At 40.1% G+C, this 72,089-nt stretch overlaps 1 protein-coding gene and 3 pseudogenes across 2 annotated transcripts; 1 reads left to right on the top strand and 3 right to left on the bottom strand.

Annotated features, from left to right (window-relative positions):
* The first annotated feature begins 13,065 nt into the window (after nt 1-13,065).
* On the top strand, nt 13,066-14,252 carry LOC149223903 (protein kinase STUNTED-like). Its single transcript, XM_089383426.1, has 3 exons — nt 13,066-13,141; nt 13,241-13,388; nt 13,495-14,252. The coding sequence occupies exons 2-3, from the start codon at nt 13,263-13,265 to the stop codon at nt 13,708-13,710; spliced, it is 342 nt and encodes a 113-aa protein (XP_089239552.1). The 5' UTR covers nt 13,066-13,141; nt 13,241-13,262; the 3' UTR covers nt 13,711-14,252.
* A 38,647-nt stretch (nt 14,253-52,899) lies between these two features.
* Nucleotides 52,900-70,329, bottom strand: LOC149223900 (putative phospholipid-transporting ATPase 9 pseudogene; annotated as a pseudogene). Its single transcript, XR_016249688.1, has 3 exons — nt 68,402-70,329; nt 53,175-53,429; nt 52,900-52,998 (listed from the first exon to the last, which is right to left on the bottom strand). The product of XR_016249688.1 is annotated as a putative phospholipid-transporting ATPase 9 pseudogene (transcript).
* Nucleotides 53,425-54,684, bottom strand: LOC149223902 (putative phospholipid-transporting ATPase 12 pseudogene; annotated as a pseudogene).
* On the bottom strand, nt 55,054-56,136 carry LOC149223901 (phospholipid-transporting ATPase 6 pseudogene; annotated as a pseudogene).
* Nucleotides 70,330-72,089: the final 1,760 nt, after the last annotated feature.

Raw genomic sequence — 72,089 nt, 5'->3', positions numbered from 1 at the left:
GAGGTGGGCATGTCAAGATTATTGCAAGGAGCATTTTGAATGTCAATGGAACTATTAGTGCTAATGGAGGAGATGGAGGATTGAAGGGTGGGGGAGGCTCAGGAGGGAGCATGATCCGGATTTAAACAGGAACGCAACAAATTACAGAGATAACCATATACACAAAGATGCAACGGAAATAATACTTCATTTCATTAATGGAAAATACTGAAATATGCTTACAATCAGAAATGGAAATAAACTAGCTAGGGCGATGGTAGCTTATCTCTCAGAAGAGATGTGATGGCTACATGCCTCTGAACTGTGTTACAATGAGGCTCGAAGGCCTATTTATTGTTGAGAAACAAGGGAAAACCCTTAACATTCCAAAACCTAACCCTAGGAGATGAAACGCCAAACTGTGGGCCCCGTTTGGGGGTAAGTTGGTACATCAACTTCCCGGGGTCGTAACTTTGGCATATGATCTTCGTTTGACGTGTACAATAGCTCATTAGAAAGATCTATCCGAGCACTATCATTGTTGGAACGGGCAACATCGGTCCATTCCATGGACCCATGTTGCCCTCGGATTCCTCAAAAAACGTCGTTTAGGGCCTCAAAATGGCTCCGGAAGTTCAGGACCCGAAAAACTGCTAAAAATAGTAAGTTGTGCTACAATTAAGGAAACTGAAAATGTTGAGAAAGACAATGGTGGGGGTCCAGGTGGACTTGGCAGGTGGCCACCAATATCCACCTGGATCATTCCTCCCCCCTTAGGAAGCAATGGTCCCCATTGCGTTGAGCTCCTCCATGAGATGAGGAAACTTCTGCTGAACTTGTTCCCTGGTGAGCCACTTGCCCTGCTGAAGGAGTTGGCCTGCTTTGACAACTCGATACAGTTGGATATTCTGTTGGCGAGTGTTCTTGATCTGTGTGTCTATGATCCGATCAATTGCAGCTTGTTCCATGCAATCTGGATTTAGTTCTGTGGGTTGGAGCTGTTCTGCAATGTCGGATGTGTCTAGCAATGGTGGAAAGTATGGCCGAAGGCGGTCCACATTGAAAACTGGGTGCAGGCCAAGGAATGGGGGAATGCTGAGCTCAAATGCATTGTCTCCCATAGCCTTAGTAATGGTGTAAGGACCATATCGGAGTGGTCTCAATTTCCGATAGGCTCCAGTAAGGCGTTCCTTTTGCAAATGCAACCAGACTTTGTCGCCCACCTGAAACTTGTGTGGCACCCGATGTTGATCATGTCGCTGCTTGTACTTGGCATTTGATTTCTCAAGAATGTCATGGACCTGCTGGCGAATATGTTGGATGCGCTCAATGAAGCTGGTGGCCTTATCTGTTTCGGACTGGACATGAGCTGAATTCATGTGAGTAGCTGCAAGTGGCATGGCCACATCAATGGGGCATAGTGGCTGGAATCCCAAACCCACCTGAAAAGGGCTATGGCCAGTGGAGCTGTGAAGAGCTCGGTTGTAGCTGTGCTGAACATAGGGGAGGCTCTCGTCCCATGTGCGTGGATGCTTTGAGTTATACATGCGCAGAATGTGCACAATCATCCTATTGACAACCTCTGTCTGCCCATCAGTTTGAGGATGGAAGGCTGTGGACTTCGTGAGTTTGGTGTCCAGCATTGACCAGAGACTGGACCAAAATGTGCTGATAAACCGACTGTCCCGATCTGAGATGATAGACTGTGGGATCCCAAAGTGCACCCACACTCGTTCAAAGAAGAGTTTAGCAGTGGCTTCTGCTGTGATATTCTTCTTGCAGGCCACCATAATGGCCATCTTCGAGAACCTGTCGACGACCACAAAAACACAGTCATTTCCATGCTTAGTGGAAGGAAGGCTTGACATGTAATCCATGGAGATGGATTCCCAAGGTCAACTAGGGGTAGGCAACGGGGTATAGAGGTCGTGCTTCTTAATGGTCGGTTTGGCAATGGCACAGGCAGTACATGATCGGATGTACTTCCCAACATCCTGTCGAAGATTCGGCCAATAGAAATAATTTTGCAGTACTGCCACTGTTTTCTCGACCCCGAAATGCCCAGCAGCCCGACTGTAGTGTGCTTCCCAAATCATCTTGGCATGCTCGCTTGAAGGAACACAAAGGTGACCGAGGTGGCATAATAGGGCGTCCTGGAGGTGAAAATCTGCAACCTGCCGACCCTCCAAGAGTGTCTGGTATGTGTGGCTGAATTCTGGGTCGCTTTTGTAGAGAAGTGGCCAATCAGAAGTCTCGTGCCCGCAAGAGTTGAGCACGGTGGTTAGCGCCATGATCGGTGGTCGACTGAGGCAATCTGCAACATTATTGGTGTTGCCCTTTTTATACTTGATATTCAAGTGAAACTGTTGCAAGTATGTAGACCACTTCTGATGGCAATCATTCTGCAATTTCCCTTGGGTCTGTATGAACTGCAGAGGTCGGTGGTCTGTGTGGATGACCGTTTCCTTCCCCAAAATGTAATGCTTCCATTGTTGGTAGGCCTGTACAATGGAATACATCTCTTTATCATAAGTGGGGTACTTCCGGACTGTGTCTGAAAGTGTTTCACTGTGATATGCCACTGGATGTCCATGTTGAGTAAAGACTACCCCAATAGCATAGTCAGAGGCATCTGTCTCGACCTCAAATGGTTGTTGTAAATCTGGTAACGCGAGCACTGGTGCCGTGCAGAGGCGATCCTTCAACTCCCTGAATGCCTTCTGTTGAGATTCAGACCAAAAGAATTTTGCTTTCGCCCCGCCCTTGGTGACTTGACTCAAGGGCCAAGAAATATGAGAAAACCCCAACACAAACCTGCGGTAGAAGTTGGCAAGACCTAGAAAGCTGCAGAGCTCTGTTAGAGTGGTTGGAGAGGGCCAATCCCGAATGACTTGGACCTTGGCTAGATCGACATGCACCCCCTGTTCATCAATGATGTATCCCAGATATTGAACCTGGGTCATGCCAAAAGTGCATTTCTCCAAATTGGCACATAGCTTGTGTTGCCGCAGTGTTTGGAGAACCTGTCGGATGTGGTGGAGGTTCTCTTCCCAACTCTGGCTGAAGATCAGAATGTCATCCAAGTATACTACTACAAAGGAGTTGGTGAATGGCCGCAAGATGTCATCCATTAGCCTCATAAAGGTTGCAGGAGCATTCGTCAATACGAAAGGCATGACCAACCATTCGAAGAGGCCCTCCTTGGATTTGAAGGCAGTCTTCCACACATCGGAGGGTTCGATTGGTACCTGGTGATATCCTGACTTCAGGTCGATCTTGCTGAAATATTTCGCCCCCTTTAGTTGGTCTAGGAGGTCATCAATTCGCGGGATCGAGTACCTATTACGGACAGTGATCTTGTTCAGCGCCCGATAGTCAATACAGAGTCTCCACGTCCCATCCTTCTTCTGTACCAACACGATCGGGCTCCCACAGGGCGATGAACTCGGACGGATGTGACCTTTCTGCAGGAGCTCCTGAATCTGCCTCTTGATTTCATCGTTCTCCAGAACAGAGCGCCGATAAATTGGTTCATTGGGTAGCGGTGCACCTGGGGTCAGATCGATGGAATGCTTGACTTGACAGTGCAGAGGGACCCCTGCCAGGGAGGTGAAGATGTCCTCGTACTCCTCCACAATCTTGTCCATCTGTAGTTGTCGTGCAGAGGGGCCCCGTTTGGAGGCCGCGGCCACTGTCTTCTTCTTTCCTTGAGGGCGTATCATCAGGAAAACAAATTTCCTGGTTTTGGAAATGATCTTACTGCATTGTTTTGCAGTAATCAGAGAGAGAGCGGCAGGTGGTGCTACCTCTGGTATCCTGAACAACTTATTTCCCAATGTAATAATAACAGCACGGGGCCTTGATTCATACATAGCATGTCGCTTCCACAAGTATGGTTGTCCTAGTAATACATCACAAACTTCAAGGGGAGCAATGTCACACAATACCTCATCCGTGAAGGGCTTGATGTTGTATGGAAGGCGACACTGTTGGCTCACGCGAAGATCTCGTCCTTGGTGAAGCCACCCAATGGTGTATGGTTGTGGATGTGCTGTGGTCGGTAAGCCCAACCGCTTCACGACCTCTGCCGAAATGAGGTTCTTTTGACTCCCGCTATCAACAATGAACTGTATCGGGGAGCCCTTTACCCACATCTGGGAGTGGAAGAGACGCTCCTACTCCTCTGGATCTTCGGGTTCATTTTTCTGGATCTTTGCGGTAACAACAGTGGCGCTGGGGTCCGCATCAATGATCTGCTTCCCTTTTTCATACCCCTTATCGGGTTCTGACTCAGAGTCGGAACATGCATCTGATTCTGAAACCTTTAGCTCGGCCACCAGTGACTGCTTGGCCCGACACTCACTTGTGTTGTGAGTGGAGCTCTTATGGAACTCGCACCATTTTCCAGTGTCCTTTCTCGGCTTCGCGGCGCTGTTCTTTGCTTGCAGCTTCGGCTGGTTGTCTTGGGCTGTCCCGCCTTGGCTTTGTCCTTTGTTCTGGGGTTTAGGGGCACCTTTCCCCCGCTTTGGATTCGCAGATCCAAAGTCTCGCTTCTTTTGTTTAAACTTCTGCTCGACCTTGACGGCATACCGGTATGCTGCGCCGAGCGAGGGGATGTTTAGGAATTGTATTTCTTCCTGGATGTACTTGTGCAGGCAGCCACGGTATTTGAGTATCAAATGTTGCTCCGAATCCTTGATACCCAACTTTGTGCGAAGGGTATGGAAAAGATTGGTGAACTCCGGCACGTCTTGGTCCCTTCCCTGCCGCAGCGTGGTCCACTTTATGTATTCATCCTCATAGCTCCCGACAGGGTAGTACTGCTCCTTGATGGCATCCCGGAACGAATCCCAGGTGGGTGCGGCTGAAAATAGTGAGGCAGTGCTTTCATCCTTCTGCTCGCAGTAGGTTTCCCACCAGTCCTTGACGTGGGGGGCTGCTTTGAGGAGAGCAAAAACAATCTTTTCCCGACTCGAAAATTCATGAACAGAAAAATAACCCTCTAGCAGATTTAACCATTTATCTACGGCATCTGCGTCTATCTGACCCTCGAATATGGGGATTTCAAAATTAACTTGTACCTTAAAGGGTGTGGCGTTTCTAGAGTAGCTGCTAGAAGCCGATGCGTTGCTTCTGGGTAGCCGCTGAAGGATCTGGGCAAAGTTGTCCATCATCGCGTTCCGTTGTCGCTCGAGGGCTTCTTCGAGCAAGATTTTGATGGGATCTCCTGCCCCCTCGTCTTTCTTCTCGTCCGCCATGGGAGGCCGTCGGGATTTGCGAGGCTGATCTTGCAAAGGTTCAACCAGTTCAAGCCCTAACTCCTTATATCCCGACCTTGTTGGGGACATGCAAAGAAAAACAGAGAAAAAGCAGACTGCTCTGATACCACTGATCCGGATTTAAACAGGAACGCAACAAATTACAGAGATAACCATATACACAAAGATGCAGTGGAAATAATACTTCATTTCATTAATGGAAAATACTGAAATATGCTTACAATCAGAAATGGAAATAAACTAGCTAGGGCGATGGTAGCTTATCTCTCAGAAGAGATGTGATGGCTACATGCCTCTGAACTGTGTTACAATGAGGCTCGAAGGCCTATTTATTGTTGAGAAACAAGGGAAAACCCTTAACATTCCAAAACCTAACCCTAGGAGATGAAACGCCAAACTGTGGGCCCCGTTTGGGGGTAAGTTGGTACATCAACTTCCCAGGGTCGTAACTTTGGCATATGATCTCCGTTTGACGCGTACAATAGCTCATTAGAAAGATCTATCCGAGCACTATCATTGTTGGAACGGGAAACATTGGTCCATTCAATGGACCCATGATGCCCTCGGATTCCTCAAAAAACGCCGTTTAGGGCCTCAAAACGGCTTCGGAAGTTCAGGACCCGAAAAACTGCTAAAAATAGTAAGTTGTGCTACAATTAAGGAAACTGAAAATGCTGAGAAAGACAATGGTGGGGGTCCAGGTGGACTTGGCAGGTGGCCACCAATATCCACCTGGATCAGAGCATTATTATCCGTGTGCCTAAATTGTAAGTTAACTCTATATTTTTATCCCTGCATCAGAATCACCTAAAGCAGTATTCTCTGCATGTGCATACCTTTCCCTCTGGCATTGTGGGTGTTCTGTAAGAAATAATTCAACAAAAACAACATATATCATATGATACATAGGGACATTACTTATGCCAGATTTTATGTCAATGTTGTGCCGTCTATTTGATCAGTTTTTATTGATGTGATGAGCATGTATAGTGATATTCACCAATTCCAACATAAATGAAGTTGCAGAAATCATTTAACGAAATTTGTATGTAAAATACTATATGTTGATTTCTCCCAAGCCCTCCCCCACGCCCCCCCAGTATTTATTTTCTGTATCAATTTACTGTTTTGTGAGTGAAGCTTTCAAGTAACCTTTTTATTGTCTTTTCTTGTCGTGTTTTGTTCCTGTGAAATGCAAATATTGAAAATATTTTTAAAGATCTAACAAGACTGTAATGGGATATCATAGTCTTGAATCTTGATTAGATCAGTGTAATTTTTCTGTTGAGCAGTATTGCAAATATCTCCAATTTCTCCTGAGTTTTTCAGGTTGCCAATTTGTTTGATGGTTTCAGAATTCTTCATGTCTAAGTTTATTCTTGTTGATTTTTTATGATATGTTCCTCCATATTTCTGCTAAGTTACTTTCTGGACCTTCTGCGATATATCCCCTGAAATGATATTTGAAACAATGCTATAGAGTGTTCAAGGATCCGGGAAATACATTTTAAGCTTTTAACTTCCAGTATAAGTGCCATGGATTAAATAAATGTCTTTTAATTTTCTATTGGGATAAAAAAGGGGCTACTCTTTAAGAGAATACAATATTATATCAGAGTACATGACACAGAGTTTTCTGTAAATAACTGATAATGAAGCTTGTTTGGCACTAAGAAGCCTTCACTTATATTAGAGAGGCATTCTTAAATGGACATAAAGATAAAAGCTCCATTAAACTTGTGGTGGATTTAGTGCTAGAATTGTTTTTGCCCATAACGAAGAAATTGTTTCATTAATTGGTGTTGAAGAGAAGGAGTAATACGTGAAGCAAAAATGATTTATCACAAAATCTGAATAACATTATGCTTATGGTCTTCAGTTGCAATTTTTGAATGGTATTTAAAATTGGACTTTATGGATTACTTGTTGCAATTTCCATACGTGAATTGTCTCTATCTAAACATGGGTTTTAGATTCAGCATTACCTTGTGACTCGAACCAATCTAATTTTATAACAAATTATGCATCACTTGGGATGCTTCACAATTGTTCTCAACATTAATCTACATTTTGTAATCATTTAAGCATCACTTTGGGATTACTTCACACTTGTTCTCAACATTAATCTACTTGTTTGTAACCATTTAAGCATTCACTTCGGGGTATTTCACACTTGATCTCAACATTAGTAATAGCATAAAAAGGATAATGTGACATTCACTTCTCCTTTTGGGATTAATTCAACAATTTACTTGCAAATTCTCACATCTTTGACGAATGAATCGATTTGATTGAGTTAAGCATAAGAGTAGTCAATTCATGCTAGTATTTTCCAATTTCTCTCCCAACAATCTAAGTTTAAATTGATCATGCGGATTCCCCCTGGGATAGGCAGTCTCCTTGGTCGGGCAAGGCCATCAAGGTGACAGTGAGTGGCTTGCCTATTATGCGTCTAGGCTGTCCCATTGAGGTTAGGACTTTTCCTCCTAGGTGATAATTTGAGTGGTAACAGTGAGTTTGGGTGATATTTATGAGTTAAACTTTAAAGAATAAGTCGGGATTGATTCAGATTCAGCTGATTAGACTCTGTTTCCTCTTAAAACATAGTCAAACTCCCGACTCCACTTGGACTGCGAAGAGTCTGATAACACTGCCAAGAAGCTTCGTATGGCATAAATTGCAGAGCAGTAAAGGCATTAGTGGACTGAAAAGAAAATGTCATACAGATCAACTTGGTTAATAATTTACTCAGTCCATCTATATTTAAGAAGCACATCTATAACAATTGAAAAGCCACTGACCTTGAAGAAGAGGGGATGGTTGAGGTTCTGTTCCTCCATCTGTTTGAGGACTGCAAGCCAATCTACTCTTTTGGGCTTCATTATTCTCACCCACTTCATGATTAATTCAGATGGATCATCCTCTTCTGATAAACAAATTATATGTTTCATCAAGGCCTTGCTCCTTCCAGACAACTTTGGAGGCAGAGCTTCTATGAGCCTTTTTTGCGCCTTATCCAATCCATTGTCGTCTACATCAGCCCACCTCAATCCCTTGCCCTTTACTTGCTGGTTGTCTTTATCTCCCCCAACATCAGAATCTGATTCGTCCTCTGCATTTTCAACCTCAACTTCATAATACTTTTCTTCTTCCGTTGTCGTTGTTGTTGTCGTTAATAGGTGTCCGGGGCAACAAGGTCGAAGTGCAGAGAATTGAGAATGTAATATTCTGGGAGGCACGGAAATTGCAAAGCACGTGGAGCATAAACTGCAATGTACAGAACCCTAGAATTGCATTGCACACATAAATCCTAAGATAAGTCAGCTGGGCATCAAAATCAGAAAAAGCATAGCACTTGGAGTGCATTAAATTTTGATGTGTGGAACCTTAAATTTGCATTTGTGCACAACATAGATCCTATTCAGCATGGGAAACCTTTCAGGGAAACATCCTATTACATATAACAGAAAGCGCAGCACCTGTAGTAAATTCCAGGGAAGAATAAAGATGACCCTTGCAATTATGTTCAGCTTCAATTACACAGGCACACACAAAAATAAAAAATAGTTCCATTTTAACCCTCAGTAGATTCAAAGTAGCTTTGTGAATTTGAATGATGAACCTTGGGGTCCACAAAAGAAGTGAGTTAAATTTTGGAAGGAAAATAATGCTAGAAACAAGATGTGACCTGATCATGATTTCTATTCTGTTATGATACCATTGTCAGGCCAGTGCTTTAAATTAAATTTAGATGATATGATTGCGGGGTTAAATTTTTCTTTTCTCCTTACCATAAGACCCCTTATTTTTTGGCCAAGTCAGGCACTGATTTCCCCAATCTGCTGCTAAAATCTATTCATATCAGAACTGCACTTCTGGGTATATGGCTGAGAATTCTCTTATTTTTCCTGGGAGCCCAACCTGGGCCAGCAATAGTAAACTCCCACATTTTTACAGTGAGACCACAGCTCAGCTGACATGGCACTAAAGTTGGTACCAACTTATTATCAGATGCATCTCATGGAAAGTGAGTTCTAAGATTGGAATGTTTACCTCAATCCCTTGCCCTTTACTTGCTGGTTGTCTTTATCTCCCCCAACATCAGAATCTGATTCGTCCTCTGCATTTTCAACCTCAACTTCATAATACTTTTCTTCTTCCGTTGTCGTTGTTGCTGTCGTTAATAGGTGTCCGGGGCAACAAGGTCGAAGTGCAGAGAATTGAGAATGTAATATTCTGGGAGGCACGGAAATTGCAAAGCACGTGGAGCATAAACTGCAATGTACAGAACCCTAGAATTGCATTGCACACATAAATCCTAAGATAAGTCAGCTGGGCATCAAAATCAGAAAAAGCATAGCACTTGGAGTGCATTAAATTTTGATGTGTGGAACCTTAAATTTGCATTTGTGCACAACATAGATCCTATTCAGCATGGGAAACCTTTCAGGGAAACATCCTATTACATATAACAGAAAGCGCAGCACCTGTAGTAAATTCCAGGGAAGAATAAAGATGACCCTTGCAATTATGTTCAGCGTCAATTACACAGGCACACACAAAAATAAAAAATAGTTCCATTTTAACCCTCAGTAGATTCAAAGTAGCTTTGTGAATTTGAATGATGAACCTTGGGGTCCACAAAAGAAGTGAGTTAAATTTTGGAAGGAAAATAATGCTAGAAACAAGATGTGACCTGATCATGATTTCTATTCTGTTATGATACCATTGTTAGGCCAGTGCTTTAAATTAAATTTAGATGATATGATTGCGGGGTTAAATTTTTCTTTTCTCCTTACCATAAGACCCCTTATTTTTTGGCCAAGTCAGGCACTGATTTCCCCAATCTGCTGCTAAAATCTATTCATATCAGAACTGCACTTCTGGGTATATGGCTGAGAATTCTCTTATTTTTCCTGGGAGCCCAACCTGGGCCAGCAATAGTAAACTCCCACATTTTTACAGTGAGACCACAGCTCAGCTGACATGGCACTAAAGTTGGTACCAACTTATTATCAGATGCATCTCATGGAAAGTGAGTTCTAAGATTGGAATGTTTACTGAAATCAGAAAGGGTGAGGACAGTGGGACCAGCTTTTGGTGATGTTGAGATGTGATAGTGAATGACATTTCAATTGCTTTGATTTTGCTTGTGGTTAGGTGCATTGAACAGGTGCGAAACAAAATTGCAGGAGGATATGCTCTGTTCATGCCTATTTCTGTGAACTTGGAAAAAGTTAGATGAACTGGGTAAGGCAAGCTCTACATTTTCCAGTGTGGGTTTGTTGTAAAATGATAATATTCACCAGGTTTTCTTTATGTCATGAAGTAAATTCATGAAACATTCCAAATTGCCATCAAGGTGTAGATATTCCCCCTTTTATACTCATGGTTTTTTACGTGTTTGGACTGGCGGTATGGCCATTTTACATGGGGAATATTTTTTGGAGCTCATTATCATCTTTCTACTTGGCCTTACTTCTGGTAGTCCACTTATCAAGGTCTTTAACCTTGAGGATATGGAATTGAAGGAATCTGTTGTCTTGAATGGTTTTTCTGGAATTCTTGATGATGGGCAAACTGGAAGTAAATGTGACATTGGAAATTCATCCTGTGGTTTTCATGACATGAAGAAATTGGTTTTATGTGAAGACGAATTGAAAGGGATTGGGTCATTGAATACGACTTGTCAGCTTAATACTAGCTTGCAGTTTGATAATGATGCGCTGATCACCGGAGAAGGCAATTTAGATATTCTATCGCATGTTTCTGTGGGCTGTCCATCTGCAGGCTGTCTGATCAGTATTAATATCTCAGGGGACTTATTATTGGGTGAGTATGCATCTCTTTTGGCAGGGACATTGATCGTACGTGCAGGAAACTTGTTTTTACAAAATAATTCTTTCCTGAAGACAACTGCATTAGGTGGTGCACCACCCCACCAAACGAGTGGAACACCACTCGGTGTTGATGGTGCAGGTGGAGGTCACGGAGGTAGAGGTGCTTGCTGCGTTAAGAGTGATGGCAAGGATCCGGAAGATACTTGGGGTGGAGATGCTTATGCTTGGTCTACTCTTACGAAACCCTGGAGTCATGGAAGCAGGGGTGGGACATTAAGTAGGGAAGGCGAATTTGGTGGTGGGGGAGGTGGGCGTGTCAAGATTATTGCAAGGAGCATTTTGAATGTCAATGGAACTATTAGTGCTGATGGAGGAGATGGAGGGTTGAAGGGTGGGGGAGGCTTAGGAGGGAACATTATTATCCGTGTGCCTAAATTGTAAGTTAACTCTATATTTTTATGCCTGCATCAGAATCACCTAAAGCAGTCTTCTCTGCATGTACATACCTTTCCCTCTCGCATTGTGGGTGTTCTGTAAGAAATAATTCAACAAACACAACATATATCATATGATACATAGGGACATTACTTATGCCAGATTTTATGTCAATGTTGTGCCGTCTATTTGATCAGTTTTTATTGATGTGATGAGCATGTATAGTGATATTCACCAATTCCAACATAATGAAGTTGCAGAAATCATTTAACGAAATTTGTATGTAAAATACTATATGTTGATTTCTCCCAAGCCCTCCCCCACGCCCCCCCCAGTATTTATTTTCTGTATCAATTTACTGTTTTGTGAGTGAAGCTTTCAAGTAACCTTTTTATTGTCTTTTCTTGTCGTGTTTTGTTCCTGTGAAATGCAAATATTGAAAATATTTTTAAAGATCTAACAAGATTGTAATGGGATATCATAGTCTTGAATCTTGATTAGATCAGTGTAATTTTTCTGTTGAGCAGTATTGCAAATATCTCCAATTTCTCCTGAGTTTTTCAGGTTGCCAATTTGTTTGATGGTATCAGAATTCTTCATGTCTAAGTTTATTCTCGTTGATTTTTTATGATATGTTCCTCCATATTTCCGCTAAGTTACTTTCTGGACCTTCTGCAATATATCCCCTGAAATGATATTTGAAACAATGCTATAGAGTGTTCAAGGATCTGGGAAATACATTTTAAGCTTTTAACTTCCAGTATAAGTGCCATGGATTAAATAAATGTCTTTTAATTTTCTTTTGGGACAAAAAAGGGGCTACTCTTTAAGAGAATACAATATTATATCAGAGTACATGACACAGAGTTTTCTGTAAATAACTGATAATGAAGCTTGTTTGGCACTAAGAAGCCTTCACTTATATTAGAGAGGCATTCTTAAATGGACATAAAGATAAAAGCTCCATTAAACTTGTGGTGGATTTAGTGCTAGAATTGTTTTTGCCCATAACGAAGAAATTGTTTCATTAATTGGTGTTGAAGAGAAGGAGTACTTTTTGATCTACAACTTGTTACTGAGAGGAAGTCTGGAAGAAACTCTTTAAGGTGTGGAGTATGCCAATTTCCATGCATTTATCATGTTACGTCCTTGGAGATTTTTATTATTTTTTAGTGTTATGTGTTGTTCCCAGTTCTCATAAAAAGTTGGGTTACAGGAGGAAAGGACAAGCCATAGGCTCATTGGAAAGATAGGCTGAAAGTGGCCATTGGAATTGCTGAAGCTTTGACTTATCTGCATGAAGGTTGTTCTCATCCTATCATCCATAGAGATGTGAAATCATCTAATATTTTGCATTCTGAAGACTTTGAACCTCAAGTATCTTGATCTTTGTGAGAGAAACAAGTTCTCAAGCTTTTGTTGAATTGTTTGTATTTTTTGGTTGGAGATGTTATAATAAGATTTGCTTGATCATTAACTAGCAAATCATCTTTCGATGGATCGTTAACTAAAGATATTCTATAAATAGTTGTCAGATTTTGGCCTGGCCAAATGGGCTTCAACAACATCTGCATATATCACATGTAGTGATGTTGTAGGTACATTTGGGTAAATATCCATTTCTTTCTTTACACCAGCTCTTTCCTTAGGAAAATAAATGTCATTTATAATCAAGACTTCATAAAACTAGCTGCTATCATATTTCAGGTATCTGGCTCCAGAATATTTCATGTATGGCAAGGTTAATGAGAAGACAGACGTGTATTCCTTTGGAGTAGTTCTTCTAGAGCTAATAACTGGAAGAAAACCAATCAATGACAAGAATCCTAAAGGCCAAGAAAGCCTGGTTATGTGGGTAGGGCTCTAGTGTCCTTGCTTGTTTTGTATTTGATAATTTTGGATTCTTTTGGTTTCTTTGTCTTGGTTCAGAATCTTAATCTCTTGTAAATTTCAAAATTTAGGCAAGGCCATTACTGGCAGCTGGCTCTGTAAAAGAACTTGCAAATCCACTTTTGGAAGATGCTTATGACATGAGCAAGATGAAGAGAATGGTCATTGGTGCAGCATGTTGTCTGAGACAGGCAGCTCAGTTTCGACCTCGAATGAACAGAGTAATTACTCTTATTCTCTTTAGTTGCGTATATATGTTTCAGTTTCTGATCTTATGTCAAATTTAGTTGCTTGAAGACATTTCCTTTCCTGTGAGGAGTTAGTGCTAGAATTGTTTTTGCCCATAACGAAGAATGGCACATGAAATATCGAGTTGATATCCTTCTGACATAGAGTTAAGGGTGTTTAGATCTAGTGTTTAGGGTTGTAATCTAAACATTTGTTCAGTAGTTCAATTTGTAAAATCATCACCCTTAAACAGGTTAGCCCTGAATGCTGATGGTGGATTATGGCAAAATATTCAAAGCCTCAATTGCCAATAACCTCTTTTTCCATTAATGAAATATAATATTCTTTGAATATTAGCAAAAGAGATTACATCATATCTCAAACCAAAGCTTCAGTATGCAAATTACCCCTCCCTGAATAGGCAAGAAGAGCCAGCATACTCCAATATCAAGAGAGTATATATCTTTCCTGAGAATCACTATCCTAGCTGAAATCTGGATTGCAAGATCTGAATTGAAAGCTTTGGTTTCCCCAAATAAAGTGGCTTACCTTTGCATTAAACTGGCTTTGTCAAATTTCAAACAATGGATAAATGTTAATGTAAGAACGTGAACTTATTCTTCCTCGTTGTTTGTTTGTAACTTATTATTGCAGATTTTGAAATTGCTACGAGGAGAAGGAGAAGGAGATGACCTACCTTATTGGACCAAGAGGCAATTGACAATCTCCATGCAATTAGATGAATTGATTGAGGATGAATCTAGAGCAAACTCTGGGAGTTGTGACATCCAAACTCATCTATCACTTGCAATGCTTGGAGTTGATGATGATTTGGTATCAAACAGTAGTCCAAATCAAAGTGTAGATCTTGTACATGAGAGCAGAACCTTGGAATATTTTTTCTATGGACGTTATAGCCGTTCAACAAGCTTTGATTGATTTAAATCTACTTCTCTGAGCTTCATAATTTATCTTACTCCTTGCTTCTGTAAAAGCTTCAATATTTTATACTTGGTGTATTACTGTGAGCCATTGTCACTACTTAGCGGTGTTGAATTTCGATCACTCTGCATATTGGCTGAAGCTGTGTCTGAAGTTGAGTGTAGTCCATGTAAAATCCCTTGCCAATTCCTTGTATAAATGTCAAAGCCATTAGTGGTCACTCGTTTTAGTGACCCACTGGTGCTCACTAGAGCTGAAAATTTTCTTGTCCTTGCCTTTGGAGCAATTGTATGTATGTGGAAAGAAAAGCAATTATGATATCGCTATTGATTTGCCAAACCATTGTTATGTACTTTTTCAAGTCTGAAGATGTGTAACTTGTGGTTTAGCTTGGTACATTCTCTTGTATACCAGTTTACTTTGAATTTGTCAATATCATAAGCCCAGTAGCGATTTAAGTGTCTTGCACTTTTCTAAAATTAAGTTGTATTTAAAGAAATATGGTGTCCAAAAAGCATAGAACTCCAAACATCAAATCTCTTTGCTCATTGCTCCTTGTAGGCTTGAACCAACATCTCTTCTATAGAAATTCAACAATTCTAATTTAATAATCCTATCGGCCTCTCTTTGTACCTTTTGGGACAATTGCTAGTTTATATGTTTTCTATGCATTTATGAATAAACCATCTTCATTTTATTTCCTTTCTCAATATGCATTTGTATAATCTTCTATGCATTTTTATAATCTTCTCTGTTATCTTTCACTATGTCACTTAGGATGGGGTACGTCAAAAGCAACACCTGAAATGAACTTTAACATTATCATGAGGGAGTTAAAAATAAATTATTCAGTGACTGAAACTTTTAAACACAACTACCTCTTATGAATGATTCCAGGTATGTACTTTTCAAAATCAATTTTGGTTAGGACCTTCTTTACCAAAATCACTTGGGTAAGGTGATTTAAAGATAAGTTGCAATGCATAATTAACTATATTGGTAATAGGTAGGCAAAATACATGTACTTTCATAAAAGAATCAGAAAATAATCAATTTTGGTTAGGACCTTCTTCACCAAAATCACTTGGGTAAGGTGATTTAAAGATAAGTTGCAATGCATTATTAACTATATTGGTAATAGGTACGCAAAATACATGTACTTTCATAAAAGAATCAGAAAATAATCTATATATTATAGATGAGATAAAAAGGTCAGGCAACCTAAGGAGAAATTGCATGAGAATGTACCTTCTCATGTCAGGATGCCCAATAATCCTTGTACTCCATTACTCTTTGAATAAACTACCCACTGGCTTATTTGTCATGTCTGATTTGAAAGTGTCTGAAACCCCTCACAAAATATGGCACTATTGCAGCTATATATTTGGGTGATCACTGAAAGAAGGCACAATCTCATTTATGTGACTGGCAGACAATGGCATATTGAATGATGAAAACTCTGAAAATTTAGATGGCTCTGAATTGAAGGACAATTGCATGAAATAAATGGCAACAAATAAACTATTTATTGTCACTGTGTGCTCTTTCAGGAAATCTATCAAAATAGATAATGTGTTGTAATTGTGCGAAGGGTGGGCTTGAAGAAATTCATAGCTAAGATGGAGATATTGGACGATGCTGGGATTAGCAATGCCCTCTCTCAATCATGAACATTCATGGATTCTTTGTTTATCCACTTTTCAATATCTCCCTTCACTCCCAAAACCATGCTCGGGTACTATAATACAACATTAAGACTTTTACTTTTCAGGTTTCATGTGCAATGTTATCTGGGAGGTATGGCTTTCAAAAGCAAAAAGATCTAGCAATTTCCAACAACATTTTCAGTTTTTCATATTTACAAGAAATGGTGGTTTAGCATTTTTAAGGAGAAATAGTAGTTGATTGAAATGGCTTAGTTAGGTACAGGAAACACTTTTCTAAACCTTGATTGGTTAACACCATCAAATCCATAGGTTTCTCCGTGTATGAAGGGAAACTGATCAATGTATGCATATACCCTAGCGTCACTCCAACACAGGGGCCTCTCAAATAGAATACCCGGTGGCCTTTGAAGAAAAATGGAGGCAGGAATCTATCTTGGCACCAAAAAGCATTGGGCCTTCACCCAAAGCACCGATGATTGTAAAAGCATTTGGCCTTCAAACCAGTGCTTTAAAAACCGGTCGTTTCGAAACCGAAACGGCCGAGTTGATCCGAGTTGCAGCTGGAGGGAGTGACCCGGCCTTGGAAACGGTCCGGTTGGCCGAGTCACAAGGGAACGGCCAGGCACACGTAAACCGCATTAAAATATTCATTTTTTTGGGATTTTTGAATTGTTTAATGATTGTTATGGATCCCAAACTGTTATAATAATATGCTAAATGTTTTTTGGGGTCCATTTCCCCCTCCCAAACCCTATTTAACACACCCAAATGCTCTCATTCACTCACAGCAGTCTTATGCATTTGAGTGAGAGTCTTCTTTGAGAATTAGTGAGCAGTTCTTGAGCTTGTTTTGGAGCAGCAGTGAGGAGTCTTGGAGGAGCATTGTAGCTGGAGTGAGGAGCTTCTTGGGCAGCCATTTGGAGCAGCATTGAGGAGCTGATTCTTGGAGAAAGCTTGAGGAGGCAGTTTGTGCCTGGAGGTATTTTTTTCCACCTCTATAAATATGTTTTTGCTTAGTAAATTTTAGGTGCATATCAAGAAAGCTTAGAGAGTGTTTTTTGTCAAATAAATGAACATTGAATCAATGTTCTTTTTTTTTTCATTTTCAAATTGTTTTCCTAGTCAAAAAATGGCACCTAGAGCAAGAGATCATGCTTGGGCATATGTTGAAATGGTTGATAGTCAAATGCATTGCAAATTTTGCCATAGGAAAATTAAGGAAGGTCCTGGGGGCATTAATAGGCTGAAACAACACTTGGCAGGGATTAGAGGCCAAATTACCCCATGTACCTCACCAGAAATTGGGGAGATTAGAAAGAATTTGTTGGCAAGCTTTGAGAAATTTAAAGAAGATAAGGCTAGGCAAAAAGAGATACAGGCTGAAATTGGGAGGAAGAGGGAGATACAAAAAATGATGGCTACCAACCCCCCCTATGATTTTGAGGGTTCTTCCTCTATCCCTCAAACTGAGGCATCCAACCCTTTCCGATATGTTCCTCCCTCTTTTGGTTCTGTTCAAGATAAGGGAAAGGGTAGAATGAATTTGAAAAAGGGTGATGTGACTATCAAAAGTTATTTCACTCCCTCCTCTCCATCAGATGCACATGGTCCTGAAGTTAGTAAAGGTCAAATTCAGCCCACTTTAGATGACCATTGGAAGAAAGAATTGAGGGAGACTTCTTGTGAGTACATAGCTAGATGGTGGTATGATGCTGATATCCCCTTTAATGCTGCTCGTTCACCATATTATGAGCCTATGTTTGATGCCATACATGCTGCTGGAAAAGGCTTCAAAGGCCCTACTATGCATGAGCTAAGGGGGTTTCGTTTGCATAAAGAAATTCAATCCATTAATGAGTATTTGCAAGAGTTCAGGGACTCATGGGCAAGAACAGGGTGTACCATCATGTCAGATGGATGGACTGATCAAAGAAACCGTACCATCATAAACTTTCTTGTCTTCTGCCCACAGGGAACCATGTTTTTAAAATCAGTTGATGCATCTGATAAGGTAAAAGATGGCCACTTGTTGTTTCAGTTATTGGATCAGGTTGTTCAGGAGGTGGGGGTGGCTAATGTTGTTCAAATCATCACAGATAATGCCTCTAACTATGTTCTTGCTGGTAAACTGTTAGAGGAAAAACACAAGACCATCTTTTGGACCCCATGCGCTGCACATTGCATAGACCTCATGCTTGAGGATATTGGAAAATTAGATTGGGTCAAAAACACTGTAGATCATGCCAAAAGCATAACAAAATTTATCTACAATCATACACGGGTTTTGAGTCTCATGAGGAAACACACTGGAGGCAAGGATATTATTAGGCCTGCCATCACTAGATTTGCTACACATTTTTTGACATTGCAATCTATGCTTTCCCAACATAGAAACTTGCAAAAGATGTTTTCCAGTGATGAATGGAATCAAAGCAATTGGTCTAACAAACCAGAAGGCAAAGAATTGAAAAGGAAAGTCCATGAAGAAACTTTTTGGAGAAAGGCAGCAGAGATTGTGAAGCTTGCTGAGCCACTAGTTAAGGTGCTGCGGTTGGTGGATGGGGAAAAGTTGGCTATGGGCTTCATTTATGAGGCTATGGATCAAGCAAAGGAGCAAATAAAGACAGCATACAAGGATAGAGTGGCAAAGTATGGGCCCATTTGGGCAATCATTGATGAAAGATGGAACAATCGACTCCATCGCCCTATACATGCAGCTGGGTATTTTTTGAACCCACGGTATCATTATAAAACTAAGGAGTCAGGAGCTTTGAGGGGGGAGGTCAGAGATGGACTGGTTGATTGCATTGAACGCATGATCCCATTGGAGTCTGATCAGCTGGAGATACATCGACAGGTCACATCCTTCAGCAATGCATCAGGTACCTTTGGGAAGAACCTAGCAAAGATTGCAAGAGAAGCAGATGAGCCAGGTAAACAAAAATTTCAATTTTCAATTTCTTAATGGTTTTGCTTTTTTTATTAAAGTTTGTTAAATCATTTATAATTTGAAAGTTAGATATAATTTGTAATTTTGTTGAGCTTCAGCCTTCATCTAACTCATAATTCATTACACTCCTATGTTTTTTGCAGCACAATGGTGGGAGGCCTTTGGTGGCCAGTGCCCTGAATTACAAAGGTTTGCAATTCATATTTTGAGTCAAACTTGCAGTGCATCTGGGTGTGAGCGCAATTGGTATATCTTTGAGAGGATTCACACAAAGAAGAGAAACCGTTTGGATCAAAAACAGTTGAATGATCTAGTTTATGTCCAATACAACCTTCGACTCAGACGAAACCAATTGCTGAACAAAAGACCTGATTCAGATCCCATTGTGTTGGAAGACATTGATTTAACATCAGATTGGGTAGTGGAGAGTCGTCCACCAGAGTTTGATCCTGATGAGGATCTTGATGTAGATATAGATTTGGAGACATCAGTTGAACTTGAACATGTTGTTCAACTTCAGCCTGTTCAATTGAATGCAGATCCCAATCCACCAGCCTCAGTCTCACAGCCAGCAAGGACTCCAGTTGTAAGTGCTTCCTCTGCTCAGCCACGACAGAAGCGCAGCCGCATATCTACTCTATCTCAGCTTGCATCTGCTGCACAGCCTGCTAGTGGTACTGGTACCACTTCTACAGTTGCAGTTGGAGACGATGATGATGAGGAGGAGCCATGGGGCCCCTTGTCTGACTCTGATGATGATGATCCAGAGATTGGTCAAGATGATCTTGGCTCCTCTGGCAGTAGCTACTAGCCAGTGGTAGTGTAGCTGCTAGCAGTGCTGCAGTAGTACTAGTATTGGAGTCTGGTCACCATCACAGTTTACTTTTGTTGTAGAGGCCATTTCTAGCCTCCTTGGTTATTTGTATTTTGTTTTGAGTCTTTGATCATGTATGACAGTTGACTATGTATTGCCATTGGGTACCATTTTGATATAGTGGATTGGTTCATGAGCCTACTTTGATCATATGTTGTCTTCCATCTATATTATAATGTTGTGTGTTTGGATTCTAGAAACATGAATGAAAATCTTTAAAATTATGTTTAAAATATTTAAAATTATGTTTTTTAATAAAAAAAATAAATATTTAATGTATTTTTTACAACGACCGAGTCATTGAAATCGAGCCGGCCGAGTCATTACCGTTTTGGAGTCGGAGTCGGAGTCGATCCTCGGCCGAGTCCGAGTCGGAGTCGGAGTCTTAAAACATTGCTTCAAACACACAAAGCACCGGTGATTGTATTAAAGCCGCACTTACATATCCTATTGAAATATTTGAAGTCTAGCATTGATCTAATTATTCATGGGCATTTAGTTATTGGTTGAAACTTGACAGTATGTCCAAATGGAATAAACAAAATTAGAAAGTGGAAAATGGCTTAGCTATTCAACCTTTCTTGAGAGGGCACTGAACACTGTTTTTTTCTTTGAACCCTGAAGATAAAGAATGAGATACAGTGTTTCAAGGGGATTGGTGGATTGTGGGATGATTAGGACTTATATAAAACTTTGGACCATGAGCTTCGACTCTTTTTCACAGGTACGAAACCATTTGGCACATATGTACCTAAATCAATATAAATTGTTGGGGAGCATTCTCAAAACTTATGGAAAAAAAATAATCATCCATAGCTGAAAAAACAAGTAGCAGTTTCCTCAGATTGGTAGGAACGAAGGAATAAGTCTTCAAAAGCTCTGAAGATAAGGGAGCTAGCAAAAAAGGCTACTGCAAACGAAGCTATTGATGGACCACAAACCAAACTGTTTTGAAACCAAAGAGACCTCAAAAGGCCCAGTTGCCTGGAAGCAACTTGGAAGGGGGGGAAGAGATTCACTGGTCAACCATAGGCGTAGTTCAGACCAAAGGGTCAAACTTTGCAGCTGCACATAACAATTCTTTGAAAGCAACAGATCCACTTACTTGGAATTGGAAAACAACACCAAAATTAAATTCTATTTATTGATTTTATTATAATGAAATTAAAGACCAGAAAAGAAAAATAGAAGCTTAACCTGCGCACCATAACATGAGATAGTAGTCTCAGAAAATTAAAAACTTACTCTACAATAATGGAAATAACTATATCAAATTTCACACCATAATATGTGAGACAGTAATATCAGACAAATTTAGAGCTTCTCAAGTTTTCTCTAATAATGGAAATAACTATACCTGTGTTACAAGAAAGGTGAAGATTAAAAACGAAAAAAAATAGATGATCAACCTTGACCTTGAGCGTTAATACATGAAATACTGTGGATAATAGAAAAGAATCAAGATAGAGAGCTTGGATGAGATAAAAGATACACAGAGTGGTCAATGATCAATCTAGCACGACAAATAGAGTGGTCAATTTAACAGCAGACATACATGATGTCAGGTGCTGGTTTGTAATCTCTGCAGGAGTAAAAGGGTAAAACATGATGCGTAAATTGTAGCACATAAACCTGTTTTCTTCGTAGTTCACCTTGACAAATTTGACATCAGGGTTCTTTTTTATAAATTGGCAAATCTGCCTAAGTAGAAATTAAAAATGAGATATTTATCCAAATGATATCATCACAAAGTGCATATTCTACCTATAAAAAACTATCCAAGTACACAACCTAACAAAATTCTTTGCTTTGTTTTCAATACACCATGAACCTCAAACACAAATTTAAGACACAAGGAAAATGAGGAAAAGTATTAACTAAGCATTAAATTTAAGATACAAGGAGAATGCTGAAAAGTATTAACGAACCCTTGAATTTAAGACAAGGAGAATGCAGAAAAGTATTAACTAAGCCTGTTTATTCCTCTTATTTGCAAATCATCTCATTTCAAATTATTGCGGTTCAAGGTTTCCCTTTGTTGGACAATTTTCTTCATCGGGTCTAGAGTCAATTACAATGCCATATTCCAATTATTCCATCACATCCGCTGCTCCAACTTGCACCAACCAAATATGACAAGGCCAAAATCAAAAATTATTCTCAAATAGAAATGGACATCACAGCTCCTGCACAGCTAGATATGACAAGTGCAAGTTCAAAAATTATTTTCAGAAATCAAAATGGGCAAAGTGTTTCAAAGCAAGAAAGAGAAAGAAACGTTTTACAATCAAATGAAAATGCCATATAATAAAGCTGTACAACTACAGATCTGGCTCCATCTCCCTTGTTCCTTGAATTGAAATAAAATTTAAATTTAGCCACATTTATGATCAACATTGCAATTAAAGATGCGTTTGGAATAAGGCATGCCCAATCTCAGTTACACAACAAATGAGGATCCCTCGAGATGAAAATGAATCCCGGAGTTGATTTCCACCCCTGGTGAGGGAAACCCCACTAGCCATACGAAGGCATATCCGACATGAATACTATTACTCCTATGGAACTAGTGAGCTGGGAACCATTCAACAAATTTTGGTTCTCTAGATATCACAAGGTGCTCATCACTAAAGTGGTAAGGTGCTTGTGAAGATATGGTTTTTCTCAAATTCATCCCATAATGGTTGTTGGGTATCTACATATGAAAGATCACCTGGCAACAAAAAGACATCATAATTTGTCTGGTAAATGTGTTGTAACGTTAATTTGTCTGCTCTGTCTGTCCCAAGTCACCTATTGTAAATTGAAGAAAAACACATGAGATGTCTACTGTGAAGTGTATTGATAATGTAAATGTGAAGAAATTGTTAGCCAGAATTACTAGGCAGCTCGAAGAAATATAGAGCAGATGATATTGTAATATTGGATCAATCTACAGTCTATTTTTCTTAGTTGGGATGGTGAAACACAAGAATCAAATGTAACTCCATGCTTGTTAGGCACCCATGTTCTCACCATCGTTGGTAGTCAACAATGGTGAAAAAAATAGGTCAGAGTCAAAACTTGCTCAAAGCAAAAGTGAGGGAAAAGAAAAATAATGAAAAACAGAGACGAAATGAAGAATAGATGGGGAATATTCTATCTCCACCCACATCTTGTTCTTTTTAAAATTTCAAGTATGTTAGAATTTGGTATATACCAAATAACAAAATAAGATGGTACGGGGAAATGGTCTTCCCCACAATCGCAAAAGTTATGGGGAATTGTGATCTTGGTGTTTTGACATTATACTTTGGACCATAAGTTACACAACGATAATAATAAATTGTATTAGCTTTCAGTGGCCCAAGTATAACATGGTGAATCTGGCCAGATCTGTAACCCAAGTATACGAAGTGTTTTCTCCCTTTGCTGAAGAATTGTACACTCTTGGAGAGGTTTCATACTCCACAACTGAGGGTATATTGGTATCATTTGTAATCCATCCTATTCTCATCTGATTTTCTCCTATCAAAGAAACATGTACCTACAAAGTCAAAAAATGGCATAAGACCTTCTTGGTCAAAAGCGTTACAAACCACTTGTCCATTCAAAATTGCTTTACAAACTAAGTACTAACAATATTTCCTCAAAAGTTACATGTGCCATTGATACATTTTTATGCTTCATATGGAAGCCATTATTCCTTGCCAAATTAGGCTGATTTTTCAGGCAACAAAATTTAACTTTTAACACTTTAGGACTCAAAAGTGGATGAATATGTCAATTGTGTGTTGCAAAAAACCGCAAATAGTGGTGACATTCCTTTGAAACAAGACAGATACACACTCTTATACTCCATGTCAAAATTCATGATTTTGGAGCTCAACAAAATATATGGATTAAACTGCATTGACACACCATTCACAATGCAGAAGCTAACAAAGCCAACTATTGCCCCTAAGCAATCATAGATTAAAGAATACCTCTGAGTTTAAAGGAAATGACACTAAAAGCATAGGTGCATGCACAGGTGCAAGGTAACTTGAGTGTGAGTGGAATAGATTTTCAAAAGCTTAATGATTTGGCAATGCATCTAAACATCGATTCCCTTTTTAGCAATATATAAACATACACATAGAGATAATAACTACAAGGTACACACAAAAATTGAAGACATCAATCATCTGCAAAGATAAAGCCACAAAAGATGTTGCTACAGAAAAAGGCAATTTCTTATGAAATTTGAAAAATGGGAGTTGTCTTTCATTAGTATGAAAATTAACAGAGTTGATGGAGTAGAAGCTCACATTTTGGTGGATCCGTGGTCTACTCGCACTTTTCTGCTCAAGGAACTTGTGAAGTTAGGCACAAGTAGTAGTCAAAAAGACTCCCTATAGTTACAAGGTTCAGCTAGGAAATGGGAATGAGGTATAGTTATGAGGTTCAGCTAGCAAATGGGAATGAGGTATAAAAAGGGTATCACACAACCCAAATATATCTATTTCAACAACAGTCATTGAGATTTCGATATGATAAATATCAAAAAATATGGTGTTATCCTCGATTCCAAAGCAATTTATCAATATGATTCTTCTCCGTCCAGGAGATCATATCATTTATTTCAACAATGGAAAAATAATCAAGCTGTATGGGGATGTTAGCACTCAAAACTGTCCTTGTGACCTGCTACAAGATCAAAAGAGAGTTTTGGGTGTAACAACAAGAAATCAGCCCCAACTGTCATTTTGGTTGGTTTCTTCTCACTTTTTGCTACTGCTTTTCCAACCTCAAAGGTGTATCCCTAGAAAAACTTGATTTAAAAATTATGATTTCAGTGACTAGTGACTTAGTTGATTGGGTGAATCGAGAAAGGGGAGAAGAAAGTATGGAAGATAGATTGATTAATCCCAATCTTACTGGTTAGAAAAATGCCACCTTGAAAAAGCTTAGCAAGTTAGAAATCCATCTACTTGATTAGACATTCCACATAGAAGATCAAATTTCATGTAGAATTTCCTTGAAATTCTGCAACTACTATGATGTCAATCCTGAAAACAAATTCGTTGCACCAAGACACAGAATTACTCTACGTAATTTGCAGTGGAATAGGAACAGAAATAAAAACACATTCACACACCATAACGCAGTAAATTTTCTAGGGAACCCAACTGGGAAAACCCTCTCCTAGTTGTAGAATTTTGTTGACAAAATTGAGCAATATAGAATTCATTACAAGGCAATCTGTTTCACTAGAGAACAAGCTTGTTCTCACTGCTAATACTTAGCTGAAACTCACTTGCAATAAACCCCGACCCAGCTCCTAAATCCTTGCGCTGCCTAGCTCCTATTTCCTAGCGCTGGGCAGCCCCTATTATTTAGGAATTTCCTCCTAAATATCACCATACTTCTGCAAGGAATTCTGTCTGTCAAAAGCTGTGTAAAGGCCTCCGCCTCTCCTTCCATGCTCTTCCTATCAACCAGCTCTCACACAAACTCGTGCTCACAAAATTATGTTACAATTATGCCTTTCGACCTCCTTACAAACAATTTGACTCAGCTAAAAATGGAAAGTTTATTTTGGGAACTCAGACTTGTGATTGATTAGTTGACTGAGTCTCACTAACCCTTGTAACTTGTCCTAGTCTCAATTTAGAACTTGAGACTCACTTGTCCTTCTTGAAATCTAACTCACACCTTGGAGATTGACTTAACTGTCTCTCCAACCTTTGTGCTTAAGTCAAATTGTTATCATGAACTCATCCTACTCCTTAGGAACTCTTGCATGCTAAGGAAGACTTGAGCGAGGTCTAACATGACTAGGCACAAGTCAAGAAGACCGTTACTTGCTACTTTTCAACACTCCCTCTTAGCAAGAAAGGGATTTTGTACAACTCCCAACTTATCTCTGAAATGAACAAAATTCCTTCTTTCCTTGGTCAAGATATTTGTTGTTTGCTCCTCTGTTGGAATATACGATAGCTTCACTATCCCTTTATGCACATAATCTTTGAGATGATGATACCTGATCTCGATATGCTTTGAGCGATCATGAAACACTGGGTTCTCAAAGAGCTTGATGCAACTTTGATTATCACAGTGTATCACAGTAGGCTTGATCCAGGTGGATACTGGTGGCCATCCGCCAATTCCACTTGGACCCCCACCATTGTTTCTTTCAGTTTTTCAGTTTCCTTATTTGTAGCACAATTTACTATTTTTGGCAGCTTTTTTGGGTCCTGAACTTCCGGACCCGTTTTGAGGCCCTAAATGACGTTTTTTGGGAAATTTGGGAGCAACATGGGTCCATGGACCGATGTTGCTCATCCCAAAGTTGTAGTCCTCGGATAGATCTTTCTAACGAGGTATTGTGCGCGTCAAACGGAAATCGTACGACCCCGGGAATTTGATGTACCAATTTACCCAAAACGGGGGCCATAGTTTGGCGCTTCATCTCCTAGGGTTAGGGTTCTGGATGTTTAGGGTTTTCCATGGTTTCTCAACAATAAATAGGCCTTCGAGCCTCATTGTAAGACAGTTCAGAGGCATGTAGCCGCCACATCATAAGCTACCATCGCCCTAGCTAGTTTATTTCCATTTCTGTTTGTAAGCATATTTCAGTAATTCACATTAATGAAATGAAGTATTATTTCTGTTGCATCTCTGTATTTATGGTTATATCTGTAATTTGTTGCATTCCTGTTTAAATCCGGATCAAGGCTCCATCCTCTGTCTGAAAAGTCCCACAAGCAACTTCCTCATCCAAATAGCCTTGCATGTTGTCAAATTGGCAGCCATGTACTCGGACTCTGCTGAACTAAGTGCAACCAATCTTTGGTTCCTGTTGTACCAAGAAACAGTTGTCGACCCAATGCTAAAGATGCCACCTGAAGTGCTCTTTCGATCTGTGGAGAACCCTGCCCAATCTGCATCTATGAAGCCCTCAAACCTCACTCTGTCAACCCCAATTGTGTTGCAAGTGCCAAAATAGTCTTGATGGATGAATATCATGTTACTGAGGCAAAGGTATCATCATAGTCTATGCCCTCAATCTATGAGAAGCCCTTGGCCACAAACCTAGCCTTGTACTTCTCCACACTCCCATTTTCTCCATGCTTCACCTTGTACACCCAGCGTGAGCCTACTACTGATTTTCCCTCAGGTCATGGCACAATCTCCCAGACATCATTCTTCATGATGGAGGAATATTCCTCCACCATGGCATCCTACCAAACCTGCTGAGAAGTTGCCTCCTTATAACTAGAAGGCTCAGTGTCCACCACCTCTGTCATTAGTGCCATATATCCTGTGTACCTCTGTGGCTACTTGCTCTGCCTGAACATGGTGCTAGGAGCTTCAACCTGCTCCTGGGCCTCCTGAATCAACTTCTCGGCCCACTTGGCTTTCTTCCTCCCTGTGCTAGGAGTCTCTAACTAAGTAGTTGCTTGCTCTCGTCCTGGTCTCTTCTCCTCATCATCTTGCTCTGCATCCTGCTATGGATCCTACTAGGCGGACCTCTTGCCACCTAGCTGAGACTCAATATGTGATCCTAGCCGAGGCTCCTCCTTGGGAGCAAGTAGCTCCTCCATCTCAGATAATCCAACCTACTCTCACTCTAAGGACTCCCTCAAAGCTCTAGACTCCTCAAACCTCACATCCCGCCTGAGAACCGTCTTCTTGAGTCCTGGTAGATACACCCTGTATGCCTGAGTTGTCTCACTGTATCCCACGAAAATACTCTTTTCTACTATGGACTCAAGCGTTTTCCTATTATCTTTGGACACATGGCAATAAACTTTTGTGCCAAAGATACAGAAGTGTGAAACATCAGGCTTCTTGCCCGTCAAAGCCTCCTCTAGTGTAACTCATCTAAGAACTCTATGTGGACTTCTGTTTTGCAAAAATACTACAGTGTCACATGCCTCTACCCACAAGAACATAGGCAGTCCCTGATCATGTAACATGGCCTTGGCCGCTCCAACAATACTGCAGTTCTTCCTCTCAACCACCCATTTTGCTGAGGGTTATGGGGTACTATCATCTCTCTCCTAATGCCCTCCTTCGCACACAATTCCCTGAAGCCATTGGAGACATATTCTCTACCATTGTCACTCCTCACTGCGTTGATCATTTCCACGGTTTGGTTTTCTACCAAGTCCTTAAACTCCATGAAATTGGTTAAGACCTCATCTTTCTTCTTCATGAAAAATATCCAAGTTTTCTGAGAATAATCATCAATGAAGGTAACATAATACCTGTGTCTCATAAGAGACAAAGAAGTTATGGGCCCCCCGCATACATCTGAATGCACCAACTCCAAAATATCCTTAGCTTTGTTTTCTTGGCCCTGAAAAGAAGTATTGGCATAGTTGCCAAGTGTGCACCCCTTACACACATCATGATGATCAAAATTGCATGTTGGTAAACCTGTGGCTACCTGCTGAAAAATCTTCAGCGCCCCATGATGCAAGTGTCCCATACACCTGTGCCAAAGTTCTCCAACATCTTTACTCTTCTCACCACTTGCCTTGTTGCTCAAGGTTGCACATGTCTCAACCTGCACCCTGTAAAGGTTCTTCAACCTCACACCTATCTGCTTCATTGCTCCATAAGCTAAATGCTTGAGGTATGCCTTACCTCTGTTGAAGATAACATCATATCCCTGTTGGCATTATGGCACAGGTGGGGCGCTATGGTATAGGTGTTGTCCTTGATGGCAACCCACTTTGGTGACAGATCTCAGTTCAGGCTCTCAGGATGAAGGAAATCTTGTATAGGCAGGTTCACCTTGCCGAAGACGCGTATACACGCGGGTTAGACGTTCAAAAGTCGCGTATGCGTATACAAGCACTTTCACGCACATAAAAGCGCGGGTGGGAAACTTATTGGTCGTTAGTCCTTGGAATTTGAACCTATGGTTTTGGACCATGGTATCTCGTCAAAAGTGTTGACCCCAGGTATTGGGCCCTTGGTATTGTTTATTATGGTTTTGGATCGTGGTATTGTGGAAGGCCTAAAACTATAAAAGAGGAAGGAGATCATGTGGCAAGAAATCATCTGATTTATTGAATATCTAATATTGTTCTAGATCTGGAATACTGGTGATTGGGTTATGGTGCAGATCTAGATCTGAATGAAGGAGGAACCTGAGCGCAAGAAGGATAAGGACTATTGATGGATCAAAATCTCAAGGCTTGAACATTGGTATCTCTGTATGATTTTGATCTGTTATATGTGGCGCTCTCTTGATCTATAAATCTGATAATTTGGGTTAACTGATGACTGAATGTTTTAAAAGAATAAATTATCCTTTATAGATCTGTACGCAGGTTCAGTGAAGTGTAGGTGCGTATACACGCTTTTTCTGTGAATGAAAGGAGCGTATACGCAAGTTGGTTGTGGTACATAAGCGTATACACGCAGGTTGCTGAATAGTGAAGTAGCATACATATCTTGATTTATGTTCTAGTTGCTTCTATTTTATTGCTGCAGTGTTCTAGGTTCAGAATTGGTGTTTGATTACAATTACTGTGTTCTGGGTACAGCGGTCAGAGAAGTGTTTATTTGATTCAGTTTTGATTGGTGAAAAGAAGTTTGGTTGATGCAGAAATTCTTGATGTTTGATTGATGCTATTTGTGGATCCAGTCTAAAAATTAATGAAACGAGGTCCCTGAAAGCAAAAAAAGAAGGTTGCAGCCTTCTGCAGGTAGAAGCCTGCGTACTAGTATCTCAAGCTAGTACAAGAACTAAGGGGGTTGGAGCTCCCTTCCAGGAGAAGCTGGAAAACGAGAGAGGGTTGTAGCTCTCTGCAGGTTGCAGCCTGCGTACTGGTAAAGGACTGCACCAGTACAATTGTAAAAAGAAGTTTCTAATTAAAGAAAAGATAGAGACGAATTGCAACAGGTGGTTTTCACCCACATTGGGTTTCCACCTTATATCTTGTGTTCTTGTGTGCGATTGTCTTTTTGCTCTGTTTTACTGGTTCTGGTTACTGGTTATTTGCTGATGAATCACAGATTAACAATCAACATCAAAAAGATAAAGTAAATTAAAAACTTTGCATTATATACGCGGGTTTTCTTCTGAATAGTTGCGTATATACGCGGGTTCAATTAACTGAAGTAGCGTATATCATTTGATTTTGAAAAAGGAACATTTGACTTAATAATACTGATTCACCCCCCCCCCCCCCTCTCAGTATTATTTCCAACAATTGGTATCAGAGCAGGTCCTTCAGGAGAAGCTTGATCGCTTGAAGGAAGATCGTTCATCATGAGCAACTACGAGAGGGAAGCATCAATCAGGCCACCAATTTTTGATGGGACAAACTTCGTTTATTGGAAGGTAAGAGTTACTGCCTATCTTCAATCTCTTGGTACAGAAGTCTGGGATATCATAGATACAGGGTATACTTTTCCATCAGCGACTCCTACAGATCCGGCTGAGAAGAAGAAATATGAAACAAATGCAAAGGCGGTCAATACTCTATTAGGATGCCTATCTCAATCAGAATTTGTCAAGTTAATGCAGTTTAAATCTACAAAAGAGATATGGGACAAGATTGTTCTGAGCTATGAAGGAGATGATCAGGTAAAACGAGCAAAACTTCAAACCATCAGGATTCAGTATGAAAATCTCAGGATGTATAATGATGAAAGTGTGGCTAACTATTTTCTTCGTGTAGATGAGATTGTTAATTGTATGAAAAATTTGGGTGAAGAAATAAAAGAGGCTGTTGTGGTTGAAAAAGTTCTAAGATCTTTGTCCCCTAGGTTTGAATCTAAAGTTTCTGCAATAGAAGAAAAATAGAATCTACAAAGCCTTAAAATGTCACAGCTGCACGGAATTCTAACTGCTTATGAAATGAGGAAAGGAGGTCCATCAGACAGGAAAGAAGCTGCCTTCAAGGCTTCAGGCAAAGGCGAGTACTACGAGTCAGGACACGTGTCAGAAGAAGAAGAATCAAATTTTGTTAGAAATCTTCAACGGGGTACTAGACGGTTCCGAGGTAAGTTACCTTTCAAATGCTTTGCTTGTGGAAGAGTCGGTCACTATGCTGCCAAATGTCCTCACAAGGATAATATTGACAAAGGGAAGGAACCTGTTAGATGGAACAAGAAACAGAATGCAAATAAGAAAAGCTATTACACTCATGAAGATAGTGATGGACTTTCAAATAGTGACGAAGATGAACGAGGTAATGAGTATAAACTTTTAATGGCTTTTGAAGATGATGACTACATGGATGCTATAGATGTAGAAGGTTTTTATAAAGAGATATCTAATCTCAAAATTTGCTTAGAAGAGAAAAATGCGACTATTGATTCTCTGCAATGTCAACTGGCTGAAAGGGAAAAACATCTTGACAAATTGGAATGTGAAATTATTGGTCTTAGAAAGGAGATTGAGAAAACAAAAGCTATTAATCTTAAATTTGTTAAAGGATCTGAAACTCTAGATGAGATTATCAATGTGCAGCGTTCTCCACTAATCAAGACAGGTCTGGGATATAATGAAGAAACATCTCAAGCGTCCACCTCCAAAAGTTATCTTGATGCAGCAAGGAGGAGCGAGCAAAAGCCTAATAGAAATCATCAGGTATATCAGGGACAGTTTACCTCAAGAATGAACAAAGACTATCAAGAAAATCGGGGGCAAGCTACCTTAAGGACAAATAGAAGCTACAATCAGCCATAGGTAAAATCTTCCCAATTTGCCTCAAGAATGGATGTCAGTAGAAACTACAATCGGTTGGATGATAGATTTGATAATCACAGGAGTTTCTTCAATGGCCAATGCTTCTCTTGCCATAACTTTGGTCACAAAGCAGCCCAATGTGTTGCCTATAAGACAATCATGACTAGAGAAGCTCAAAAACAAAGGAATATGACTGGGATCACGAAAAGGACTTATAACAACTTTTCAGCCCTTGAAAATGAAGTTGAATGTTCTATTTGTAATAACTTTGGTCATGAAGATTCTGAATGCAGGAGCAGGTTTTGGAAGACAACTCAGAAGGAGAAAACCTCAAGTGCCAGAACATGGAGAATGAAGGAACCACAACCAGAAAGATGTGGGATAGCCTTTTATCCAGAAGGACAGGAAAATCTATGGTATATCGACAGCGGATGTTCGAAGCATATGACAGGTGATAAAGAAAAACTTGAATCATATACTGCATTAGAAAAGGGAAAGAAGGTTTCTTTTGGAAACGATACCCCTGCAGCCATAAAAGGAAAAGGCACTGCTTAGTTGAAAGAAAAGGTCAAGGCTGGAAATGTTTTGTATGTTGATGGCTTGAAGCATAATCTACTGAGTGTTAGTCAGATGTGCGATCAAGGAACCGAGGTAATATTTCGATCAAATGGATGTAGTGTTCGTGATCTTGATACAGGAAAAACAGTGATCAAAGGCAGAAGAACTCCAAATAATCTATACATATTTGAAGAAGGACAACAACAATGCTATTTGAGCAAGGATGATGAACACTGGTTATGGCACCGGAGGTTGGGGCATCTAAGATTTTCACAAATAAGGAAAGCATGCAAATACCAGGTAGTTCGTGGTCTTCCAGATATCAAAATTCCAGACAACACCATATGCAAATCATGTCAGTTTGGTAAGCAAACCAGAACTAACTTTCCTGAGAAGGAAAGATCAGCTAGCAGGCCTCTTGAGCTAGTCCATACAGATGTATGTGGTCCATTTAGGACAAGGTCACCTCGAGGAGAAGAATACCTTATATTATTCATTGACGACTTCTCCAGGTTTGTTTGGTTAGGACTTATGAAGCACAAAGACGAAGCATTCGAAAAATTCAAATCCTTCAAAGCCTTGGCTGAAAATGAATCAGATTACAAAATTAAGTGCCTTAGGTCCGACAAAGGTGGGGAATTTACCTCAAATGAATTTTTCGATTTCTGTGAAGAACATGGAATAAGAAGGGAATTCTCTACAACTAGGACTCCTCAGCAAAATGGAGTGGCGGAAAGGATGAACAGAACAGTCCAACAAATGGCTCGTGCTATGCTTGATGAGTCTGGAACTCCCGCAACCTTTTGGGGTGAAGCCTCATATGCTGCGGTTGTTATTCTCAACAAAACAACTGTCCGAGTGAACAGCACTCAAACTCCTCATGAGCTCTGGTATGGTGAGACTCCTTTGGTAAAGCATTTCAAAAATTTTGGGAACAAATGCTATATTAAAAATACTAATGAGCAGCTTGGCAAACTTGAACCTAGAGCAGATGAAGGCATTCTCCTTGGTTATTCTCCCCACAGCAAAGCATATAAGTGTTACAATAAAAGACTTGGAAGAATTGTTGACAGCATTGATGTAGTGGTTGATGAAAAAGGATACATTCCTAGGCAAGTAAATCATGAAGATATCGAAGAGGATGAAGACTACTCTCCAAATCAGACTGATGATGAAGAAGAACCTCAAGAGGCACCAGAGGAGCAGATAAGGATAGAAGAAAAGACTCCATCCAGGTATGTTCAGAAGAATCATCCAGAATCTCAAATCTTGGGGCAAAAAGAGGCTGGCGTACAAACAAGAAGAACAATTGCAGAAGCCTCAAGCTATTTGGCATTACTCTCCTCCACTGAGCCACAAAATGTAAGAGAGGCATGCAAAGATGAATGTTGGGTCAAGGCAATGGATGAAGAACTTGAGCAGATCGAAAAGAATAACACTTGGGAGTTGGTCCCTAGACCAAAAGATAAGAATGTCATAGGGACAAAATGGGTGTTCAAAAATAAGTTGAATGAAAATGGGGAAGTAATTAGAAACAAGGCCAGACTTGTTTGTAAAGGGTATGCTCAACAAGAGGGAATAGACTTTGAAGAAACTTTTGCTCCTGTTGCAAGACTTGAGGCCATCCGAATGTTCCTTGCTCTCTCAAGCTTTCAGAAGTTCAAAGTATTTCAAATGGACGTAAAATCAGCCTTTCTGAATGGAGATTTAGAAGAAGAAGTATACATTGAACAACCAGATGGTTTCATTCTTGGGAATGATCCAAATCTTGTATGTAGACTGAAAAAGGCTCTCTATGGTCTTAAACAGGCTCCAAGGGCTTGGTACTACCACTTGGACAAATACCTTCATCAACAAGGTTTTTCAAAAGGATCAGAGAACTGACATACTTTCTTGGATTGCAAATCCAACAAAATAAGGGCGGTATCTTCTTGTCTCAAACCAAGTACCTCAAGCAGATTCTGAAGAAATATGGCATGGAAAATTCGAAACCAGTATGTACCCCTATGGTTACAAGATGCAGTCTCAATGCAAATGATGAATCAGCAGCAGTACATCAACCAACCTATAGATCTATGATTGGAAGTCTACTTTATTTGACAGGTACCCGACCAGACATCATGCATGCAGTGGGAATAGTTGGAAGATTTCAGGCAAATCCAAAGGAAACTCATCTTCAGGCAGTCAAGAGAATCTTCAAGTACCTTCAAGGAACTCAAAACTATGGCTTATGGTATCCTAGAGATACAGATCTCACACTTCATGCTTACACAGATGCAGATTGGGCCGGAAGCGTGGATGATAGGAAGAGCACAAGTGGTGGTGCATTCTTTATGGGTTCCAGATTAGTATCTTGGTTCAGCAAGAAACAGAGTTCGATTGCTTTATCTACAGCTGAAGCGGAATATGTGGCTGCTGCATCTTGTTGCACTCAACTTCTTTGGATGATGCAAACCTTGCAAGATCTTCAAATCACTTGTACTCCACCTGTCTCTATCTTATGTGATAATACGAGTGCAATAAGCATTTCAAAGAATCCTGTCATGCATTCAAAGACCAAGCACATACCTATCAAATATCACTTTCTTCGAGAACAAGTGCTTGAGCAAAAAGTCAAGTTGGAGTATGTTCCTTCTAAGGAACAAGTTGCTGATATACTCACCAAACCACTGCCCAGGGAAACTTTTGAATACCTCAGACAGAAGCTGGGAGTAGTTGATGCTTCATCCTGCTGTTGAAGCTTGTCTGTTTCAAAGAAAAATTGGTGTACGCGAGTTGGATGAGGGGTATCCGCGTACATACGCCGATTTATGCAAGTGCAGTCGCGTATATGGAGTTTTCTGAATGAAATCAGCAGGGACAGACTCTGGTTGTAGAGAATCTGATATGGGTCTGTCAGAGTTGATCTGGCACAGGTTCAGGGGGAGCAGATAATCTTCTAATAATGCATTGTTGGCATTACCTTAGAAGCTCTTGGTTCAAGTACTCAAGCTGTTCGGTTCAGGCGGATCAGCTGCAGAAAGGAGAACAGAAGGAGAACATGGTTGTTGCTATTGTCAGATGCTGCTGATAGTAGTTATTGGTGATTTGCATAGTCTTGATGTCATGTATATCTTCTCTTTATCAAGGTCATGTAATGGCCTATTTTGGTTTCCCCACTATGCCTGGGATGATTGATGCAATGTAATTGGTTATCATATGTAAATTTCTGATGTATCCCCACTTGGCTGGGTGGATGATCCCCACTTGGTTGGGTGATGGATGTATGTATCAAGTCCTTTGGTGATAGGAAGGTCATTTATGATATGTAAGTCATGATTCTTTTTACAGAACATCTTTTGCAGATCTTGCCTACAATCAGGGGGAGCATGTTCAACACAGTAGAGCAGAGATATCAGCATGTACTCGGGGGGAGCACAGCCCTTTGCCCTTGATGACAAAGGGGGAGAATGAGGATCTTGGGTTGCCATCAAGTCCAAAGGGGGAGATTGTTGGCATTATGGCACAAGTGGGGCGCTATGGTATAGGTGTTGTCCTTGATGGCAACCCACTTTGGTGACAGATCTCAGTTCAGGCTCTCAGGATGAAGGAAATCTTGTATACGCAGGTTCACCTTGCCGAAGACGCGTATACACGCGGGTTAGACGTTCAAAAGTCACGTATGCGTATACATGCACTTTCACGCACATAAAAGCGCGTACATGGTGGGAAACTTATTTTTTGGTCCGTGGTCGTTAGTCCTTGGAATTTGAACCTATGGTTTTGGACCATGGTATCTCGTCAGAAGTGTTGACCCCAGGTATTGGGCCCTTGGTATTGTTTATTATGGTTTTGGACCGTGGTATTGTGGAAGGCCTAAAACTATAAAAGAGGAAGGAGATCATGTGGCAAGAAATCATCTAATTTATTGAATATCTGATATTGTTCTAGATCTGGAATACTGGTGATTGGGTTATGGTGTAGATCTAGATCTGAATGAAGGAGGAACCTGAGCGCAAGAAGGATAAGGACTATTGATGGATCAAAATCTCAAGGCTTGAACATTGGTATCTCTGTATGATTTTGATCTGTTATATGTGGCGCTCTCTTGATCTATAAATCTAATAATCTGGGTTAACTGATGACTGAATGTTTTAAAAGAATAAATTATCCTTTATAGATCTGTACGCAGGTTCAGTGAAGTGCAGGTGCGTATACACGCTTTTTCCGTGAATGAAAGGAGCGTATACGCAAGTTGGTTGTGGTACAGAAGCGTATACACGCAGGTCGCTGAATAGTGAAGTAGCGTACATATCTTGATTTATGTTCTAGCTGCTTCTGTTTTATTGCTGCAGTGTTCTGGGTTCAGAATTGGTGTTTGATTACAGTTACTGTGTTCTGGGTACAGCGGTCAGAGAAGTGTTTATTTGATTCAGTTTTGATTGGTGAAAAGAAGTTTGGTTGATGCAGAAATTCTTGATGTTTGATTGATGCTATTTGCGGATCTAGTCTGAAAATTAATGAAACGAGGTCCCTGAAAGCAAAAAAAGAAGGTTGCAGCCTTCTGCAGGTAGAAGCCTGCGTACTAGTATCTCAAGCTAGTACACGAACTAAGGGGGTTGGAGATCCCTTCCAGGAGAAGCTGGAAAACGAGAGAGGGTTGTAGCTCTCTGCAGGTTGCAACCTGCGTACTGGTAAAGGACTGCACCAGTACAATTGTGAAGAGAAGTTTCTAATTAAAGAAAAGATAGAGACGAATTGCAGCAGCTGGTTTTCACCCACATTGGGTTTCCACCTTATATCTTGTGTTCTTGTGTGCAATTGTCTTTTTGCTCTGTTTTACTGGTTCTGGTTACTGGTTATTTGCTTATGAATCACAGACTAACGATCAACATCAGAAAGATAAAGTAAATTAAAAAGTTTGCATTATATATGCGGGTTTTCTTCTGAATAGTTGTGTATATACGCGGGTTCAATTAACTGAAGTAGCGTATATCATTTGATTTTGAAAAAGGAACATTTGACTTAATAATACTGATTCACCCCCCCCCCCCCCTCTCAGTATTATTTCCAACAATCCCTTGTCCTCAATAGTAGCTACTGAAACAAGGTTCTTCTTCAGTCCTGGAACATAGAGGACATCTCTGAGATGGAGAGGACTCCCGAACTCCCTCTCAAAGCTGACAGTACCAACTCCCCTAGACGCATACTTGCAATCATCTCCTAGCTCGATTTGAAGTTGCATGTCCTACTCCTTTAGCTCGCTGAAATACTCCCTGTTCCCGGTCATGTGGAAAGAGGCTCAGGAATCAATATACCACGTGTTGCTCCCTACTGAGCTTTCCATGCAAGCTATCAATGAGAAATCATTCTCAAACTGAGAAGCAAACCCATCTACCTCAGTTGATGCAACCGCGTGATTCTTACTGGACATCTTATTTCGATTTGGACACTTGGTAGCATAGTGCCTGTTGCTACACAATCTAGCAGGGGTCCTAGGAGGGGTACCAAAGGGACAACTACTAGACCAAATGACAACAATGGGACAAAGACCCACTGTTACCTCAATCAATGTCCCCTGCTCTTTACAGACTTTCACTGATGGGAGGAGTCCTAGTATAAAGGAAATCACTAGGGTGATGGGATCAATGGTAAGGCATGAGGTGATTTCCAAAGCCCATTCAAAGGAGAGGCTCATTATGAGGCTCACTTGCTTCAACGAAGCTTAATGGCTCTCCAAGAAAGGCTAATGAGAAGACCTAGACCTAGGAGGAAAGATTCCTTGATAACAAGGGATACACCTAAATCAAGGCTTCCTAAGGGAATGGGAAAGACCTCTCTTAGGATTTTGTAAGGTAACAACCATATAAAGGTTTGGGACCACAAGAGAGACCTAGGAGAATCCAAGTGAGGCCTAGGGTTTGCAAAATTCCAAGAGGGATGATATTCGACGAGATATCTAGGTCAAGCAAGGATGAGAGAGGTCAAAGAATTATTAACTTCCAACGAGTTTTCAAGAGCAAATAACCTTTGGAATGCCGCTAACCAAAGAAGGTAAAGGATAGAAACGGTTTTGGAGCTAGGGCTTGAGATTTCTCTCAAACTAGCCATGGGAATTGCTTCAAGTTTTGAGGGGAGCTAAAGGAGAGGACAGTGCAGTAGTGTACCAACTCGCACCCCAAGGAGATCCTCCTAATGCAATTCACACTAGGCCCTAGTTAGCCTTCTAAGTTTAGGGACGAAAATGGAAAAATAAAGGAAAAGAGAAAGGTTTATGGTTGATCAACTAGGATTAGGACCAATGCCTAGACAATTGGGAGAAATGGAGTCAAGATTAGCTTTGATGAAAGAATTTTTCTCTATCAAGGAGGCTTATGTAGCCTTCGCTAACCCTAGGAGCCAACATTTCGACTAGCAAAGGAATTTATACTTCGTTGGGCAAGAAGTGATGGAGTTTCAAGGATTCCAAGACAAGGAAAGCCTCTAGGAACATTCATTCACATCACCTAATGAATAATCATGCAATATTTTCAATAATCCAATGATTTTCAATAATTTGCATTAAATTAGGGCATCAACGAGATTATGACAAGTTATTCCACATACTAGACATGCAATAAAATAAAGATATAGCATAAAAAATCAAACTTACTAGGCAATGCGAGTATATCCATCCATCATAATTGCAATTAGAAGATCCAAGACAAGAATAAGGAAAATCCAAACATCAAAATGCATCAACAACATCCAATTTTGTCCATCAATTGCAGGTCTAAATTCTTTTACAAGAGAAATCCCAATCCAAATGATGATGATTCACAAAGGAGGCTCTTCTTCTATTTATATGAGCCTTTAGGAGTTTGATTTAGTCTAATTAGCCTAATGAGCCCCTAAAAATAACTTTAATGTGCCAAATAACAATCTTATTGGTGACAAGCCCACCAAATAGCTTATAGGTGCAAAATAAGCATTCCTAATGAGGCCGAAATGATAAAATAGCAGTGCAAAGGGTCGTTGGAATGCCAAGATAAGTTCTCCATGTGCCATGATGAAGAGGGGGGCTCCCAAAATGGTGACCAAGGGGAGTGGGGGGGGCTTGATTTCTAAGCAAAACAGCTATGGTGCTCCTAAGTGGCTACGGGGCACAATGAATGCTCTCATGGGTCTCCAACTGGATCAAGCATGTCGATGCTCCATCAATAAGGGCTTGAATGATGACACAAGCCCTCCCATGTCCCTCCGGATGAGACAAAACCCTGTATGGACTCTGGATCAGCTGCCAAGTGTTAGGTACGAGTGTCTGGCCGGCTGGGCAACGTGGTCCAAGTGCATCATCATATTTGTATGGCTAGGGCATGAACAAGTAATGTGTGGTGTTGAAGATGCCCATGGCATGACAATAAATGCATTGTTGTGGTGGAGGCCCATGGCTCTCAATGCTCACCCTACAAGTACCATTATGACCCTCTGGAGGGCTTGGATCCTATATAGGGAGGCCAAGCCCAAGATGAAGACCCACCTGCAATCTTGTATAAGATCCAATGTGTCTCCTCACCTTCCAATACAACAATTCATTAGTGTAATCGAGTAAATAAGCTTGCTAATCAGGGGCACAAGTAAACACTTCATAGTGGCATGCCCTTCCAAATGGGCTTTAGAGTGTACAGGTGTCACCAAGCTCATGAGAGGGGTTAATAAAGGACCCTATTAGGTGGTTTCAACCTCTAAGGGAGTAACAAGTCCACGGTACATCTGTCAAATGGCAGGTGTCATGTGAAATGATAGTGGAACAGAGTTGGGCAATAAGGAAGGCACTAAACCACATGCCATGGTACAAGGGCAGTTATAATGAGGGAAGCCGACACATTGGGTGTATAGATATAGGAGGGAGCAATCGTGATACATGAATTACCTTGGCCTTTGTTTTTCCACCCTTCTTCATATGCCTTTTTCCTTTTATTGATTTTTCTTTCTTTTAACTACTCGGGGCTCTAGGGGATGAGAGCAAGATGCATATGATAAAGCAGTGATCATCCCCTTAAGGTTGGGCAATTCATCATCCACCAAGGGTTGGGCCAAACATGGGTTCCTTAATGATGCGAGGGGCACACATAGGGGCCCTAGGAACCAGGGTGATGGCCATAATGACAAGGGGTAGAGCTCATGCTTGGCTTTTTCCCACGTGCTAAATTCTTATGTCCCAGCCATCTTTTGCATTTTGTGGTACATTTCCTGTTGTAAGTGGCCAAATTATGCTTTTAACTTTCTTTTTAGCTGCATCAACCTTCAGGGCATCGTTCCAAGCCCGACCCAAAGTGTGGACAAGGGGAAGGGGAGGCTAACTCCTTGTGGACCCGAATGGGAAAAGTGTGAAAAGGGATTATAATGAATGGAAGGGAGTGATATATATGGTGTCGAGAAGCGGGACCACGCAACCAAAATCAAGGTTTCCCTTGTAGTGTCACTCCTAAAGCTAGTAGCCAGTAGAGGAGATCCCACGAGACTAAGATACAAGATTAACCATCAAGTCAAGACAAGGGAACAAAAGTACAATCCACGCCCACCTTTCCACCCAATCCCCCCACTAATCCATTTCTAAACGTGCACAAGAAAAGTAAGCATAAACACCGAATTACATAATGAAAATTCATACCTCCGGGGTTGGAAGGCCCACCTTCTAACATACAATCATAACACATGGGTGAGAGCACATAATGGCTGGCTCACGTGGCGGAGAATACATCGAGCTATCTAGTGGCTACAAGGGGTTGTTGGCTGCCGACTGAAGACAAATCTAGGAGAAAATTTCTCCTATAGGGGTCACCCACTAGTGGTGGGTAACAATGCCCAAACTCATGGCGATGGAAGCACTTGATCTTACTTAGATCCTTCTTCTTCTTCTCACCCTTCTGACTAGACTCAGCCTTCCATTTGCCTTTCTTGCCCTTGGCCTCACCTGCAAGAGTAAAATTCTCCACTTCCTTGGTCTTTGTTGCTCTACCATCACGGGTTCCTCCCCAAATCTCCTCCTGAATGTAGTTAGTCCATATCCTTTCCCAACTAGGAAAATTCTCTCTGCCACTAAAAACATCCTGGGAGATATACCAAGACTTGTGAAGTCCTAGTAAGGAAAAACTGACAAGGTCAGGCTCAGGTATAGTGACACCCACACCACCTAGCTCATCTCAAACCTGAGTGAACTTCATAAGATATGTGATAATGGGCTCTCCTGGTCTCATCCAGATACTCCATAGCTTCTCCTTAAGAGAAAGCTTCCTGGTATCACTGGAACTCTGATATAGATCTAAAATAGCTTTGAACATCTCAAAAGTTTACCTCTTCTCATGGATATGAGGAGCTATATGATCTTTGACCCCTTCTAGAATAATCCTCCTAGCCTTGACATCATTCATAGTATGTTGGGCCAACTGTTGGGGATCTTGATTCTTATGGTGGTGATATAGCCTGCTTCACAATTTCTCCCACCCCATTATCCTCTAATACTATCATGATCCTCCCTGTCCACAAAACAAAGTTAGAGGGTCCCTCTAAACAGTGGTCAAATCTTAGTCCTTGGTTCTCCATCCTCCCTGTCCAAGGAACTGCTCTTCACAAATCTAAACTCTGTGTGTCGGTATTTATGTTGTTCGAGCTCTGATACCATGTATAATTTCCTTGAAATTCTGCAACTGCTGTGATGTCAATCCTAAAAACAAGTTCGTTGCACCAAGACACATAATTTCTCTACGTAATTTGCAATGGAATAGGAACAGAAATAAAAACACATTCACACACAATAACGCAGTAAATTTTCTAGAGAACCCAACCAGGAAAACCCTTTGCTAGCTGTATAATTTTATTGACATAAATGAACAATATAGAATTAGTTACGAGGCAACCTGTTTCATTAGATAACAAGCTTGTTCTCACTGCTAATACTTAGCTGAAACCCGCTTGCAATAAACCCTAACCCAGCTCCTAAATCCTTGCGCTACCTGGCTCTTATTTCCTAGCGTTGGGCAGCCCCTATTATTTAGGAATTTCCTCCTAACTATTAGCGCACTTCTGCAAGGAATTTATGTTGTTTCGAGCTCTGGTACCATGTATAATTTCCTTGAAATTCTGCAACTTCTATGATGTCAATCCTAAAAACAAGTTCGTTGCACCAAGACACATAATTTCTCTACGTAATTTGCAGTGGAATAGGAACAGAAATAAAAACACATTCACACACAATAACACAGTAAATTTTCTAGAGAATCCAACCGGGAAAACCCTTTGCTAGCTGTAGAATTTTATTGACATAATTGAACAATATAGAATTAGTTACAAGGCAACCTGTTTCACTAGAGAACAAGCTTGTTCTCACTGCTAATACTTAGCTGAAACCCGCTTGCAATAAACCCTAACCCAGCTCCTAAATCCTTGCGCTACCTGGCTCTTATTTCCTAGCGTTGGGCAGCCCCTATTATTTAGGAATTTCCTCCTAAATATTAGCGCACTTCTGCAAGGAATTTTTTCTATCAAAAGTTGCATAAAGGCCTCTCCTTCCACGCTCTTCCTAGCTAAATCTGGGAAGTTTAGTTTCGGAACTCGGACTTGTGATTGATTAGTTGACTGAGTCTCACTAACTATTGTAACTCGTCCTAGTCTTAATTTAGAGCTTGAGACTTTCACTCGTCCTTCTCCAAATCTAACTCGCACCTTGGAGATCGACTTAACTGCCTCTCCAACCTCTGCACTTAAGTCAAAGTATTATCATGAACTCGTCCTACTCCTTAGGAACTCATGCGTGCTAAGGAAGACTTGAGCAAGGTCTATCTTGACTAAGGCACAAGTCAAGAAGACCTTTACTCACTACTTTTCAACATTTCAATGCTCAAAAGAGATTCTTAGATTACCAGAGATATCCTCCAAAATCGTTCAGTTTTTTAAATATATTAATATGAGTAACAACAATCATCTGATAAAGAACAGAGATATTCTCCAAATGTAATCCCAACTGAGAAAGTCCCAAACTGTGGACCTAGATATTATTGTTCATCCATTTGATAGTCATAGGCAAGTTTTCAAAAACTTGTAGTTGCACCATATTTTTCTCCATAGCACACTTCAATAAGAAAAATAATTTTCTAAATTCACCTTCATTATTGGTCCCAATAACCATATTTTCTTTACTAGTGGAATTGTTATCCTTAGTAGTAAATAGCACAATACCCAGACTTCAGAAGTGTTCTAGACCCTGGCAGGCTCCATCAAAGAAGCTCCACACATAATCCTTGTTAATAATCACCTCTCCTATTGTATGTGTGGGTTTTGGCTTTATACTAGGCTTATAAGGAGAAAGCAGTGAAAGCGCTTGTAATGAAGCTTTGAAAGTGGGAACTTAAACATCCTCAAAAAGCTTGGTATTTCTCACTAACCAGATTCTCCAAGTAATCAAGTATGTAAGTGTTCTATATTCCTTCAGCTCTCTTCTATTAAACTACTCTTGAAAGCAATCTTCTAGGATTGATTTATCCCACAAATGCTGAAATGAGGTCTGATGTTCAACTTCTTTCCACACCTGTCTTGATTAAGGGCATATTACAAATAAACGTAAGGAAGTTCCTTCATTACTTCTACTGAGGATGCAAATGCTTGAAGTACCTTTCACGATAATAGGGCACTGTAGTAAGAGGATGTGGCTGTGGGTTATGTTCAGAAGTTAGAGCGTTATTTTGAGGAGATATATCAGGATATGGGGCACTCCTTTGATGCCCAAACATAGTATCTACAACAAGAGATTGGGCGTTCTTGTGATGGGAGTTATAACAAGCAGCAGGGAGCACTTAACAACAGAGGAAAGGTGCTGATTTGATACTACTTTTGGGCCTGTCCACATTCATTTATGACAACAGAGGAAGGCACAGTACTTGAGATAGTTATTTCAATTATTTTTGGATCTACATTCCTACTGGTAGAACTAGTCACAACCAGCATTAGCAGTTCCTAGGGGAGTTAACTTTACTAATTACATGAAGGGCACCCTCAATGAGGAGTTACATTAGGGTGGACTGCTGGTAAGTCATTATTTACTTGAGTTATGCCAGCTAGGAGGGCACACTCGTTGGATGTTACTTTAGATCTGGCAACATTTATATATGATAGTAGGTAAATGTTATCATGGAGCTGGCAGCTATGCGCATCAATGAGGAGTACACTTCAATGGAGAGTGCAACCACCCCCCCTCCACTTTTCGTAACACGTATTATGCCTGTGTTTCAGGGGTCAGCGTGAGCCCTTTATCCTGAAGTAATACCTAGGTTAGCAGGAGGATGACCCAAAGTGCACCACCTTTGGGAGGTTTTAGGAAGTAAGCTGATCTTTTAGCAAATAGACTTCTTTTTGGATGCAAATTTCATAAGAATATGGCAGAAATCTCAGGCATGAGCAAAGTTCTACCATGATCCAAGAGCTATGCATGGTGGAATAATGATTTTAGGGGTTTTTCCTAATTCTGAATTGACCTAGATTGTCAAAAATTGAATCAGATTTCCTGATCAATGGGAACTCTGACTTGCCGTGTTGGCAGATTTTTTTCCAACTAGAGAGAAGTTTGCTACAAGATTAGAGGGCTCTGTTTTTAAGCTTGTTCTTCCAGACACCCTTGCTGCCATTGTTGGACTTGTCAAATACCTATTTTTGGAGGTCGTTACACCTCCATTTCCTGACAACAGTAAGGGTTTCCATTTCCTGACAACAGAAAAGGTACCTAAATGACGGAGTCACACTCTGTTTTTGGCACATGAAGAGGGTGTATTACTGTGGGATTAATCGAGGAAGTTGCTCATTTACTCCTAGCAGCAGTTACCAATAGGAAGGCATCCCACTAGGGAAGTTACCCCCTTCTATACTGAGAGAGATTGTTTAGACCTAATTTGCACTTGGCTGAAGGTTTTCTTGTATTAGATGAATTTATTGAAAGACATCTAGTTTCCTCAAGGTCTTCTGACCTTTTAGAATTCTGATCTTATTTAGCTGGTGATGTGTAAAATGTTAACTGATATTGACATATTTTGTGTTCATTTTAGATAACAATGGTATGTTCTATGCTTGCAACATTATTTCAATGTCCTTTTATTAGCCCAATGTCAATTCCACTTTAATTTCCAACAGCAATCACATAAACCATTAATTCACATTGACAGTAACTGTAGATAGAACATAAACAATAAATGCAAAAGACAAGAGAACACCAATATTTGGCTCAAGCCAAGGAAAAACCCCAAGATGGGGAAAACCCTTAATCAATCCTTCTTATTATCAAATATCAAATGTTCAGCAAAGAGAGAATGTCCAATAGAGTACAATGATGAAAGTCAAAGTCAATGTGACTTGACTTTTGCAAATTACCCAAACCAATGTAAATCTGATCAGCTTGATGAAGGACTGCAATTCTGAAAAGTCAACAGCAGTCAACTTGCCCTAACCAGTCAACGGTCAAAACAGCAGTCAAACTTGCCTTCTCGAGCTCAGTCAACCTTAGTCAAACTCGGCCTTCCTTGGTGGTTAAACAGCAGTGAAAACAGTCAACAAATCAGTGGTCAAACCCAGTCAAATAATGTAGTAAACCTGCGGTCAAAATAGTCCTGCAACTCTGCAGTCAACCCATGTCAAAACAGCTCCTTTTGCCTCGGTTTCTGTGCCAGATAATGCAGCCTGCTTGGACAGACCTATCCCTGGTCAAAATACATTACAGACCTTCTAAAGTCCAGAAGTCAATGCTGGTCTAAGTCTCCTCACAACAAAAAGTCAACACAGGTCAGATCAGCCCAAGAAACTTCGCACATGTGGATGAATAGCTGCCTCAGATGTACATACCAATGACAATCAGATGAGGAGAGAGAATGATGTGCGAGTGAATGTGCCAAATGAGGATGAAAGTCTCCTTTATTTATATGCATTGGAGGGGGGTCAATTTGTCTAATTGACCACAAGGCGACCTTGACCAATTGTGCTCTTGTGGGCTTGACATCAAAAACATATTTTTCCTTGTCCGATTTTAGTGCTTCTAGGGTCGATTTTGGTCCTCTCGAAAAGAGGAATATTGTCCAATAATCATCTTAGGCCAATGAGCTTCCCAAAGTGGAATTTGGCCCTAGTTGCACATTTTAACACTCCCTCTCAACTAGGGAGAATTCCACCTACCAATATCCATCCATCATCATGCCATTCTAATCATCATGTATTATCTCTGCATCTCGTCTCGTCTCTGTTGAAGATTGATATAGATAATAAGAAGGATCGATCGAGAGTGAGTCACAAGACATTACCACTCTCCACTAACGAAAGTCAGTCCACATAACCAAGGGTAGAACCCCAATCAGACTTGATCCTGAGCGATCAAGTTGTTGAACATCATGCATCCTAGACATAGGGAGTACGGCAGTACACAATGCATCCATTTGTAGTGCTATGGTCCCTAACCACTTTTCCCAACTCATTGGCCAAATGAGAGGTACTTCCCAAGAGTCCCAGACTACAAGGGTAGGATGTATGTTGGGGCATCCGCAAGAGAAGGTGAACCACTCATTCTACTCATATGTCATAGGAGAAGGTGAACCACTCATCCTATGCATATGTCATTCTCAGGGGAAGGGAAGGTGAACCACTCACCCTATGCTCAATCATGTTGGGCTATATACTCCACAAGGGAAGGTGAACCACTGACCATGTGATCATGTAGCTACAAGAAGTATCCCAAGCCCCCCAAGAGATCCTAGAGCTCAACGTCCAACTCAAGCGGGACCCTCATGGGAGGGTCTTTCAACGACTCCAAGTCTCTCTCGAAAAGCTAAGAACTTGGCCTTCCCCAAAGGCTTCGTGAGGATGTCAGCAACGTGTTCATCAGTCTTGATGTGTTGGAGCCTAAGTCACAGGACACGTCCTCCAAGGTCCCGTGTCCCGTATTTTACGTGTCGGACACGAAAACGGCCCTAAAACGTGTCGAAAACGTTTTTCATCGTGTCTTGTAAAATGTAAAACATATTCGTCGGTTTTCGTCGTGTCCTGCATCTGGAAAACGCGTATTCCGTTGATAGAAAACGTTGCCTGCATAAGCTGCAATTTTTTTTGAAAGAAACAAATAATTTTTTAGTGGGGCAGCTTAATGATCAAGTCTAGGTCATCCTTTTACTTAAATTTTTAACATTACCATGAAATGACTCAGGATGTTTGAGAGTAGTTCCAGCCTCATTGGATTTCATATGGAGAAAGTAGAATTTTAGATTTCATTCAAAATGCAGCAGACTTATCAGTTTTTCAGGATTTCAGGATTGGGAGATTGTAATGTTTCCAGGTGACACCACCTGCCCGGGCTACCCCTGCCACCAGTAGAGGATGTGGTCTACCTCCTATAGCTCCTACTTCTAGTTCTTCAGCTTCTAGAGCATAGAAAACTCCACTGCCAACTCCACCAACACCAGCATCTACATCTAGAGGGAAAGGGAAAGCTGTGGCATTTTCTCGCAAGAGGGGCAGAGGAAATCAATAGGATTAGACTTTAGTTATTTTCTTATGTGCTTGTAAGTTGTACATGAACAATGAACATTCAATATTCAAGAATCAAGACCAAGCATATCACATTCTAATTTCTAAATAGTAAATTTTGATTCTATTTATTTTTTTAAAGTGAACTATGAACTTTGAGAAGTAATTATATTTTGATTTGATTAGATAAGCTGCAACCTGCAATTTAATATGGATAAAAAACTATATTTCGGTATATATATATATAAAACGTGTCCCACGTGTCCTGTTTCAAGGTCGTTGTGTTTCGTATTGAATACTCGTATTTACGTGTCCTCCGTGTCTCGTGTGCTCGTGTCATGTGACTTAGGTTGGAGCCTTATTACTCTCTGTTGTCGCATATCTCGGATAAAGTGGTACCCGATGTTAATATACTTGGGGCAATCATGGAATACGAGATTCTCTTAAAGGCGAATCCCACTTTGGTTATCGCAATAAATGACGGTGGTATCTAGCACAGTGTTGCACGAAGCGCCACCACCCCCCCCACGGTTCCAAGCCCCGAAGCGCATCCCGTACGGAAGCACCTAGGAAGCTTGGCCGAAAGCGTCGGCTTTTTTAGCCGCTTCCTGGAAATTTGGAAGTGTTGTATGGAAGCGCTTCGTACGGCGCTTCGGGCGTCGGAAGCGTGGCGCTTCGGAGGAGGAAGCGTACGCTTCCAGAAAAGCTTCCGAAAAAGCGTTTAGAAAATCTTTTTTTTTTCAATTTTTTTTTAATTTTAGGTGAGTTTGCTTGTTGGGGGTGGATCCACCTTGGGTTAGGGTGACGAATGAAGGCAAAAAAAATATAAATATAGCAGATGCTCCCTCATGGTAATGTTAAATTCTTAAAGTAAAAGTGACATTCTCCTTTATTTTTCATTTTCTTCCTTTTACTTAAATTTTTAACATTACCATGAAATGACTCAGGATGTTTGAGAGTGGTTCCAGCCTCATTGGACTTCATATGGAGAAAATAGAATTTCATATCCGATTCAAAATTCAGCAGACTTAACAGTTTTCAGGAATTCAGGATCAATGGGATTGTGGCATTTCATTAGATTATATCAAGTATGCAGGTATGCGATTAACATTTAATCAAGAGCACCAAGCCCTATATGTACCCTAGTGTTGGTGGTGTTAATTGTTGAACTCCTTTGTCACGCGGCACGCCCTTAGCAAAAAATTACCTTTCAATCAAGTCAAAATCATCGATCAAACATGTTAAGCTTTTTCTACCATATTTTAAGTCTTGAATTAGGTAGTTTGATCAAAATTGGGCAATGTTGACTAATATCCCTAGACAATCGAGGTAGAGGCAAAGGCTAGACAAGAGGAGAAGAATCTAGATTCTAGATTCTAGATCATTAATGTACAATGGATGTTATATCTATCTTGATTTATGCAAAAATATGCATGTTTTCATGTCTTCTACAATTAATTTGGTATTTGGGATGTTTGTTTTGAGTATAAATGCAAAAAAATATAAAATATATATATATAGCATACGCTTCCGCGGACGCTTCGCTTCCTAAATTTTTGGAAAATGACGCTTCAGCGTCCCCGCTTCCAAAAAACGTTTTCGCTTCGTGCAACATTGATCTAGCACATGCTCAAATAGCTCACTGAAGAGCTTCCTCAATCAAATAGCTTCACAACAGGCCATACTAGTAATATATTCAGCCTCGACAATGCTTAAACAACCAATTTTTGCTTCTTGCTCATCCAAGAAATTGAAGCAAATCCCAAAGAGAAGCAACATCCTGACGTGCTTTTTTCTATCCACCACATTGCCAGCCTAATTAGCATCAGAATATCCATGTAGTCTCAGATTTCTGACAGTGTACCTCAGACCATAGTTAATAGTGCCATGAAGATATCTTAAGAGATTCTTTGCAGCAATCTAATGTATATGATAAGGCTCAACCATAAATTGACTCAAAGTATTTACAACAAAGCATATGTCTGGTCGGGAGCTTACCAAGAACATCAAGGCCCCCACAAGTTGTCTATCTTCAAAAGGATTTGCCAATTCGGGACCAGCAACACTTCCACATAGCTTCTTGAAGTTTAGCTCCATCGGAGTAGACACAAACTTGCATTCCATCATCCCACACGTTTCCAACAACTTCACAATGTATTTCCCTTGAGAAAGGAAAATCTCGCCTGGCTTTTGTCAGACCTCCAAGCCTAGGAAGTAATGCATCAGTCCTAGGTCCTTCATCTTGAATTCAGAAGCCAACTCCCTCTTGCATTGATAAATGAGAGGGTCAACACCAATCAGAAACAGATCATCGACATACAAGACCAAGATAAGTGGCATGTCCTTTTCAACCTTGAAGTATAGGTTTGGATCAGCATAGCTCCTTGTAAATCCCAACTTCATAAGATAACTATCAATCCTCTCATACCAAGCCCTAGGGCTTGCTTCAACCCATAAAGGGATTTCTTCAACCTACATACATGTGTCCTTCGATCTTGTACTTCAAACCCCTAAGGTTGTTCCAAGTAGACTTCCTCCTTAAGTGAGCCATGCAAGAAAGCGGTCTTGATGTCCATTTGATGTAGGCTCCACCCTTGATTGGCAGCAAGAGCAATTATGGATCAGATAGTGGTATATCAAGCAACTAGTGCAAATATTTCATCATAGTTCACTCCTCCCTTTTGAGAGAAACCACGAGCCACGAACCTTGCCTTATATTTTTCAGCACTTCCATCAACTCCATGTTTAATTTTGTAAATCCATTTTGAAATGACCACAGACTTGTCCTTGGGTCTAGACACCACTTCCCAGACTTGTCCTTTTATATACTTTGTTCTAGCAGTAGCAGGTGCATTTGAAGGAGGTTCTACCACTTTCCCTTGCACATAATCTAATACTTCATGCTCCTCCAAGGTCAGGTCCAAAGTCATCTTCCATGCATGATAGTCACACTTGTCATTGAGCTTATCCTCAATCTTGAAATATGAAGTAGCAGCCATGGAGACTAGTCCTTGTCAACAAATATCTTGGTGATTGCTTGTTCTCTTGCTTGGGCTTGTCCTCACCTTAGCTCTGATACCATGTTAATTTTAGATAACAATGGTATGTTCTATGCTTGCAACAATTACTTCAATGTTCTTTTATTAGCCCAATGTCAATTCCACTTTAATTTCCAATAGCAATCACATAAACCATTAATTCACATTGACAGTAACTGTAGATAGAACATAAACAATAAATGCAGAAGACAAGTCAAGACAAGAGAACACCAATATTTGGCTCAAGCCAGGGAAAAACCCCAAGATGGAGAAAACCCTTAATCAATCCTTCTTATTATCAAATATCAAATGTTTAGCAGAGAGAGAATGTCCAATAGAGTACAATGATGAGATTCAAAGTCAATGTGACTTGACTTTTGTAAATTACCCAAACCAATGTAAATCTGATCAGCTTGATGAAAGACTGCAATTCTGAAAAGTCAACAGCAGTCAACTTGCCCTAACCAATCAGCAGTCAATGGTCAAAACAGCAGTCAAACTTGCCTTCTTGAGCTCGGTCAACCTTAGTCAAACTCGGCCTTCCTTGTTGGTCAAATAGCAGTGAAAACAGTCAACAAATCAGCGGTTAAACCCAGTCAAATCATGTACTCAACCTGCAGTCAAAACAGTCTTGCAACTCTGCAGTCAACCCTGGTCAAAACAGCTCATTTTGCCTCGGTTTCTGTGCCAGATAATGCAGCCTGCTTGGACAGACCTATCCCTGGTCAAAACGCAGTCAAACAGTCCTTCTAAAGTCCAAAAGTCAATGCTGGTCAAAGTCTCCTCACAACAGAAAGTCAACACAGGTCAGATCAGCCCAAGAAACTTTGCACGTGTGGATGAATAGCTGCCTCAGATGTACATACCAATCAGATGAGGAGAGAGAATGATGTGTGAGTGAATGTGCCAAATGAGGATGAAAGTCTCCTTTATTTATATGCGTTGGAGGGGGATCAATTTATCTAATCGACCCCTAGCCGACCTTGACCAATTGTGCTCTTGAGGGCTTGACATCAAAAACATATTTCTTCTTGTCCGATTTTAGTGCTTCCAAGGTCGATTCTGGTCCTCTCGAAAAGAGGAATATTGTCCAATAATAATCTAAGGCCAGTGAGCTGCCCAAAGTGGAATTTGGCCCTAGTTGCACATTTTAACATTTTGATTAGAACTCAGTTAGATATTTAAGGTTTTGGAACAGCTTATGTTAAGGGTGGTGGAAACAAGAGGCTACAACTCTTTACTTTATAGGGAGAAAGATCGTCTAGAATTTTACATTTTCCTGGGTTTTCTCTCTGCATTTTGGATATACACTTGGGGAAAGAGACCTTGACCGGGTCGAGATCTAGCTTGTTTCCACCATGAAGACTGATTCAGTGATTAGAGTCCTATATTAAGAGCCCTCTCCCCCATTACACTATCAAAGGTCCAGTGCCAAACAGCTAAGCAACAAAGCATTAGTGCATTTTCGATAGTGGGTCAAATCCATCCTTTACAACATTTAGGGTGTGTCTCAAGTTTCAACTATCTGGTGAGCTAAAGCTTTTATTCTAAACAGGCTAAATCTATAGAATATGGGGCTATCATGGTTAGAACTTAGAAGTGATTTGGAATCTTGGATCAGACATCTAAACCTATAATCATGACCTCGAAAAGCAATTTAGTTGTGGCTTCTGATGAGGCTACTCTAACAGCTTTGGTCTCTGTCTACTTAGTGAAAAGCTACGTGGCCACAATTATATATCAAAATTGCATATTTTTCACTAGCAGAAATGGTCTAATAAAATCTATCCACTAATGTTCAAAAGGTTTTATCAATGGGATTGGAGGGATATCATTGTAATCCAGGATCTAAGGTTTCATGTGCATTTAGGCACTGCGCACATTTTTTAACCAATTTGAAACAATCCTTGAATAATATCGACCACCACATACTTTAACACAATCTATTCTGAGATGTTCGAGTAAGGGAAAAAAGGTCTTTGACTATAAAATTTAACTATAAAATATTTTCAAACACATAGTATCAAGTGCTTTAGACTGTACCCAATATTGATGGCAGTTTCCAATTATCTCCAGTCAAAACCCAGATCTTAATACCAGCATGTTCTAGCTTGTCAATGCACCGAGGAACCTGCAAGTTATGAAAGAAATCACTTTAGTTCATGTGAACAGATGAAAGAAAAAACTAAAAAAAACACTTCATACAAAATAATACAACAAAGCAGTGTCTCTTTCATGAGTCATCAACTAATGACAACAGAAATTGTGCCATAAGAAAAACAAGACATTTTTGATATTATGACCCACCCCCTTCTGCAGTTTGTCCTCGGAAACAGTTGCGCCAACAAGAATAAATTCCCTTTCAATTTTGTCTGTGATAGCATCCACTTTTGCATCCTGGTCTGCACGTATAGTATTTATAGCCTCCATAAATTCTTCATTCCAGACTTTGTACTCCTCTTCATCAAGCTCACAGCATGCAATTGCCAAAGTTTTTAACCCAGCATCAACATATTTGCTTATATGAGGTCTCGTGGCTTCCTCAAATCCTCTTCCTTGCTTCTTTGACAATGTTTCAAAATGACACCACACAGACATAAAAATAGCCATTATAAAAGAATCCATCGCCCAATACAAGCATTATAAGCAGAACAATCATTGGCATTGACTTTAACAAGGTTTCCAACATATTGTTGGCCTGCATGCCTCCAATATTAATATATAAGAGCCAACACATGAGGAGGAAAAGGCCTAAGGCTAAATTCTATGCTTGTCTTCAAGACACTTCATATACTTGAAATCTTTAAAATCTCTGTTCTCACATTTTGTTCTCGTAAGATTTTAATAATATTGAATCCTTGTCTTTTCACTCATAAAGAGAAACGATTTATAAAGGGTTGAGATATACCCTGTCTGCACCCTTGCAAAATAGAAACAACCGATCCTCCTTGTTCCTTATTATCACAGACATTCTTTTTCGAGCACTACTAAACTCCAATACATTTAAAATTATATACTCACTGCATAACACGACCTCTATCTGATATCACATTACGGGCCATAAAATAGTCTGGAGCTTACAGCCTCCACAATAAACCTATGCAGCATCAACTTGATATAACACCAGAAATAAACAACAAACATCCATATCGGGAAAATTATTGTGTACAAACACCCACCTCTCTACCTGGTCAAGGGTTGGTATGAGACCTGGTTCATGCAGCATAACACTTGTCTGTGTACATTTGAAGAATTCAAAGCCAAGCTCCCTTTGCTGCTACAACAAAGCTGCTTCATCTGGTGACTCAGCTTCGTAACTGATTTTACCAGTCTCTTCATATTATCCAGTCTCTTCATATTATTCAGGGATTGCAGTTTGGCAAATAGCCAAAATACAAAAAAAACATATGAATAACATCTGCATGCGGCTCCTGCTGCCAATGTCCATTCATGAGGCGTTTGTCTCTGAAATTGAAACCTTTAACACAAGGTTTCGTCCCCATTTCAGTGCCGACTGGATCATTTATCTCATTGTCTTCAAAGGACAAGTTCTGCAGCCTACAACATATTTTCCTAGCCTTTCTGCCATTGCCCTTTCCAACTCCGTCATACCTTGACCATAGGTAGTACCCGCAATAGAGCACTTTAGGAACGCCATCAAATTGTAGGTCAATGTACAAGCTATATCAGATAGGATAGTGTCAACCTGCCCAAGTTCTCCATTCAAATTGGATGTGCGGGCTTGTGCAGGCCTATTTGTTTCAGCATAATACATTTGCTGGTCCTTATTAATAAACAGGTGTTGTCTACCGAGGAATCAATTTTGCCCGGACGGCCAAAAATCGCCAGAATCTGGACAGTAGGAGTGCTTGAATCTGCTTGTCACGGTGAAAATGGATTAACACCATAAAATAGTTTCAACACCATCAACCATCAAAATTCAACCCCAGGGCACCAAATAATTTGGATTTCCAAAAAAATTTGCAGATTTTTTTCAAAATCCTGCAAAAAATTCCATTGTTTTCTGGGTAAAATTGAGGCCTCTTTGGACTACGTGTTAATTAACACGCTCTATCCTACCTTCACAATTTCTATTGATACATAGAGAGAAATTGGGATGAGGTAACCGTGCAGGATAAGTGCTGTCACAAAGTACAAAAATGATGCTAAAGCTGGTTTATCGTGATTAAAATAAGCATTTCACAATTTCTATGGATACATAGAGAGAAATTGGGATGAGGTAACCGTACAGGATAAGTGCTGTCACAAAGTGCAAAAATGATGCTAAAGCTGGTTTATCATGATTAAAATAAGCATTTCTATTGATACATAGAGAGACATAGAGAGAAATTGGGATGAGGTAACCATACAGGATAAGTGTTGTCACAAAGTGCAAAAATGACGCTAAAGCTGGTTTGTCATGATTAAAATAAGCATTTGCATCATTCGGTCCTAAGTCCCACCAATCTAGCATGTCATCCCTAGTTTTGACACCAAAGGCTGTTGAACCGACCAATGCAATTGAAACCAACTGGGGAAATAAATAATTTTATCCATTTTCCTCTCAATCTCACTTCTTTTTGATGGTGGGTCAATCGTGTTTTGCATCACTTTTGTATCATGTACACTAAAACTTATCACACCATAGATATATTCTATGTTACGGAGCTTTTGAGTCTCTAAGAAGAATCTGTTGAGATGACAGAGGATAGGTTTGACCATCATATTCCATACCGCTAAAACTGCTAAAAAATGTGTACAAGCTTGGGTTTGGATCCTCACATTTGATAAAAGCCTTAAAGGATTGGAAACTTTCATTGTTATGCAATTCTGTTATCGCCTTCAATGCTTGCTTTAACTTTAAATTAAATCTGTCTCTCTGTCAAGGTTCATTGTCTCAAGATAGAAAACACCATCCTCGTAGCTTGATAACAATAAGCAAAGGTCAGCTGGGAAAAAAGAATCCTTCTCCACCCTCACTACATCTCCTACCATCAAAATTTTATACTCTTATTCAACAAAGTTACCATCCTTTGCATGAACTTTGACAATTCGATTATTCACCTCCTTATCCTGCAAGATACAAAAATGTCTTACTAATCCATAAATCGCATCATGAGACAACACTGTAAAAAGAAAAGGATATAAAATGTCTTACTGATCCATAAATCAAATCTTCAGACGACAATGTAAAAAGAAAGTCCTGTTGCATATATTGTAGTACAATATTCCTTCTACCAATTTGAGAATTTAAATCTCTCAAACGCTTTTTTTTTCAGAGCGAAAAAAAGCTTGATTGTATTATATAAGATATATAAAACAGTGTTGTGAAAATCGCGATTAAATCGCGATAAAATGAATAAATCGAGATTTTTTTCCTTTGCCGATTAAATCGCAATAAAAAAATGAAAAAATCGCCAGTATTTTTTTTTGACGATTTTTATTGAAAAAATCACCATTTTATCATAAAATCGCGATAAAAACAAAAAAAATCACGATTTTTTAAGAAAAAATCACCGGGGGTCGCGACAGCATGATTTTATAACGTTTTTTTGGGTTTTTCATGCGCTCATTTGGACAGTCGCACGCAGAGGGAGGAGGAGCTCTTGGAGACCAAGCTGAAGAGGGTTTTTAGCCAAATCTAAGTGCTTAGAGGAGAAAATCAAGAGGAGACCACCGATTTCTCCATAGAAACGGTATGAGGATTAATTTTTTTTTGTTTTCATTGTTTAAAAACATTGTTTTTGTATGTTTTTCATTGTTTTTTGTTGGAAAACTTGGTATGGGCACCATTTTTCTTTTGCTTTCATTGTTTTTAAAGATTTTTTTGTATTTCTTCATTGTTTTGGGTTGGGTAACTTGGTATGACTATGGGAACCAATTTTTTTTTTGTTTTCGTTTTTTTAAACATTGTTTATGTTTTTTTCATTGTTTTTGGCATTTTGCCATTTGGTTGGGTAATTTGGGTTTAAAATGGTTGGGTAATTTGTGTTTGAAACTTTGAACTTTGGAATGGTTGTTTTAGGTTGGGTTACATGTAACTTGGATTTTCATAGTACAATCATCAATGTAAAAATTAAAAATTAAAATACTAAATTGTAATTTGTAATTTGTAAATTTGTAACTTGTAATTTTGTAAATGCTAAATTGTAATCCTAATCCTTATTTTCCCATAGGTTCACAACTGCACCAAAACACCATTCAAGACTTCAAGTTTGCAACTTCAAAGTTCAAAAACAAACATGCCAAGGAAATTGGATCCTTTCTGGGAATATGTTGTACCTGATGCTCCGAATGATAGAGTAAACTTGAGTTGCAAGAGGTGTGGAAAGGGGATGTCCGAGGGGGTGTACAGGTTGAAGTTTTACCTTGCACAAATCCCTGGACATGATGTGGAGCCTTGTACAAATACAACTCTTGAACTTATCCAAAGAGCCATGAGAGCATTGGAAACTTTAGAGCAGAATAGAGAGGCCAAAGAAGAACTCAAAAGGCAACTAAAAAGGTCAACTGAAGAAAGTGGGCCAAGTGGCACTGGTTCTACTGCAGCATTAGCCAATCCGGTAGCTGCATCATCATTTTTTGTTCCTCGAACCACACCTGGTTCACAGCCATCTATCAGTTCAATGCTAAAAAGAACTGAGAAAGAACAAGTTGACAAGTTGATGGCAAAATTTCTCCTCTGGAGTGATATTCCTTTCAGCGTTGTAAGGAATAATCCATTTTTCCAACCTACTGTTGATGCTATTGCCAGTGTTGGCCCGGGGTACAAAATCCCTTCTTATCATGATTTCAGAGGCCGAATTCTTCAAAATGAAAAGCGTGACTGCACCCAAAGATTGGAGGATTTTAGCGCATCATGGGCACAAACAGGATGCACTGTTATGTCAGATGGTTGGACTGACCAAAAGGGGAGAACCCTTATAAACTTCTTGGTTAGTTGTCCCAAGGGGACTATGTTTATCAAATCTGTTGATGCATCTGCACAAATCAAAGATGCAAGAACTTTATGTGATTTGCTGGATGTGTTTATTTTGGAGGTGGGTGAACAACATGTTGTCCAAGTCATAACAGACAATGCTGCAAATTATGTTGCTGCTGGTAGGATGCTTATGGACAGGCATCCTACTTTATTTTGGACACCTTGTGCTACCCATTGTATTGATTTGATGTTAGAGGACATAGGGAAAATTCCCTTTGTCAAAGATATTGTTGACTCATCAAAAAGCATTACAAAATTTATATATAATCATACATCTGTGCTTAGCTTGATGAGAAGATTCACCAACAACAAAGAGTTGGTGCGCCCGGCCATTATACGGTTTGCCACCAGTTTTATATCTCTTCAATCCCTCTTGATTTCTATGTGAGATGTGAAGAGAATGTTTCTTTTAGAGGAGTGGCGTGCTTTGCCAATGAGCCGCAAACCAGAAGGAGAGGCCGTATGCAGACTAGTTTCATACCAGGAAGACTTCTGGGCGGGAGTGCAGGAGGTGTGCGCCGTTACTGAACCTTTGGTAAAGGTTCTTCGGTTGGTTGATGGTGAGAAGCCCGCAATGGGCTATTTGTATGAAGCCATGGACAGGGCCAAAGAAGCCATTCGGGCCTACTATGATGATAAGGGAGACGATGGGTTTCAGAAACAACTCCTTCTATGGGGAGTGATTGATGAGCGATGGAACAACACACTCCATCGTCCCATTCATGCTACTGGGCTTTTCCTGAACCCTGCATTTTCTTATGCATGTGGGTTTGATTTTGATGCTGAGATCATGGATGGATTCTTATCCTGTGTCCAAAAGATGGTGCGATCTCCAAAACAACGTATAGAGATCTCTAAACAAATTGAGACATATAAGATGGCAGGTGGCACATTTGGCTTTGAGATGGCTATCATTGATAGGACGATTAAAATGCCAGGGATTTTTTAGTTTGTAACTTTGTTTCAAATTTCATTGTCTCTTCAAATTCCTTTTTTTTGTTATGTTTATTTAAAATTTTATTTGTAATTTTGTTGTAGATGCATGGTGGAAAATGTATGGTGGCAGGGTACCCCTTCTGCAAAAGCTTGCCATTCGCATCCTCAGCCAAACATGCAGCTCCTCAGGATGTGAGCGCAACTGGAGTGTATTTGAAAAAATACACAACAAGAAGCGCAACAAGTTAACACTTGAACATTTAAAATATTGCAAATTTCCAAATAAATTTTTGAATTCATTAAACAATATTTTTTTATAATTATTAATTATTATTTCATGATCTTTGTACAGGTTGGAGTCCCAGCGACTTAATGACATGGTCTACGTCTACTACAATCTTCGATTGTGGGTGAGGCAACTTGAGAGGACACCTGATGTGGATGCCATCTCATTGGATGGGATTGACACCACTGCTACATGGAGGGTTGAGGCCGAGAGGCCTCTCATGGATTCTGCTGATGATTGGTTAGTGCAGGATGTAGTGGAGGGGGAGGAGGAGGAGGAGGAACAGGAGGAGGAGGTGACACCGCCTACCCAGGCTACCACTGCCACCAGTAGAGGACGTGGTCTACCTCCTATAGCTCCTACTTCTAGTTCTTCAGCTTCTAGAGCACATCAGACTCCACTGCCATCTCCACCAGCACGGGCACCAGCATCTACATCTAGAGGGAAAGGGAAAGTTGTGGCATTTTCTCGCAAGAGGGGCAGAGGAAATCAATAGGATTAGACTTTCATTTTATTGTATATGACATTATGACATGATGAGATACATTATCATATTTTTTGTTGATATTTTGAGGCTGAGTTGGGACTCAGGAGTCAGGACTTACTATTCAGGACATGATTCAATGTTATGTGTGATTTTAGCGCTAGAAATGATATTAAACATCTTATATATTAGTTTTTTTTATCATATTTATGTGTCAATGTATTTATTTTATGTTGTAGATGGTTTAGATATTAAAAAAATTGAAAAAAAATGAATATTTTTGTACCAAATGATTTTTTCCCGATAATTCCGATTTTTTCCCCGCGCCGATTTAATCCCGGTAACGATTAATGTAACATTGATATAAAAGACAAACATATTACATCATGATATAGCTTGCAAAAGAGATCTGACCAAAGTCTGAACAAAAGCAAGTCCAGATATGACGGATGGCCAAAAAGTACCCCCATAGTAGGCGAATAGACAGCGAGATGCTTCAGAGGAAGACAAAACAACCTAGATAGATAGAAAGATAGCGAAAATGCGAATCCAGCAAAATCCAGTGGTGCAAAAAAGATCATTTCAACCACCAGGGAGGGTAAAAGCGGAATATGCTAAAAACCAAAAGCAGTAAAACAGGAAAGACATACCTGGGAATTCTGCAATGAAAAATAGAAGTTATGTACCAGGGAGAGAGAATTTCTGAATGGAAAAGGTTTCCGCTTCAAATATTACATCCATATTCCAGAAACCCTTTTGTGAGTGTAGACCTTTCTTGGATAATATATCAGCTTGTGAATTTTGAGCTCTGTTGATATGCTGAATTGTGTAGCCTTCCTTCCTCCCCCATAGAGACGTGATTCTGTTCAACCAACCAACAAGATGCTGCTTTTTGATATGATTCTTCCCTGTGACATGATCAATAATAATTTTGGAGTCTCCGCAAATCAGAAGGGATTGAATGTTTAGAAAATAGCTGATAGTAAGAAGTCCTGCCAGCGCCATAGCCTCTGCTTTATTATTGGTTCCCTTTCCCCCGTTCCAGAAGATTTGATATTGCAGGTCTTTATCCATAATAATAAGGACCCCACATCCGCATATGTCATTTTGAGCTGCCCCATCAAAATATGCTCTTGGGAAAACCATAAGATCTGAAGATTGTTCTATTTGATTTACCTTATTACGCTGAGAAGTTTTTGCTGGGATAGTGTTAAAGAGGGATATAATGTTATCAAATACAACCATGAAACCCTCCTTTCTGTCTTGAAATATAATATTATTCCTCCATTTCCATATAAACCAGAGAACTAGCAGAATGATTGGCCTCCATGATTCTTTCTGACAACTCCACCAAACAAAAGCTTCTTTTATTGAGGGATGAGATACATAGGAGAAACCAAAATATGCAGCAAGGTCACGCCAGAGTTGCTGGGATATAGGACATTGAAAAAACATGTGATAATTGTTTTCATCAGCCGATCTGCAGGCATAGCAATACCCAGGCCCTGACCAATTCCTCTTCTGTAAATTATCCCATGACAGATTTTTAATTATGGAATACCAACCATGGGAAAATGATAAGTTTATACTGGAAATATGGAAAGTGATTGTGCACATTTTATACTTATAAGATTTGAGTAGATATCCTTTACTCTGACAGACTCCAAACCACTTGTGCCCTTCCATATAAGGACATCATCATCCTTTGTTCGACAAAAACCATTGTTTCTCAAACAGCATTTGATCTGTTCCCACTGCAGCGCCAAAGCACCTGTCATCCCCATAGAGGAGGCATCTTTCCAGGTTGGGAAGGGACCCTGCCAATTTGCAATAACCTTATTCCATGTAAAATACCCTTTTCTATGAAAGAAATTCAAAAGCATCTGTGATATATAGATATCATCCCCCCCGCCCATGATCGGATCAAGCCCAATGAGAATCTTTTTTCCTGTTTGTAAGCTCCAGACCAAGTTTTTTAGGAAGTAAGATTCGACCTTACGGAAACTCATCCAGATAGCAGATCCATAAGAGGATCCAATTCTCCCTATCCTGAACCAATAAGTGATGTCTTTGTTTGCCATATATTTTTTCTTGATGATTTTGCTCCATAAGCCTTCCCCGAAAATACCCCTCCAAAGTGACTTATTCACAGAGATTATCCTGATTATACACTATTGTGGAATACATGCATAATACATAAGCTCCTCTACGTTGATCATCAATTTAGCAGCATTAAAAACAATGAAACATCAATCGCATGCGCACATTAACACAGTATATAACCCGGGGAAAGCATACAGCTGAAAACCCCACACTATCTATATATTATAATGATTGAGAACATGTAACAATACATAGTACAATACTCCTCACAAGTACTCAGTACTATCTCCACCTGTTACACACAAAACTAGCTCAGATCCGAACAAGTCACAGGTTCAAATCTCCTCCGCTGCTTTGCCTGCCTCCACTGCACAATCCAAAGTGAAAATCACATGAGCACAAGCTACAATTGCCTTGGTATTGGCCCACATTGCGCAATCCTCATTGGCATAACTCAATCCCATTGATTGTGCAAGATCTCATGCACAACTATAGTCACAACTGATAGCAATCTCAACCTCTAACACCTATCTCCACTGAACTGTACATGCACTGAGTTAACTGATGTATTCTTTAGTTTCTTTATGAGTTAATAATTAGTGAATTAATTAATAATTAATTCACACAACTCATCACTAGTGTATTCTGCAGTTAGACTAAATACAACTAGTTCAACTGAACACAACTCCATCAACTCCACAATCAACTCCACCAAACTCAACCACATGAGTTCTAACTGAAGTCCTGCATGCAATAGCTCAACTGACTCACAAGAAAAGTGTATTTCCTTCTGACAGCTGCATGTGCCACATCTGTAGCTCAAATTGAAGTGCTCCAAGAGGGTAAGATAATGTTTATAGTCCAAATATTATTATGAGCTAATAATATTCGGTTGTTCTATATTTAGACTTGGCAGTCTAAAAATAGACTCCGCCCATATGTCTAAAAATAGAAGCCCATCTATTTTTACCAACATGACCAATCATCCATAAACAGCATCCTGCAACTCATAGACCATGATCCATATGTCTAAAAATAGACTTTGCGCCAAAAATAGCCTGCGGGCCCACTTAGTGAAGGCGACTTCTTTTCACTAAGCTCCATCATCTTGTTGCATTCTCAACACCCCGCACATGATCGGATCAAGCCCAATGAGAATCTTTTTTCCTGTTTGTAAGCTCCAGACCAAGTTTTTTAGGAAGTAAGATTCGACCTTACGGAAACTCATCCAGATAGTAGATCCATAAGAGGATCCAATTCACCCTATCCTGAACCAATAAGTGATGTCTTTGTTTGCCATATATTTTTTCTTGATGGTTTTGCTCCATAAGCCTTCCCCGAAAATACCCCTCCAAAGTGACTTGCATAATAATGCCTTCCCAAATGTCCTCAGATCCAAAATACCCCAACCTCCAAGCTTCTTTGGTAAGGAAATATCAGATAATTTTGATAAGTGATATTTTCTTTTCTCCGAATTACCTCCCCAAATAAAATTTGCAGTCATTTTGTTCATCAGATGAATAATGCTCGCAGGAATAAAGTAAAGATGAGCCCAGTACACAGCTAATTGAACCAGAACTGATTGAGATAGAACTGCTCTACCTGCCATAGAGAGACATTTATATTCCCACCCAGAAATCCTTTTATAATATCTATCCAGAATCCATTGCCAATCTGATTTTGAATATCCTTTTGCTTTTAAATGAAAGCCCAAGTATTTCATACCTTCCTTAATGGGCTTCGCCTCAATCCCAAACAGCATAGATAGATATTCCATAGCTTCCATATTAACTTCGCTATGATAAAAAGATGATTTTGATTCATTTATATGCAAACCTGTAGCTTTTTGAAACCGATCCAAAATATCATATAAACATTCCCAGGAAAGTTTGCATAGCATACCAAAAATCAGGATGTCATCTACAAATAAATTGTGGGAAATAAAATTATTCCTGCAGATCTTCAAAGGTCGACACCTATATTCCGAGACTGCCTTGTTAATGTGGAGGCTTAAAGAGTCCATAGCCAATATAAATAATAAAGGGGATAAAGAGCAGCCTTGGCGCAATCCTCTAGCAGCCGAGAAATAGGTGGAAGGCAACCCATTTATAATGATTGCATAATTTACATTTTCCATGCAGGCCATAATCCAATTTATCAATTGAGAATTTAAACCAATTTTTGCAAGAAGACATCTAATGAATCCCCAGTCAAGGCAGTCATATGCCTTTCTAAGATCGATCTTCAGAATGGCTGCTTCACTTTTTTTAGTATGCATAGTGAACAAACTTTCCTGTGTGTTTGCTACAGCATCCAGAATATTCCTTCCTTTGAGAAAACCATGTTGGTCCTGAGTCAAAAATCTGGATAGGGTGTCCTTAATTCTTTCAGCAATGATTTTTGATATAATTTTAAAAGAGATATTGCAGAGTGAAATAGGCCTGAAATCCTGGAAGGAGGATACTTCCGATTTTTTCGGAATGAGAGCTATAAGAGTAGAAGATATAAGCTGATGAATGTTACCTGATATTCTTGATTCCTCGATCATCCCCAGTAAATCATTTTTAATAAGGTCAAAGAAATGAATAAAAAATTCAATCGTCCACCCATCTGGGCCCGGACTCTTGTCTTTTTTGAAGGATTTCATGACCCCCAAGAGTTCCTCCTCAGATACTTGCTTGAGGAGGCACTCATTTTGAACTTCATCAAACATTTGAGGGAATAGGTCAATACCCTAGATAATATCCTCAATCCTAATATCCCCAGATCTTTTGTATTGATTTTCAAAATATTTCACAGCCTCATTTGAGATGTCTTCTTGAGTATGTAGATATTTCCCCTCCCCATCATTTATCCCCCATATAGTATTTCTTTCACGTCTGGAATTTGCGAACCTGTGAAAAAATTTAGTGTTTCTATCACCTTCTTTTAGCCAAATAGCACGACTTTTCAGTCTCCATGAGGCTTCTTCCATATCCAGTATCTTCTGTTTTTTCATTTCTAGTTCTTTTATACGACAGCGCAAAAGAAAAGGAAAAGATTGCGCAGACAAGACACCAGAGATCCTTTCCAGTTCCATTTGGATGTCCTAAAGGGCCTTCCTGTTGAGCTGTCTTTCCTTGACTTGCCACTCCTTAACAAGCTTCCTGATGGATGTAAATTTATCTATAAAATACATAGTGGGAGAAAAATGGTCTATTGGAGGGAAATCATTCCAGGATTTTTTTATGAGATCATTAAATTCAGGATCCTCCAACCAGGTCCTGTTAAACTTGAAAGGATAACCTTTCCTGAACCCCTGATCCCTCCATCTAAGGGATATCGGTCTGTGATCCGAAATGAAACATTTTTCAATGTTTGATACCGGCATGCCCAAACGGTCAATAATGCTATCATGGATTATAAATCGATCTAACCTTTTTGCAATATATGCAGCTTCATTTCTACCATTGTCCCAAGTAGGTTGCATCCGGGGAGGGCAAATATCAACAAAATTTCGGTGCAGCATCGCATTTTTTATAAGGCCAGCAAGTGGGTCCTTTTTCCTACCACTGCCCCATACTTCACCAGAATTTAAGGTAACATTCAGGTCACCCGCAATCATCAAAGAATCAATGTCTAATAATTCTGATGTCAGTAATCTGTCCCAGAAAGGGAACCTATCCTTGTATGGGGCATAAATATTCAAAATATGAAAGGGGCCAGCATAACCCCGAAAGTTTGCAGAAATGAGGATGCCAGCAAAACATTTAAAAGCCCTTGCCTTAATCCAGTCAGGGTCCCAAAGAACCGCCAGCCCCCCCGATTGACCATTTGCTTCAGTAGCTACAATATGCCATAAAGGAAACATCCTTCTGAAATAGAAAATTGCTTCAGGAGCACCATGCATAGTCTCCTGAATAAGGATAATTTTGGGATGGACCGAGAGAAACAGATTCTTTAGGGCCAAGAATTTTTGGTCTGCCCCAAGACCCCTAATGTTCATTGAAAGAATGTAAGTCATAATGGTCCATGCTCGGGCTGACTTGCTCTAAGAGGCCCATTTTCAGACAGGTCAATGATAGGAACATCAATAAGAGAGAGGTCACGGATCCCAATGCCAGATGTGTCCATCCTGCCCCGGAAATGTCTGCTTCCTCTGTTATTCTTTCTCCTAACAGTAATGTTCTTTGCGGAATTTGGACTAATATGGGGAGAAGATGGCTTCCCAGGTTTGTGTATTGTAAGAGGTCGAAGATCAAGTGACTTTTTACTCAGAAGATAATCAAGGTCACTACCCACAGAGTTTATAGGAGATGAGACAGGTGAGTTTTGGGGAGTAACAGATATGCATGGCTCCTTACCTTTTTCAGAGGGAAAGATTTTTTTTTTGGAGATGGGGAAGATGAAGGGATATATGTAATATGGGAAGCAGAGGGAAAATCATGAAAGGGAGGGGGAATGGGATTAGGGGGAGGAATTTCGATATCAGCCGGAGGCTCCGGGGGATGTTTGTGCATAAGATTAATGTCCATCTGTCCAAGTGGGGAGACCAACCTTCTGGAACTTTCAGGTAAATAACTATGGATCATAGGATTTGTTTTAGGGGAGATATGGTCCCTTACATAATCCTTATATGGAGGGGATGGATTTCTAGGCATATTATCAAAAGAAGCAGACTTTTTTGATGGACTTCTAGATACGTTGGGAGATAAACAGATAGGAGAGGATAATTTGGACATACCTGAGAAAGTGGACCCCAGCTTTCGCCCATAAAATTTTGACGGAAATTTCTCCTGATGCTGCCTTCCATGAGATTTATGACCAGGACGTCGTGGACAATTCTTGATTAAGTGTCCTGTTCTATGGCAGACCGAGCATCTGAAAGGGACTCCCCAAAAATCAAGTCTCTGATTTATATTTAAATCTCCCCAAAATAATTCTATATGATCAAGAAAACCACCTCTATAGGCTTTTTCGATAAGAATCCATGCAACTCGTTTATCCTTTGCCCCGATGCACTTTGGGTCCACATAAACAAATTTTCCTATTGCATTTCCAATATCGGTAAGTGTTTCCTTCGTCCATAGTTCGATGGGGAGACCAGGCAATTTTACCCATATTAGATTGTTTGTTGGGGTGTTCCTCAATGGATTGTAACCTATATACCATTTGTGAAGAGCAAGAAAACTTTTTCCATGGACCCATGGAAGATTCTGAATGATTACCAGGTCTTCAGCACTCATGAAATGAAAGTTGTACCAATCCTTCATAAGTTTTACAATTTGTGGAATATATCCCAGTAGAGATTTCCACTGATAACCAAGCCATTTTCGCATTTGTTCATCATCCATCTCTAGAAAAAACCATCGTCCAACAAGAGCACGATTTTGCAGGCTATCTATGCGGTCAGTGAGAAAGACGCTATCAAGGTTAATAGCGGAAGGTGGCGGGATAGTTTTAACAGGTCTCTGGTTATGTTTACGTCTCATGGATGGCTCGCCACCTTTTAATTCACGACGCGTGAAATCATGATAACCACCCTCCCGCACATTTCTCACAAACTCCAGGTCATCACCATCCTTCCCACAAGCCGGCAGAGTGGGGGGGACCAAATCCTCCGCCAGCGTGGACTGCCAATCACTAGAAGGGAGAGCGACCCCGTGGAGAGCTTCGGCCTGGATGGTGGCCCGCACCATGGCAGACGTGGCCGATGCATCCGAGAAAGGGTCCATGATGACCAAGCAGAAAAAGGAAATGACGTCCGCACCCTGACTCAGATAGGAGACCAAAAGATCCAACGCTGATTTCCACAAGCTAGAGTCTTAAATAGAAACTGACAAAATCTCTGAACATTCCGATAAGGAATGATATGGCCGGAATGATATGGCCAAGTAGAGTGAAATAAGATCCCGTAAAGTGGAACCTGACAGGGGAAGCCTCGAAAAGGTAAAAGTACGCTTTTCCAAGAAAAATCAAGGCCAAAAGTGGACAGAGGCAGTCAGACAATTAAGGTTGTATGACGTCCGCAGGATGAAAGATCAGGCTAATAGATAAAAATTCGAAAAACGGCGGCTTCTTTTTGACAAAAAGCCAGACATATCCTTCCAAAATATCAATCCCTCGATTGTCCCGGAAATCAAGGATCAGGACATTGAAAAATCCGGTCCCGTGGGAAAGAATTTTTCCGTCCGGAAAAACCAGATGACAGTAGAGAAATCAGGCAGATGGCTCACGAAGACAAAAAATTTAAGTAATGATCTCAAAGATCAGGAGACCCATATAGATTCATGAGAAACCAGGTAGACTTATACAACAACATATACACCCCTTACAAGTGCACCACCAGTTCCCAATTCTAAATCTAGAATCGACGCATGGTCTGGAAATAATGCAGATATCTGATATGCAGATATCAGATATAATTTGCGGGAAAAATTCAGAATGAAGGCAATAAAACCTTCCAGGAAACTATAAGAGCAAAAAGAAGACATTTACTAGAAACAGCCTTGAAACCCCACAGCTTCCTTAATCTTAATGGAGCTATAGCGCACAGTAAGACAAAGACAACCTCCTATTCAAATCCATAAGGAAGGCATATAAATCCATACAGATTTCTTAATCAGACAAAATAAGCCATAACGGAAACCCAGATACTAAGAATAATAAAGCAGATAAAATCCAGCAGAGGAAAATAATACTTCCCCGAAAATCTTTTCACAGAGAAATTCTGATAGAGATAAGGCTGAGAATTTTTTCCTTACCTCATAGCACACGTGACGCCGGTGCCGAGCCTCCCCGAGAACACGCATACCACCCTTTCGCAAGCCACCAGCATTTCTCTCCGATGCCCAGAAAACCAGAAACTCATACAAGCCAAAATAGCAAATGCAGATAGTAGAGTGTATATCAGAGACTATGGTTCTTTAGAGGACGGAAAACAAATGGAAAAAGAAGACAAAGGGACGGATTTGAACGGTGTTGACAGTAGTAAGCAGACCCCTCCCGTAGACAGGAATCGATTCACGTCCTCACATAAAACTGAGAGAAAGACGTCCACACCAGAGGGAATTCTTAAAGGTTACGAAACAAAAGCGCAGCAAAAAATCCGACCCACAAGATCTCACCGCTATTTACTGACGAAAGCGGGAGGAATGATGGAGCATTGTAGGAGCTCTCAGACGCTTTATATTACTGTGTGGTTTCCCGGTGAGAGCTTGAATCAATCATTGCTATTTCTTGTCACTAAATGTGATTTATCTGGCCACTTACATGGGGTTACTATGTGGTTTCCTTGGAGAGCTTTGAATCAGGCGACACTATTTCTTGTCACCAAATGTAACTTAACCAACGACTTACATGGGGTTTCCTGAGAAAATTCGAACCTTTCAAGCGACGCTTAAAGGAGCAGTTAGAGGATATGGAAAGGGTTCTAGCACATGGGACGCCTCCTTGACCAGCGCTTAAGGTTGATTGAGCAACCAGATTTCTATAAGGATTTTCTTCCCCACTCTCATCAAGCAAAGTATCCAGCGCTTAAGGTTGATTGAGCAACCAGATTTCTATAAGGATTTTCTCCCCCACTCTCATCAAGCAAAGTAATGTTCTACATTTTCTTAAAACTCATTTTCCTTTTTAGTAAGCACTCATTTTTCTGCACGATGTTCTGTGCAGGTAGAGTCTGTAGGTTTGTTCTGAGAGAGGCTCTCTTAAAAATCCTCATGACCCTGCTCTGTCTCATGAAAGGAAAAAAGTCTAGCAGTTGTTACCCAGGGCACAGACCCAAGTTCTATGAATTTCCTGAAACTCATCATCGGTAAAAATAAACCTCAAACTTCACTCACTAAGCTGCCCACTACTCTCTATCACACACGCCCTACACCATTCATCACACACCCCTCCGGAGGTACGTGAAAGCGAGTTATTGCTATAAGTCTAACATCAATGCAGGTAAGTATGGAGAGCCTCATTCCTTCGCAGCTGCAGGTCCAAAGATTTATTGAAGAATTTGCAAGAAAATATGGGAAGCCTCATTCCTTTTTTCACCAAATTCTAAGGTATAAAAAAGATAACAGTAAGTTCTTGTACGGCACCTGCATGTAGTGATGCAGACTGAGCTGATCTGAATATGGTGGTGCTGGGCACTGGCCGAGCTGAGGAGGATGCTTTAGTTGAAGAGCACGAGAAGGCTACCAGTGAGGAGGAGGCTCTTCATGCAAACCATAGTTGGACATCGCCAGTCACTGCAACACTGCGAAGGACTGGATAGCCCACCTAATTAAAGCGCTTACATGCAGGGGATGAAGAATATTCATAAGAGAGGAAAGCCCAGAACCAGATGCAGGGGACAACGCAGTACATGTACATGTAGGAGATGCCCAGAACTAGATGCAGGGGATGAAGAATATTAATAAGAGAATATGCCTATAACATTGCAGCAGACTTTCAGGTTTGCTCTTCTCAACCTCTAGCTTGATTGCAGTGAGAGCTAAGAGCTAAGGTTAAGAGCTAAGATGAGGATAGCTTCCAAAAGAATCTGGCTTGGCTTGGCATCAACCTTTTCGTGCCACCAGTAGGTGGAACCTCAACTCAGCAGCAACTCAAGAGCAAATTGCTGGAGAAAGAAAAAACAAAAGGTTATAACTACGGATATTCCATCCATAAAGATTTAATGGGTCCGTGGAATGGTTTACAAAATGGATACAAGCGGTCTGAAGCGGGCATGCCAACGGAACATAATTATTTTCCACTTCATGTTCCAGGTACCAATCAACCCTGGCCCATTTTTACTTCTGTTATCGATCCAGATGATGTGTACGATAATGATGGAGATGGAGTTGTGGTGTTTGGAATGCAGTTGTCTATAACGCTATTTTTTGAAAGCTTTTCCGACGGGTTTTTTCGGTCGAAATCCGGCAGGAATTTATTGGAATCGTAAGTTTGATAGCTAGTTTTGCACAATGAAAGCGTCACAGGAGTTTTTCAGGGTGCTGAATCCAAATATGCAGTTAAAAAACCATTTTAACTGCAACAAATCAAGATTTAACCTCAACTCAATTTCTTCCGCTGGATTCTGTCACCGAAATCTCCAAAAAATCTCATTATAGACAACTCCGTTTGAGATCACTTTAAAAGATTTTCATCTGTTTTTATTATGTTAATAAAATTTCGTGATGTTAATGAAATTCATGAAATTTGCCCAGAATCCTTGTATTAAATAGGGCTCTCGTGGGACTACTTTATATTCTACTATTTGACAAATAGGGATTTTTCATTTGTCCTCGGACTCCTTGTTTGTGGTGTCCCCGTTGTTGAATGGGGATTTTTCATTTGTCCTCTGACTCCTTGTTTGTGGTGTCCCCGTTGTTGTTGAGCAGGTTGTGGAAATTAGTTTTTAAACCAAAACTAAATTGGTTGTTTTCTCTGGGTTTGAATTTGGACCTTTTTACTGGTTAAACCATTTTTTTTTAAGTTTGAATTTGGACCTTTTTTACTGGTTAAACCATTTTTTTTTTTAAGTTTTGGGTTTTTATTTTTTTCATCAATTTTTTAAGAGTTTTTAGTTTAAGTTGATTGCGGATTCCGAGAATATCTATTTTTACAATTTTGCTTTGAACTTAAGTCAATTGGGGATTCTTGAAATATTTATTTTTAAAATTTTGCCCTTGAGGTTAAGTAGATTCCAGATTCCTGGAATATTTTGGGATCACACTCATGTCCATGGATCCCGAAAGGAATCCGCAATCAACATAAAAGTGCTCTTTCAAGAGTGATTTTTTGGATAATAAATTATCCCTTCACCCCTAAGGGTTTGATTAAAAATTTATTGTTCAATAACACAATTATGTTAAAAAAATTGCATATTTATCATAAGGAAAAAAATAAAGTGACCATCACATAGAAATGACTTATTGAATCCCTGAAATGACTTATTGAATCCTGAAACTTGATTTTACATTGCCTGGAACTAAAAATAGATTTTGGATTCTCTAAGGATCATATTAGAAGGGTCCATTACAAACCTTCTTGGAACCAAAATAAAATCCCCTATAGGCAAAATCATAATGTTATGGAGCCCCCTTCCTTTTATTCCTCAATATTAGCAACAAAAAAAGAAGGGAGGTGTATCCCAAGAAAACACAGTAGTGGTTTTCATTTATTCCAAGTAGACCAGGATGAATTTTCCCTTTCTCCCTAATGGTCTACACCGAGGAATTATTATACAAGTATAAATATTTGGAGTGAATTAAATTTAAGAAGAAAATTTCAACTTTTCAACTTAGTCTATTTGTTTCCATCAAGGAAAAGTTCCACTTTCATTCACTCATTTTTTGAAAATTCCAGTGATCTAGGCTAGTCATGCAACTCATAAACAAACTAGCAAACAAATAAAGAAAGAAATAGCTACACCAAAGTTGGCTATCAAAGGCTAGATATAAATAACAAATACAT

Source organism: Pinus tabuliformis, chromosome Q, assembly GCF_031772625.1.
Source record: "Pinus tabuliformis cultivar Carrire ecotype Pingquan chromosome Q, CPIR1, whole genome shotgun sequence".
In the NCBI taxonomy this organism is placed as follows: domain Eukaryota; kingdom Viridiplantae; phylum Streptophyta; class Pinopsida; order Pinales; family Pinaceae; genus Pinus; species Pinus tabuliformis.
This window is presented reverse-complemented; position numbering and strand designations above follow the sequence as displayed.

Bases quoted from the DNA above. Each gene is read 5' to 3' on its own strand.
- LOC149223903 (XM_089383426.1), top strand. From the start codon at position 13,263: ATGTATGGCAAGGTTAATGAGAAGACAGACGTGTATTCCTTTGGAGTA. The intron at 13,389-13,494 runs GTAGGGCTCTAG...TTCAAAATTTAG, and splicing joins AAGAAAGCCTGGTTATGTGG to GCAAGGCCATTACTGGCAGC.